The sequence below is a fragment of the Cannabis sativa genome, chromosome X (genome assembly GCF_029168945.1).
Source record: "Cannabis sativa cultivar Pink pepper isolate KNU-18-1 chromosome X, ASM2916894v1, whole genome shotgun sequence".
In the NCBI taxonomy this organism is placed as follows: domain Eukaryota; kingdom Viridiplantae; phylum Streptophyta; class Magnoliopsida; order Rosales; family Cannabaceae; genus Cannabis; species Cannabis sativa.
The window spans coordinates 26,313,611-26,385,699 of NC_083610.1; the positions used below are offsets into that span (position 1 = coordinate 26,313,611).

General features: G+C 34.3%; 1 protein-coding gene across 1 annotated transcript; it reads left to right on the forward strand.

Moving 5' to 3' along the window:
- Positions 1–15,248: 15,248 nt before the first annotated feature.
- Positions 15,249–47,505, forward strand: LOC133032108 (uncharacterized). Its single transcript, XM_061105947.1, has 3 exons — positions 15,249–15,351; positions 46,821–46,961; positions 47,156–47,505. Exons 1-3 carry the CDS (start codon positions 15,249–15,251, stop codon positions 47,503–47,505), a joined length of 594 nt encoding a protein of 197 aa, XP_060961930.1.
- Positions 47,506–72,089: the final 24,584 nt, after the last annotated feature.

Consider the following 72,089-nt stretch of genomic DNA (forward strand, 5'->3'; position numbering starts at 1 on the left):
GTCTCAAGTATTTCTTTACTCAGAAAGATTTGAACATGAGACAAAGGCGTTGGTTGGAATTAGTGAAGGATTATGATTGTGAGATCCTCTATCATCCCGGAAAAGCCAATGTAGTGGCTGATGCCCTGAGCAGAAAGGGTCCCGGGCAAGTAGCTAGTATGATTCAGATCTCACCTCAGCTAGCAGAGGATATGGTTAGATCCAGCATTGAGTTTGTGGTAGGTCAGCATCACAACTTGACGCTGCAATCTGATCTGTTGGAAAGAATAAAAGTCGCTCAGATGACAGATCCGGAGTTAGTGAAAATCCGAGATGAGGTGTTGGCTGGTCAAGCTAAGGACTTTTCAGCGTCAGATAGTGGGATGCTTTTGTATAAAGCCAGAGTTTGTGTTCCGAACAGTGTGGAACTTAGAAATGAGATCTTTGAGGAGGCTCATTCTACCCCGTATTCTCTGCATCCCGGCACCACCAAGATGTACCAAGATTTGAAACTGTACTTCTGGTGGAACGGTATGAAGAAGAATTTGGTAGAATTCGTATCGAGATGCCTCACATGTCAGCAGATTAAGGCTGAACATCAGAGACCAGCAGGGTTGTTGCAGCCTCTAACCCTACCAGAATGGAAATGGGAAGATATTACGATGGATTTTGTGGTCGGATTACCTAGGACCACGGGTTTATTTGATTCCATCTGGGTAGTGGTGGATCGATTTACGAAATCTGCTCATTTTCTGCCGGTTAGAACAACATTTTCAGTGGATCAGTTGGCAGAACTGTACGTCAGAGAGATAGTGAGACTTCACGGGGTACCGAAGTCTATAGTTTCGGACAGGGATCCGAAATTCACCTCCAAATTTTGGCAAAGTTTGCAACGGGCAATGGGTACAAAGCTAAAATTCAGTACAGCATTCCATCCTCAGACAGATGGTCAGTCCGAAAGGACAATTCAGATATTAGAGGACATGTTGAGAGCCTGTGTTATGGACATTGAAGGCTCATGGAGTAAGTATCTACCGTTGATAGAATTCTCTTACAACAACAGTTATCAGAGTACGATAGGGATGGCTCCCTATGAACTGTTGTACGGTAGGAAATGTAGATCCCCTATCCACTGGGATGAGACAGGGGAAAGGAAATACCTAGGTCCAGAGTCAGTGCAGCGGACCAATGAGGCGATAGAAAAGATAAAAGCTAGAATGCTTGCCTCACAGAGCAGACTAAAGAGTTACGCAGATCCGAAACGCAGAGATGTTGAGTTCCAAGTAGGGGAACATGTGTTTTTACGGGTATCTCCGATGAAGGGGTTTAAACGTTTTGGGAAAAGAGGCAAGTTATGCCCTAGATTTACAGGACCTTTCGAGATTCTTGAGAAAATAGGTCAAGTGGCATATCGGTTAGCATTGCCTCCAGCCTTATCAGCAGTTCACAACGTATTCCATGTCTCGATGTTGAGAAAATACGTTTCAGACCCCTCTCATATACTCAGTTATGAGAGTCTTCAGCTTCAGCCAGACATGACCTATGAGGAACAACCAGTGCAGATCCTGGATAGAAAGGATAAAGTCCTTCGGAATAAGACCATAGCATTGGTCAAGGTTCTCTGGAGAAACAGTAAGGTGGAAGAAGCCACCTGGGAGCTAGAGACAGATATGAGAGCTCAATATCCAGAGTTATTCAGGTTAGATTTCGGGGACGAAATCCTTTTAAGGGGGGGATAGTTGTAAAGCCCGCTTAGTTAATTTGGAAATTATCAGTTAATTGTGGTTAATGATGAAATTATTTATAGCTATTTAAATAATTTATTATACTGTTATTTATGTTATTCAGTATCTTGCATATTTTGCATTTCCGGTGTCCGGTATTTTGGAACTCGGCGTTTGGCTCAGTAGAAATCACAACTTTGTATGTTAGTAGTTTGGGGACGGGTTTTAGACATTGGGAATGTCGGGAATGGCCGGGAATTTAGAATGTCCCAAAAATACTCCTTTAGTATGATTTATGTGATTTTATGGTGGAGGGGCAAAATGGTCTTTTGGCCCCATTAGTGTTTTGTCTTATGTGATTTTTTTAAATGGATTAAATGTTTATTTTAAATAATTATTTTGGCTGAAATAAGGTGTTATATGCATTAAAACTCTTTTCTCTCAAAAATTCAACACTTAGTCAAAATTAAAGGAAACTTTCAAAACACTCAAAGCTCTCTCCCTCTCTCTCTCTTTTCGGCCAAAGCTTGGCTGTGCAAGGGCTGGGTTTTGCTTGGTTAATTCTAGTGGTTTAGCAAGATCAAAGTGATTTTCATTGAGGTATTTCTTGGCTTTAGTTTCTTACTTTGTTTTTCTTTAAATTTATGATGAAAATGGTTGTTGCATGCTTGAATCTTTGTTGTTATTGCTGCTGAAATATTGTTGTTGTTTATGAGATTTAAGTATGTTGATTTGTGATTATTTAGGTTGTTAGTAATGAGTGTTAAATTTCTTTGCTCAAATTTGGAAGTTTTAGCTCAAAATATGGTTTTCAAAGAGAATTGATTGAATCTGTTGCTGGGTTGTTGTTGATGTTTTTATTTGATTTCAGAAGCTATTTTAAGCATGTTTAAGTAGAATTAAGTTGCTTGGTATGCATGTTGTTTAGATTTGCTCAAGTTTGAGTTTAGAACTCAAAGCTTGAGCTCCAATGGTGATTCTTGTTTCTGTGGTTTCTGGGTTAGTTTGTTGCCTTAGATTTGTTCCTTGTGGTATTTAGAGCGGGTCTGGAAGGTTTGGAACCATTTGGGTTTGATTTGGTTGAGTTAGGAATTTTTGAAAAATTCCTGCGAGGAACCGGAATTCCGGTTGTGCAACCGGAATTCCGGATGGGTGTCCAGTAATTCCCAAAACCGGAATTCCGGTTGGGTAACCGGTCTACCAGTTGGGGAATTTTCAGAAACCCTAGTTTTCCTCGTTTTTATGTTTTAGGGGGTATTGCCATGCTTTTTATCGATAGGAAAACTTTTAGTTCCTAGTTTTAGTCCCCGGGAAGTGATTTAGCGTGTCACTTATAGCGTTGTGATTTTTATGGTTTAGGAGCCGATGTCCGCCGCTCGGCTTCGGTTCCGGTCGGGTTGACCGCACACACGAAATCGGAATCCGGAGTAAGATTAGTATAACAGTATGCATATGTAGATTACATGTTTAGCGTGCATGTAGGAAGCCTATTAGATTACATTAGTTGTATGTTGGCTTCGAACCATCCAACCCTGTCACGTCGGTACGACATTTGGATTATGACCACGGCGGAGTATGACCGGTTTGACCGATCAGCTGACACTTGGTTGGTGGTTCCGTGCTATTGACGTATCCCGTCGGTACAGGCTGGAGTATGACCAGCAGTCGGAGTATGACCGGTTCGACCGATCAGGAGGATATAGTAACACGTCGGTACAGGCTGGAGTATGACCAGCAGCCGGAGTATGACCGGTTCGACCGATCAGGTTGTTACGTGTCAATAGTACCGTCCCTATGAACGTTTTGAACTCAGTACCATGTTGGACATGGCAGTAGTGGCTCAGTACCATGTTGGACATGGCAGTAGCGGGACTCAGTATCGTGTTGGACACGGCAGTTAGAATTATGTATGATATTATTATGCTTTTCTTACTGAGTCTGTCGACTCACAGTTTACGTTCATGTGTAGGTAAAGGCAAGGCTATAGCTGATGGACCGTGAGCGAGCTTATGAGATTGTACATGTCGGGGCGGTTAGGCCTGGAGCGTACGATCCTCGGGACAGCAAGGCTGAATTTTTTGTAACTGGTCGTTAGACGACTTTTATTTTTATGTAATGGTTAAACAGTTAAATTTTTTTGTAAATGATTTTATAATCGGGATCCCGAGTCTTTTGTAATATGGTTTATAAGTTTAATTAAAAAGCAAAATTTTAATTAATCACGTTTTTCCATAAACCTCGTTGATTAACAACGAGCTGCACAGTGCGTTTAAAAATCACGTAATTCGCCTAAGTTAGTTAGGGCTTTAGAATTATATTTTAAGTATTTTAAATTTAAATTTATATAAAATGTCTACATGATTTTTATTTTTAAATATATATAATAATATTATAAGATTAATAAAAAATAGAAATTTTTACATCAAAAATCCAATTTACTCAATTTATTACAAAAAAACCCCTACACGCTTACATCATCATTTTTACCTTTCCTCTTTCTTTTATTACAATTATACCACTTACACATCAATTCCATCCATGCAGCCACGTCATTGATTGATGACTTATATCAATCACACCTTACATCATTCACTTATCTTTTTCTCCTCTTTCTTTTTTTTTTTTTATTATTTTCAATTTCTTTTCAGTTTTTTTTTTAAATAAAACCTCCACAGCTGAACTCTTCTCCTCCCCCTTTCCCAAAGAAAAGTTCTAAAATGGGATTGAAATCTGTAGCTAATAGGAATAAGACGATGACTCCTATTTTGCTTCTCAACTGTCGAAACGTGAGCGAGCTTCTCCTAAAAAAAATCAAAAGGTTGCTGCCCAGGAAAAAATTTATCAAGATAATGCTCAAAAAATGATTAAGATGGAGCTGGTCTTCGATCTCAGGTTTGTTTTCGGTTTCTTTTTCGTTTCCCCCCTTTTTGAAATTTTTTTCGTATTTGACATTAGTGTGTTTTGTGTTTATCGATTTTACTATTTTAGGTTTTTCATTTTAACATTTCTTTTAGTTTTGTTTGGTTTTTTAGGGCTTCTATTTTTTTAGTTTAATTTATTTGTTCTTTTTATGAGTTTTTCATTTGTGTTTGTTTAATCTTAATTTCTGTTTTATTTTGTTGTTTTTTTTTCTGTTTTTGTTTTTCGAGATGTTTTATTGTTTTTCATTTCAGTTTCTTCATTTGATTATTTCTCATTTTGTAATAGTTTTTTCATAGTTTTTTAATAGTGTAAACACCTTCTGTATGTATTTTTCTTAATATGTTTTTTGTCTAGTTGTTTCCTGTCCATTTTTATATCATCAATGGGTAACAATGAGATTTATCATGGATGTTGATGTTCAAAGAGTTTTTCCTGTATTTTCGTTTGTATACAGTTGTTTTGTAGTTTTATTATAGTTTTGCTACTTGCATATGTTATTTCATTATAAAACTAATATGCGACTATTTGCACAAACCTTACTATGTATAACTACTATTTCTGAGTTCCTATCAAATTAAATTCCTGCATAATATATAAACTATCATAAAACGATAATGCAACTATAAAGCAACCAAAATAAAAAATAAACAGACTTATACGTAACTGGTTGTACCTTAATTCGAATTTGCTCTTCTTATTGTGTTTTAAAAAAAATATATTCGATATTGGAAACCAGTAATCCATCAAAATACAACTGTATATAACGTAGATCTATTATTCATGAGATTTTTTTTTAAAAAAAAATTCACAGCATATTGTTTTGGATTCAGTGCATGGGAGCTCCAGATCTGTTTGTTACAGCTCTACATTTCATGAATTTGGATTTCGATATTAGGGGGAGTTGTTTTGATCGAATAAAACAGAAAACAAATGTGTAATTTCAGTTTCTTCACAGTTTTTCTGATTTTTTTTTCGTCATTTTCTATTTAGATCATTGCAAGTCTTCTTTTCCAGTTGATTTCGCCAGAATTAATGGTTGTATTTTTCTCGTTTTGGTTTCATTTTGGTTGTTTTGCGGTTTTGAAACGATCGCGGTATTTTCATCTTCAACGTTCGCTCTGTACAGCTGAAGGCTTAGTGCATGTGGTATTTTTGTAAATATTTGTATGTGGACTGTATAAATGTTTAATGGGTCGGCCCATAGTATTTTTGTAATTTTTTTTTCCTTTTTTGTATTTTTCTGTTTTTTTCCCTAAAAAATATTATGTTAATCAATAGGATATTCTGTTAAAATTAACGTAGAAACTATCTTTAAACTAAGAATTCTGTTATATATAATATATACTCCATAAAAGCAATTTGGTCAATAAATAAATCTTATCCTCTTAGTAATTAATATTATTTTTATTTAGAGGGAAAAATAAAATAAAAGTATACTCCATCTTACACACCCTATTCGTTCTATATAATACGTGACAAAATTGCCTAACAAACCATACATCTCTTAATCGAGTAAGATATACCCAACTACATTAAATTCAAGCTTTTCATGATCTCTCGCTTTTCTTTTCATTATTTCATATTAAAAAAAATGAGGAAGAAAGTAAAATAACTAAAAGTTTTTCATAAGTTTTTTTAAAAAAATTCTTTTCCTGGACTAGGCCCTGTCGAGTAGTGACTACACTTTGACGACATACGTATGTGACTAAAAGTTCTTCACTTTGTATTGTAATAAAGTCGTACGTTTTTAATTTCTTTCTTTCTTTTTCTTTTGTGTGTAGCAAACAATCATCATTATTCCATATATATATAAAAAGAAAAAAACAATCATCATTATTAATTATATTTGTTAATAATAATTATTTGTTATTTATTTTTTATTTTGTTGGGAAGAAATTAATAATGAATCATTAATAAGAAAGCATATATTAGTACGTACATATCAAATAAATCATTTAAAAATTCTAAACATTATATTATATTACATGCATTTTAATTGTATAAATTAATTAAGTCAAAAATTTTATGGAAGAAATAATAAAACTCAAAATACATCATACACTACTATAAAAAAACACTTTTAGAAACGGTTTTTAAGGCCTTTCAGCGTCGGTTTCGGCGAAATTCGCTAATGACGTTGATCAGGGCGATGTTGTAGGGTTGAATACAACCGACGCCATTGGATACCCTCTAGCGTCGGTTATTAGCTAGGAACACGCCATAGGGGTATATATGGCGTCGGTTCCTAGCTAATAACCGACGCTATATATACCCATAGGAACCGACGCCATATATACCTAAATTTTAATTTTTTTAATTTAATTTAATTTATTTAAATTATATATTTATTAATTTATATATTATTTTATTTAATTTAAATTTAAATTAGATATTTATTTTTAAAAAAGGTAAATTAAATATTATTTAAATTAATTTTAGGATTGGCCAAAATACCGAATTTCACTTCATAGAAGTAATTAAATAAATTACAATTAAAGATTTCACAAATATTGTAAAATTAGTCCAAGTATTAACAAGTTAATACAGTAGAACCTCTATCCAAGAATACACTTGGGACTAAGAAAATTATATTCTAATTGAGAGGTTATAATTATATAGAGGTACACTAAGAAAAAAAATTAAAACACCAATAAATATCAATGTAATAATAATAATATTAAACAATCCTTAATACTATATAATAATAGAATTATTTTTGAGTAAATATAATATTTATACATGTATTACAATTTAGAATAAAATTATTAATTCTACGTAAATAATTTTAAAAAATATATGTATATTTTTTATTAATATGTAATTATTCTTATATAGAGGTATACTTTGTTAATATGGGACTTAAAAAATGTATAACTAATTACAATTTAGCGGTTATTCTTATTTATAATTGGCCCAAATTGGGACTTGATTTTTTTATAACAAATTAGAGGTTATTCTTGAATAGAGTATTCTTAGATAGAGGTTCTACTGTAAATCTAACCACAAGTTAACTTAAAAAAATAAGCTAGGGAAGAAAAATTATTTGGCCTTTCAGCATCAATCTTCCAAGTCTTCGTGAATCACCGCCATCAGCCGTTCTATCCACTGTCGCTCTACTAGTAATAATCGGTTTTTAGATTGTATTGTTGCTTGTCTCCAAACTGAAAAAAAAAAAGTAAAAATTTATATTAGTTTATATATATATTATTTGTTACTATAATAAATACTATAATCAATAGTTAAAACTTACTGCTTTTTGATCTTGTATATAACTGTTGGGGTTTGCACGTGCGACCATGTTAGTCATGTATTTCAAAACATAAAAACCACATTCTTGATTTTTATGTTGTCTTGGACAATTTGCTTTTGAAATTCCTGGCCACGGTCCAAGATACGCATTTGATGTCCCTATATATTGGTATGCTCTATTTGAAAAATTATATTAATATTTCAATTCATTAGTTAATTAAATAATTTGTTGCATAAATAGTCATTAAATTATTACCTTTTCAATATTGCAGTAATTTATTCAGGAACTTGGTGGACACGTATGGGGTCTAAATGGATAACTTTTCTTGGCGCAACAACCTCTAGCATCCAATGCGCACTAAAAAATTATATTGAGTTATAGGTAAGATAGTATAAAAATAATTCCAAATTATAATATAAATAAACAATAAGCACTAAAAAATTAAATAGTCTTTACCCGATTCCATGGAGTAAAGAACATTTAGTGCTTGTTATTCATCAATGATAACCAAGTAGCCAATTGTCTTGCCGCGTTGTCAAAAGACTGACTCTTCTCTTCATCGTTGATACCATTTATTGCGAGAAGCTCTGGGTCGTAAAACGTGAAGATTTTTCTCAAATCGTTTATGCGCTCCTAGATGTGCCTACATAAAATTGATAAGTATTAGTGTCTTATAATAATTTCACTAGAATTTGAGATATAAGGTTAATTAGATTAAAGAAGAGTATACATCATTCCAAACAACATTCCCTGGTTGCCGATGATGTCACACAATGCAACCGACTGCAAATCCTCTCTAAATAACGTGATCTGGATACGCGGTGTTATGAATCCCTTAGGTACAGAAATTGTGATTATATCACATTTATCTTTGAGTTTCGGAAATTCAAGAACCATCCATTTTAGCGATTCAGGGATCAACTCCATGACCTTTCGCAAGAATATAATTCATCTTCTTCATCATGACCGCCTTGTGGAGAAAGCATGGGAGCTTTCCCCTTCGACACATCACGTCTTGAAGGCGGTTGAGCGAGTGGAGCCTACACAAAATGCACCATAATATCTCACATTTAATCCAAAGTCTACCGAAATTTTAGCAGCATAACGGCTGTAATTGAATGCCCCCAAAAATTTTAAACATGCATGTATAATGACAAATAACACTGACATAATAGTAGTTTATTTATCCATCCCACCGCAGCACATATATTTGCAGAACCTACTTCACTATGGTTAAATATTGAAGATATTCAAACTTCACTAATCATTAATAATTAATTAAGAAAAGTTACCTCGAGTGTTACAATTAGGTGTTTAGGCCAAGGAACGAACATGTTTGGTACTTCTCTAACATATCTGCACCCTTCAATTGAGATTGGGATTTCAGCATCCTCTTACAGCATTTCAAAAATTAGAACCTGGGCATGTGAATCATCGTATGGCGTGCAATGAACAGTGATTTTACCCTCATGCTCATACATATATGCTCGGGCCACAATGTTATCGATATTGTCAGAGCAGAGATATACTTGCTTATTAAAGGCCCTCTAGTCATCGAAATTGTATAGGAGAGGTGGCTCGTTGACAAAAAGAAACTCCTCAGCATAGATTTGTGGTGGACCCTCATCCTCACGAGCGTATTGTTGTTGAACATATGCCTGATCAGCCACCTCTCCTTCTTCTTCTTGTTCGGCAATGTTTTTCTTCTGTTTAAGGGATTGAATTTGGCTTTTAATTTATCAATCTCCTTCTGTTGCCGAGCCACAAAATCAGACACTTTCCTTTTCTTCCTGTCGAACAATTTAGATACCCTGGTCAGGAACCTGCAAATCATAGAAAAAAAATTAGCTATGATTTTTTTTGTATCACTAAAGAAACAACATTTCAATACTAGCATACCCAGCAGCCCTGACATGTCTAGGATGCTCTGGTGTCCCGAGCGCCTGCGTCAGGATATCGTTTTGGCCTTGGACTTGAATTTGTCCCTGAGTAAGCTGCTCTTATAATTAAGCCTAATGCACGCATATATTCAAGCAATTAGTATATGAATTGTATATACTAACTCATTAGTAGTACTCAATTAAGGATTAACATAAACTTACTATCTTCTTGACAATTTTCTTGACGTAATCAGTGACAAGTTTTGTTCTCCTTGTCCGAGACTTGATCCAAACACAGTGGCGTGGGGGATCTTCAACGTCGAGGTCCTTTTTCTACATTATTTTATAAGAATTAAATGAGTACAAATTACATTTTAAAGCACATTATTACAATTCATTGATTACTTACCACATTTTCCCGTACGTTCACCATTCCACTCCGACCACTTCGATGTCTGGATTGGATTTTTGCCAAACGTTCCCTTCGCACCTTACTCAATTCCTACAATGCTAAAAAAATAGATTGGATACATGTACTTGTATTTAAGAGTTTATCTTAGTACAAATATAATTAGCGTACCTGAAATTCAGGAGTTAGTTGACTTTCAATAAATTTTAGCCAATCATTAAGGTCGATTTCCAGATACTTTTAGGGACTTGTGTTAGTTGTTGCACATCCTTCTTCAATTGCGAGCATTATAATGTCTTTCGTCATTCTATTCTTGAAGTCTTTCATTAACTTCCCAACAAGGATCAGACAACCCATCTAGTTTGAAGGAAAACAAACATGATTAGAGTTAACATCTGAATTAATCAAAAAAAAATCATAATTCTCACAAATAACTACTACTTACCTTTAAATCTGTCCAAACTTTATTTTTCAGTGTAGGGTTGACTTCATTCAAATTTTTATAGGACAACTCTATCGTTTGACGGTATCTAACTCTTGAAGTCGATACTAGCTTGAGTAGCTTTTACCACAATACTATCCTTTGTCATTCACCTCGAGTGCCACTCTTTTGCCTTGATCCATCAGCTTGGATATTTCATTCATCTGAGTAGCTCCTCGTGTCGGCATCGGCCTAGGACACTCTGCTTCTGGGTCTGAATCTGATCTTGAACTCGAGTTGGCCATACGTACACCATTAACAAATAAAATTTATAGTTACTAATTATTTCTTACAACTAGCGAGTAATTTAACTAGTTATTTATGTTATGTACTTTTCCTTTAACATTTATATTTTTTTAGTCAAATTTATTCTAATTCTACTGAAATTTCGGTAGCATAATGACTGTAATTGGACGTTCTCAAAAATTTTAAAAGTGCCTAAAGTAATAAACAAAACAAATATAACAATACAAAATTTCTCCACCCATCCGACTGCAATACATGTATTCGCAAAACCTACTTCACTACAAGTGAATATTTAAGATATTCAAACTTCACTAAGCATGCATTGATAATTAATTATAATGACAAAAATTAGTGAATAGATATACCTATTGCACGTTAAAATCCGATCAACAACGAAATATGTCAGACCTCAAATATTAGCTCACAACCTATAATATAATGCAATATACAAAAAAAATAAAATTTTAATTAATAAATTACTTACTAGATATTAAAAAATGAAACAAGTTACTAGTTACTAAATTCTATAATTAATTTTTTTTAAAAAAATAACATATACATATATATATAATCAATAAAGTGTGCACCTATGCCGTCGGTTCCTAGCAAAGAACCGACGGCATAGGGTTTACTAAAAATCCTCAAAATTTTACAATTTCTAATCGAATGTATAGGGTTTATTAATATCTATACCTATAGTTTTTACCAAAAAACCGCTTTTAAATGTTAATTTCGAATCATGCGGGTATTTTCACACTCTTTAGCTTCCCTTTTTATAAAAGGAGTTGAAAAAAGGGAAGCTAAAGGCCCATATTGTAGTAGTGTCGTTACCCAATAATGTATACATATATATGTATTTCGGTATTTATATAGTATATATATTATGTATATAGAATGTATATATAATATATAGTGTATATATAGTATATATACTATAAATTATCTAATAATTATTAATTATAAATAATGAAGTTTGTTTTGGAATATTTATTTTGATTTGAATTTCAAATAAATATCATAGTTATTTATTTAAATTTCAAATTCAAAATAATAAGTCTCCTAATAATTTTATAATAAATAAAAAAAATAGTTTTATTATTTTTAATAATTAAGTTAAAATAATAATATTTTGTGGGATATTTATTTTTTAAAAACTATTTTTGAATTAAATAATATAATTGATTTTAGGTTTGAAATTCCAACTCAAACGTGTAACCAAATTAAGATGAAAGTTATCTTAACCATAAATAAATAATAATTGTTATTATTTTAAGATAAAATTAGAAGGATAAGAGTATTATCTTAAATAAAGGGTTTATTTAAGAATAAACTAATTAAAAGGGTTTAAGATATATTTTAAATAAAAGGTTTATTTAAAATTTATTAATTAAAATTATTTTAATTAACTTTAAGGCTTACGAAGATCTTACAAAATTACAAAATGCCCTTGCAGCGATGGAGATTAGTTCTGTAATTTATTTTCTAATTTCAAAGGTTGTAATATTAGAAGAGAAGAGTTGTTCGAAAGCCAGTTCTTCGATCTACAATTCAGAAGTCTAATGAAGAGAAGCAAGGCGGATTGGGTGAAATTAAGGATACAAGATCAGTTGGAGGATTGAACCCGATTGCAGAAGTGGCTAATTCACCAGAAATGGATCAAATGGAGAAAGAGATTATCTAAAATCAAGTTTGAAAGTGGATCGTACACCTCTGAAAGGTTTTGATTGGGCCAAAGAAGTATATATTAAGTTAGGTAAGGAGTAGGAATTGTTTCACGAATCGAAAAAGAATCATTGGAACTCTTTTTTGAAGGGGAACTCGTTTTTAAGGGACTCGATGCTAAATACACTAAACCGTTGATGAAAAATGGAGTCAAGATAGCTCGTATTGATCCAGATGAGGTTGTTAAACAAGCGAAAAATTGGAGGTTGGCTATAATTTGTATGGTCCTTGGAGCAATTCATCCAATGGCAGTATTCGAGGGATTCATCAAACACATCTGTGGACATTTAGGTATTGTTCAAGTGGTTAGAATTACGATGGGCTTAGTTCTGCTCAAGTTCAGTGATGAAGCTGTTGGAATTTATTTTACCAGGATCTTAGATCTACTCACAAGTATGTTTATTAACACCCTAAATATGAACTTTCTAAAACGATAAATTAAACACATATAAAGTTTAAGAAACCTTACATTGGGTGCAGCGGAACATAATGACTCCTTCCGTTCAGATATCTAGCCCTTGATTCCTTTCTGTAGCAGAGCATTATCAAGATCTGAACCTGGATCTCTTTCTCTGAATCTTTGATGCTGAAACTCCTTTTGCTGAATGTCTTTCTTCACGATCTTCCTCACTATGATTGAGGTATCACTTGCTGTGTGTGGGCACTACTCATACACTAAGGATTTCGAAATTCAACAGGAAGAGAGAGAGAGTGGGTTCAGCCAAAGATAGGGAGAGAGAAGGCTCAGGTTTTTCTCTGAAGGAAAAATAGAAAATTTAAGTGTAATTTTCCTGAAGCCTTCACTATCTATTTATAGCATTCCACTAGGGTTATGTTTGAATTATTTGGCATTAAAATAATGAAAATATCAGTTTAAATTTCCTACAAAAGTGGCAGGCCCTATATTAGTGGATTTGGGCCTCACTTTTTGCAATTTTGCAGTTTTATCTTTTCTGCATCTGATTTTCTCAAAAATGCCAATTTTCTAATTCAACCATTTAAATGCCAATTCTAACTATTTAATAACTATAAATAATTATTAAATAATATTGTCATTTATCATATTTATTAATTGAACCATACAAAGTATCATAATTAACAAATATGCCCCTAAAACTCTTTCTTTACAATTTTGCCCTTACTTAGTGAAAAATTCACAAATAGACATAGTCTAATTTGAGAATTATAATTGATTAATCAAAACCAATTATATGAGTCTTACAAGCAATATTATCTCAACTAGTGCGGGGACCATGGGTCTATATAACCGAGCTTCCAATAAGTAGATCAAGAATTTAGCACTAAAATTCACTAACTTATTAATTCTTCGTTGAATCCACGCATAGAACTTAGAATTGCACTCTCAGTATATAGAATGCTCTATATGTTCCACCATATAGACACATCATTAGTTATCCATTGTTATAATCCTAATTTGATCACTGATCCTCTATATGAATGATCTACACTGTAAAGGGATTAAATTACCGTAACACCCTACAATGTATTTATTCCTTAAAACACTTGACCCCGTATAAATGATATTTCAGCTTATGTGAAATGAGTACTCCACCATTTATGTTCGTTTGGTCAAGCTCAAATGAGATCATCCTTTGCTTACTATTCGCCAGATAGAAGCTATAGATTCCATGTTTATGATAGCGCTCCCACTCAATTGCACGACCGTGTTCCCAAAATGTACGTATCACCCTGACCTAAAAGTAGGCTTAACTAACAAATCAAAGAACACGAATAGCCTCTCGAGATTGAGCCTAATCATATCAGGATTAAGATCATTTGATCTAGGATCAACTAGGCGATATTGACTTGAATAGGTATTACGGTAAGTTTAATAAATCTAAGTCAAAGTTCAATATCGGTCCCTTCCGATGCATACTCCATGCATCCAACCTGAGCTTTACTTTAACCAATGCTCTGGAAAGAACATAGCACTTCTCCAAATGCAAGTAAACTCTGTTGTAGATTATCATATCAGTAAAACCCTATGTCTGATAAATCTAGGAAACTTTATTCACATAGTCATGTTTACTTTCCAATGTGTTGACGGCACAATAAACAGGATCAAGTATGTGAAAAGGGTTTCAGATGAATTTATACATTATGTACATATAATCATGAAATAAATCATGTGAACCACGCAACATTAAATGTTATTTCTGATCTATATTAATAAGTAAATCTGATTATATTGAAATGAGTTTTATTTAGGGCATAAAACCCAACAGAAGCCACTATAGCCAAAGTGTTGGAAATAGACATGATACATTTCGACAAGAAACCAGTTATAATCAGACCGTGGTATCCCGACTTGAACACAGTGAAGCTGGTGTGAAAAGTCCCACTATGGATTCGTCTTCACGATCTTGGGCTTCAGTATTGGGGAAAAATAGCTTAAGTGCGTTAGTTAGTACGATTGGAAAACTGATTATGGTGGACCAACATACTAAGGAATGCACCCAAGTTCAATTGACAAGGATACCGGTGGACATGGACATCATGGATGATCCACCTCATACAATCACCTGAATGACAACATTGTCAATTAGTGGAGCAGAATGTTTTCTATGAATGGCTCCCAATTAAAAGCAAGAATTGTTCAGGATATGGGCATATCATGGCAGACTGTCATAAAGGAGGGAATGAGAAGAAAGGCAAACATTCAGATGATGCTACAGCGGCTAAAACACAAGTGAAAGCTCTTGTTTCAACTACTGATCGTATTTTTTGAAGGTAGGTTCAAGCATTTTGACTGATGAAAAGAAGATAAATGTAGGGACTTGAGATACAGAGTGGCTTATTCCCAAAAGATAAGTTACGGCAAGGCAGAGCAACTTAGGGAAAAGGAATATAGATGAAGACACTAAATCAAATAAATCAGGGACCATATACTGTGTGTTGCAGGAGATTGACGGTGGTTTGAGAAAGGAGATGGAGGAATATGAAGAAGGGGGAACATGTATTGCAATTATTTGATGATGGATAATTGTAATATTGCTAGTTGGAACGTTTGAGGTATTAATAAGTTGAAAAATAAGACATTGTTTTAGATTTCTACAGTATGAGTAAAATTGTAGTTGAGGCTTTACTTGAAACAAAGCTTCAGTGTAATAAGATAGTAGAGGTGATAGAAAATAATTTCAAGAATTAGGATTCCCTTTACTAGTCATAACCGAGGAGGCAGATTGTTGGTTCTTTGGAGGAGGAATTTTGCTAGAGTGATTGTTATAGCTGAGCGGCCTCAATTTGTTCATTGTTATGTGAAGCTAACTTGTCAAAGGGAAGCTTTTTATGTTACTTTTATCTATGGTTTAATACCATAGATGAGAGGAGAAAGTTGTGGAAGGATCTCTTGAAGCTTTGTTTTCTTGCCAAACCGTGACTTATACTAGGAGATTTCAATGTAGGGTTCTGTCTTCATGATCGAATAGGAGGTAAGCAGATCACTATGGCTGATATTACCGATTCTTCATCGTGGGAAGTTTAGGTTCAAGTGGATGCTATCAAGAGAATAGGCTCGAACTAAACATGGACTAACAATCAAGATGGTTTCCTTAAAAGTTTTTCCAGGATAGAGCACACTTTGGCAAAAAAACACTACTACAAAAACCCCCTTTAGAGGCAGTTTTTAAGCCCTTTCAGCGTCGGTTTTCGCAAAATTTGCTACCGACGCTGATCAGGGCGACACTAAAGGGTTTTGAGGAACCAACGCCATATGTGGTGTAGTAACCGACGCCAAAAGTGAGAGAATTTCAGTTTTTTCAAATTTAATTATATAATTTATTTTAATTATATATTTATTAATTTATATATTATTTTATTTAATTTAAATTTCATATTTATCTTTTAAAATGTAAATTAAATATTATTTAAATTAATTTTAAAATTGGCTAAAATACATAATTTCATTTCATAAAATTAATTAAATATTACACAAACACTAATGTAAAATTAGTCAAAAATATTAATAAGTTAATAAATCTAACTACAAGTTAATCTATAAAAATTACATAATGAAGAAAAATTCTTGGGCCTTTCAACCTCAATCGTCAACGTGAATCAGCGCCATCAATTGTTCTATCCACTTTCGCTGTAATGGTAACAATTCAGTTTTTGGATCGTATTGCTTCTTACCCCCAAACTGTTAAAAAAATTAAAAATTTATATTAGTTTATCTATATGTATATTATATATTTGTTATTATAATAAATACTATAATCAATAATTAAAACTTACAGCTTTTTGATCTTATATGTAACGGCTGGGGTTTGCACGTGCACGATGTCAATGATATATTTCAAAACATAAAAACCACATTCTTAGCTTTTAGGTTGTCTTGGACAGTTTGCTTGTGAAATTCCTAGCCACGGGCCAAGATACTCATGTGCGTCCCCTATATATCTGAATGCACTGTTTTGAAAAATTATATTAGCATTTCAATTCGTTAGTTAATTTAAATTTGTTACATAAGAAGTCATTAAATTATTACCTTCCGATCATTTGAGTAATTTCTTCGGGAATTGGGCGGCTACGTACAGGGTTTAAATGGATAATTTTTCTTGGCATAACCACCACTAGCGTCAAATGCGCACTAGAAAATTATATTAGAATATAAGTAAGATAGTATAAAAATAATTTGAAGTCATAATATAGAAATGAACAATTAGCATGAAAGAGTTAAATAGAGTTTACCCGATATTCCAAGGAATAAAGAACATTTGGTGGTTGTTATTCATTAATGATAACCAATCAGCCAATCGTCTTGCCGCATCGTGAAAAGATTGACTCTTTTCTTCATCGGTGTTCCCATGCACTACGAGAAGCTCTGGGTCGTAAAACTTGAAAATTTTTCTCATGCTGTCGAAGCTCTCCCAGATGTGCCTGCCAAAAAAAGTGTTAGTGTCTTATAATAATTTGACTAGAATTTGATATAAGGTTAATTACATTAAAGAAGAGTATACATCATTCCAAACAGCATTCCCAGGTTGCCGATGAAGTCACACGTAGCAACCTACTGCAAATCCTCTCCAGATAATGTGATCTGGGTATGCGGTGCTATGAATCCTCGGGGTACAGGAATTGTGATTATATCAGTTTATCTTTGAGGCTCAGGAATTCAAGAACCATCCATTTTAGCGATTTAGGGATCAAGGCCATCTTCTGTTTTCTGCTTTTATGTTGTAAAACATTACCATCGTTGGTAATCTTAGTTTTTTACAACCATCGAACAGGGGTTTATCAGCATCACTAAGAAAATTATCGAATTTCTCAGGATCATTAAGAAATTTCTTCTGTGCTTCGTTGAGCAAGTCCAAGGGATAATCATCGAAATCATTACCCTTGATATCATCTAACCCCCGCTTTCCTAATGGATATGGATCATCAGGTAAATGTTCGCCATGGTAATACCAATTAGTATAACTTCTATTGAAACCTCGTAAATACACATAGTCCTTAATCATAGTAATATTCCCTTTAGATACATTACAACAATCTACACACGGACAATGAATACGATCGTATTTTTTAGAATTCTTTAAGGCAAACTTTAAAAATGCATCGAACCCTACTTGAAATCGCAGTGTGTCTCTCTCCTCACGCATCCATGATTTATCCATAACAAAAATCCTATCCAAAAAAATTCAGTATTTAATAACTAATTATAGCTAGTTACTAATTACACAATGTAACTAACTAAGTTTCTCACAATTTATTCATATTAATTTATAAATTACTCAAATTCTCGTTTTAGTTTAGTTCATGTTATTAGGTTGTTTAGTTGATTAGAATGTTGGTAAAATTTAAAAGTTTACATAAATGTGTATATAATTTTTTTTATGTGACCTAACTTCTTATCACTATGTTATAATTAACTAGTTATTTGTGTTATGTAAATATTAATTGTAATACCCTAACTAACATAGGCGTATTACATGATTTTTAAACATACTGTGCAGCTCGTTGCTAATCAACGAGGTTTATGGAAAAACGTGATTAATTAAAATTTTTGCTTTTTAATTAAACTTGTAAAATAATATTACAAAAGACTCGGGATCCCGATTATAAAATCATTTACAAAAAGGTTTAACTGTTTAACTGATACATAAAATAAATGTCGCCTAGCGACCAGTTACAAAATCAGCCCCGCTGTCCCGATGATCGTACGCTCCAGGCCTAACTGCCCCGACATGTACAATCTTCACAAGCTCACTCACGGCCCATCAGCTTTAGCCTTGCCTTTACCTACACATAAACGTAGAACTGTGAGTCGACAGACTCAGTAAGAAAAGCATAAAAATAATCATACATAAATCCCGGTCATGATCAGACGCCCATACCCCTGATCATAACCCTAACTGCCGTGTCCAACACGATACTGAGTCCCGCTACTGTCGTGTCCAACACGGTACTGAGCCACTACTGCCATGTCCAACATGGTACTGAGTTTTGAACGTTCATAGGGACGGTACTATTGACAAGTATCCTCCTGATCGGTCGAACCGGTCATACTCCATTCTTGGTCATACTCCAGCCTGTACCGACGGGATAAGTCAATAGTACAGAACCACCAACCAAGTGTCAGCCTGATCGGTCGAACCGGTCATACTCCGGCTGCTGGTCATGCTCCAGCCTGTACCGACGTGACAGGGTTGGGTGGTTCGAAGCCAACATACATAACTAATGTAATCTAACAGGCTTCCTACATGCACGCTAAACATGTAATCTACATATGCATACTGTTATACTAATCTTACCTGGATTCCGAATTTAGGTGTGCCGGTCAACCTGACTGGAACTTTAGCTGAGCGGCGGATTACAGGCTCCTAAACCATAAAAATCACAACACTATAAGTGACACGCTAAATCACTTCCCGGGGACTTAAACTAGGAACTAAAAGTTTCCCCTATCGATAAAAAGCATGGCAATACCCCTTAAAACAAAAAATCGAGAAAATCTAGGGTTTCTGAAATTTCCCCAACCGGCAGACCGGTTGACCAACCGGAATTCCGGTTCTGGGAATTTTCGAAGCCCATCCGGAATTCCGGATGCACAACCGGAATTCCGGTTCCTCGCAGACAGAATTTCAAAAATTCATATCTCAACCAATTCAACCCCAAATTGATTCAAACCTTCCAGACCTACTCCATACATCCCAAATAACATTTCCAAGGCATTAAAACAACCCAGAAACCACAGATACAAAAAATGCCATTGGAGCTCAAGCTTTGAGTTCTAAACTCAAACTTGAGCAAAACCACCTAACATGCAATCAAACTAGCTTGAATCTACTTAAATATGCTTAGAATAGCCTCTGAAAACAATAACAAACCTCAAAAACAACACAGCAACAAAATCAAGACATTTCTCTTTGAAAATCATACTTTTGCATAGAAAATAACTTGCTCAACCTAAGAATCATGCTATATAAACAGCTCATTTAACTTCAATTAAACATGTTTAAATCACAACATTCAACAACAACATCACAGCAGCAACATACTCAGATAATCATGCATGCAACATCATAATTTCATCAAAACACAACAATTTTTAAAGAAACAATGAAGAGAAGCTAACCTAGCTTGAAGAATGCTTAGATTGGATGAGAATTTACTTGAAAATCAGAGCAAAACCCAGCTCCTTGCACACACATGCACAGCCGAGAGAGAGAGAGGAAAAGAGAGAGAGAGAGAGTTTGAAAATTTCTAACTTTTTCTAACTTGTAATTTTTTTGTAAAAAGAAAAATGAAATAAAGCCACCTATTAACCTTTCATTTCAGCCAAATAATAATAAAATAAACATTTATTTTCAAATAGTCAAGTCACTAAAAGACAAAACACTAATGGGGCAAAAAGACCATTTTGCCCCTCCACCTTAAAACCACATAAATCATACTAAAGGGGTATTTTTGGGAAATTCTAAATTCCCAGCCATTCCCGACATTTACAATGTCTAATAAACCGCCCCAAGATAATGTTGGGTTTTATGCCCTAAATAAAACTCATTTCATATAATCAGATTTACTTATTAATAAAGATCAGAAATAACATTTTATGTTGCATGGTTCACATGATTTATTTCATGATTATAGGTATATAATGTATGAATTCTTTTTAAGTCCAGAACATATGAGTAGGTTAAAGATTATAGTGTTGTCAGCACAGTGGAATATAATCTTTATTATATGTTCAAAAGTAGATTCCCTGATTTGTCAGAACACTGGATTTAGACTGACATGGTATAATCAGCGATAGGTATTCTTACACCTTGGAAAAGTGTTATGTCCTTTCCAGAACATTTGCAAAGTTTACCAGTATCGGATGCATGGAGTATGCATTGGAATGGACCGATATTGAACTTTGAATTAGATTTGGAAACTTACCGTAAATATCTATTCAATTCAATATCAACTGTTGATCCTAGATCACATGATCGAAATCCTGATATGGTTAGGCTCAATCTCAAGAGTGTTATTCGTGTTCTTTGATTTGTTAGTTAAGCCTAGTTTTGTATCAAGGTGATACGTACATTTTGGGAACATGGTAATACAATTGAGTGGGGGAGCGCTAACATAAATATGGAATCTATAGCTTCTATTTGGCAAATAGAATTAAAGGATGATTTCCTTCGAGCTTAACCAAACGAAGATAAATGGTGGAGATCTCATTTCACTTAGGTGAAATATCATTTATACAGGGTTAAGTGTTTTAAGGATAAAATACATTGTAGGGTGTTACGGTAATTTAATCCTGTACAGTGTAAATCATCTATATAGAGGATCATTGATCACATTAAGGTTATAACAATGGATAACTAATGACGTGTCTATATCGTGGAACATATAGAGCGTTTCTATATGACTGAGAGTGCAATTCCAAGTTCTAAGTGTGGATTCAATGAGGAATTAATAAGTTAGGGAATTTACTTGGTAAATTCGGTTCGACTTATTGGAAGCTCGGTTATATAGACCCATGGTCCCCATACTAGTTGAGGCCATACTGCTTGTAAGACTCAGTTAATTGATTTTAATTAATCAATTAAAATTCTAAAAGTTAGACTATGTCTACTTTATGAATTCTCACAGTTTAAGGATGAAATCGTAAAGAAAAGGGTTTCTAGGTTTAATTATTAATTAAGAGACTTTGTATGTCTAATTAATAATTATTTTAAATGACAATATTATTTAATAATCTATTTTAGTTATTAAATAATTAGTTTTGGCATTTAAATGATTAGAATTGGAAAAGTGGCATTTTTGGAGAAATAGAAATAAAATTGAGGAAACTGCAAAATCCAAGTGAGGCCCATTTCCCTCTATGGCCGAGCACTCCCTTTGTGTTTCCCAATTATTATTTTTATTTTTTAATTTTCATGTAATTGCTAATCAAAGCCTAGCTATAATAGGAAAGTGGTGAATCACACTAAATAAGGCAGTTAATCAATTACACAGTAAAAGAGGAAACTGTTTATTTGGAAAGTTGTGCTCTCCCTTCTCCCTATATATAGCAGCCCTTGTTCTCTTCTCTTGCACATCATAATGCTATAAGCCACGAAATTAAGAGAGAAAAGAGAGAGAATTTTCGAAATCCTTGTGAGATGAGTAGTGCCCACACACATCAAGTGGTATCTCAATCATAGTATGGAAGACTGTGGAATTACTACATCAAAGAAGGAGAAAAGAAGATCCAGGTTCAGATCTTGGTGATGCTCTGCTACAGAAAGGAATCAAGGGCTAGAGATCTGAACGGAAGGAGTCATATTATTCCGCTGCACCCACTGTAAAGTTTTCTAACTTTATATGTGTTTATTTTCATTGTTTTAGAATTCATATTAGGTTGTTAATCCAACATACTTGCTAGTAAATCTAGATCCTGATAAAATAATTTCCAACAACTAGCACCAGAGCCATGGTAATGATTTACTTTCATGTAATATGAATTAAAACGATGATTGCATGTTTGTGTGTTGATTTGGATGGCTTCATGTTGGTTTATGTGTTGCTTGATGAATGTTGATGTTGTACAGTTTCGTTTTCCATGAAAAATATTTTTGCAATGTTTGAAAATATTTTATTTGGATTCCTTGTAAAAAATTAAGCAATTTTGTTTTTTACGGAACTCGATTCCGATAAAAATTGAGAAAGATATGAATTTTGGAAAATCGGGATTCAAGGCTGTCAAGGGTGGTGGTCGTGAGCACCAGACCCTCGGATCAGCCTCCCCATCCGTGCGCGTCCCTCGGTCCATCACCCTGCAGCTGACCGAGTTTTCTTGGTCAGGCACCCTGCAGGCGCCGAGCTTCCTCGGCGTGAGCACCCCATCCGCGCGCGTGACAGGCTGCTAGCAGCCTCTCCTGGGCTGTAGATGCAGCCTACTGGGCTGCTTTCCCAAATTGCGAATTTTTGAGGTTTTTTCCCCAAAAATCCAATTTTTTCATGGGATTGTTTCCCAAAATTCATTTTTCCTATTTTAAATATTTCTAAATTGAAATGTTTCCAATTTTAAATATTTTCAATTTGGAATTTTTCCAATTTTAAATATTTCTATTTTGGATTGTTTCCAATTTCTAAATATTTCCTATTATGGTTAGATTTAAAAGTTTGTTAACTTCTTTAATATTTATTTATTATTTAATTATAAGATTAGATATTTTAAATTAAAAGATAACTTTGTCTTTTTATTTAAAATATTATATTAAAATTATCTTATATGACAAATTAAATAATTAATAAATTTGAAATTAACATAGATATTTTTATAGATATACTTACCATAATGTTTTTCAAATTCAAAAATTTGTTATTTTGTTAAATATTTAATTATTTATAAATTATAAGTTTAAAAATGATATTTTTTCTATATATATATATCATTTTTTCCTTATTAGAAATTTATAAATCATATCTTAAATATTTAAATAACATAGATATTTTTGTAGAGATTTGAATATTGCTTAATTTGAGATATTTTGACATATAATTATGGTAATTATTATTCATTTATTATTTTATTCCTAAAATAATAATTATCTAACCAAATCTATTTTAAAATTGGTTTATTTTATTAAATTATAAGATCTGAAAGTGATATTGGAGATTCTTTCCTTTCAAATCATTGATCTTATTAGATATTTAATTTGATTCAAATAAACCTAGATATTTTAAAATTAGTTTCCTTTATTTGGTTATTTTAAGAATAATAATTTAATTATATTAATATCTTTATTCACATCTGTTACATGGACAATGTTTGTTTGTTTATATTGTTTATTCAAAATTTTTTAACAAACCTATTATTTATCTGATCTAAATTGCTATGATTAACTTGGTGACAGATCATGATCCAATGATCTGATTTTAATCATAGTCCAATTGACGATAGATCTTATAAATAATTTGTAACAGGTAAATTTTGTACTTCTTTCATCTGTGTAAACCTAGTAACATGATAGGGTCCATCCAAATCATTTGACCTGTGTGAGCCTATATGTTTGCTTTTGGGCTTAGATACATATAGGGAGCCCATTTAAGTTTTTACTAAGTAAATGGACTAGGTTGCTAAAATAAATTTTGACATAAGGAAATTTATTTAGGCCCAATTAGATTTGGGCTTATTCAATGAATAACAATTGTTTATTTTAAGGTTAAATTCCTCTCTTTTGGGCCTTGTGAGAGAGTTGGGGGCCATAGAAGTGGGTACGACATACTGAACCCAGCTCCCCCTCACATGAACTACCCCAATTGTGAAGGCCCATTTGCCTTATTTAAATAATTGTATTAGGTTAATTATATTAGTCTAACCTAATTAAAATTGAATTAGCAACATAATTAACTTTTAAAATATATGAAATTTATTTTTCATGTAATATTTTAAAGTTAATTTTAGAAAAACACTTAGTCAATGATATATTCTAGATAGTTATTTCTAGTACTAGTTATTATTTCTAATATTAAATAGGAAAATATCATTGATTGTGAAATTAATTGTCTCATAATTAATTTTGGTACAATCTAAGTTTAGTATATTTTCCTAGTATTAAACTAGAATTAATAATTAAGTTTCCTCTTTACTTAATTATTTATTTCTTGAATTTAATACATATAATTAAATTGAAAATTTCAATATCTAAGTTGATTTTCATCATGATACTTTAATATTGTTATTTTCATGTTATTTAATTAAAGTTGAAAATGATTTGAAGTTTGGAATCTTATTTCAGAATAACTTAAGTTTGAATAATTTTCAAAATATATTTTATTTTATTTTATTAATCATTTCCCAAAATTTTGAAATTGCATTTCTTTGATGCAGAAATTTCGAATTTTATTTGAAAAATAGATTAAAGTTGAAAATTATTTATTTAATTTTGGACCAACTTAAATCATTGATTTTTTCATTTAATGATTAATGAAAATAAATGAACTAAAATATATTATAATTAGAAATTGGATTAATTAGCCTATGAAAGTCTAGATAGATATTATCTGTTTTGCTTGAAGTATTTTTCTAGTGTATTTAATTAAATAGAAAATTAATATTTAAGTTGATTTTTTAATCATGATACTTAAATATTTGAAATTTTTCTAAGATATTTAATTAAATAGGAAAATTATATTTTTTGTTGAAAATTAATTTTTATTAATTTTGGGCCAACATAAAATTAGAGTAATTTTCCAGGATTTATTTTATTTTATTTTAAAGAATTTTCAAAAATGCAATATATATTTATGGAAAATTAAATTTGAGTTGTAAATTAATTCAAATTAATTTTGAAACAACTTAAATTGAATAATTTTCTAAATATTTATGGAAATTATTACTAAGATGGAAATAATTCACGTTATTTATCCATCTAAGTATAATTTATAAATATTACATTAAAATTTACATTTAGAATTTTTCATTCTAAATTGGAAATTTTAATTAAATAAATATATATATTTAAAATAAATGGATTAAAATAAATATTAGAAGAAAATACAACTCTTCATTAAATAATGAGCTTTATTATAAGGATATTCGATCTCCATTGTTGGTTTTACATAGCTATTGTTTTAGTGAGTAATCCTCCCTAATGGAGGAACGTTCATTAGCAATGTAACGCCCTAATGCTAAGGCACGCTACAGTGCTTTTTCAATAATTGTGCAATCTTTGCTAATCAAAGAAGTTTCTCGAAAAACGTGTCAAATTAAAACTTTTGCATTAAACATTAAACTTTGTAATTTAATAAAATATTTACAAGTGCCGGGATCCCGATTTTTAAAACTTTACAAACTTTACTTTTTAAATAAACATTCCAAAATATACAGATTTACAGGTCGCACAGCGACTTTCAAAATATATCTCCCAGATGTCCCGAGACCGAACACTCCAGGTCGCGCTGCTTGACATGTACAATCTCACCCGAGCTCAGGTTCACTCCTGTTCAGCTTTCGCCTTTCCTTTACCTACACATAGAAGCAGAAACTGTGAGTCAATAGACTCAGTAAGAAATGCATATAACATATCATATAATTTCCGACCTGTAAATAGGCGCCCATACACCTATTTACAGAGCTTAACAGATGAGTATGAACGTTCTAACTGGGACACAACCATGTACCATGTACCACATACACTCATTATACCTTCGTATTAGTATAGGTAAGGTATGACCGCACCCTTAGTACTATCTAGTGTTGTACCACAAACACCTTGTACCTTCCCGTACAAGTGTTGGTAACACTATGATGTACTTCCAAACATCACACACTTTACCAATGCACTCTGTACCACAACCGTACAAGTGTTGGTAGTGTATGAATCACAATAAATAAGCATGTATACATATTAACACATACATACATTCAGATAATCACATCATACATTATACACAGTTCTTACCTGTTTTCCGAATTCAAGTGTGCTAGCCGACCTGAACGGAATTCATGTGCTAGATGGATGCCCTAATCACATTTTGAAACCGGGTAAGTCACATGATTAAAACCCTAATCCCGGGAATCCCAAAACCAAAACCCTAGGTTCTGCTATGCTCTAAAGGGGTTATTCTAACTCTGGAAATGGGGAAACACCCAACCGAGGTACCGAAATGGACAAAAATTGAGAAAACGAAGTGTTCGGGAATCCTGCCAAAACCGGCAAACCGGTTTTTGGGGCATGGCAAACCGGTTTGCCTGGTTTGCACCAGTAATCCCAAATCACTTCCTTTCTTGCTCAATTTTCCACCAAATGATACCAAACTTTCCAGAGCTCCTAAACAATGCATACACAATAAATCCCAGCCAGTATTTCACAGAAAAACACAATAAATAACAACTTGCCATTAAAGCTTAAAGCTTGAACTCAAAGCTTAGAATTGCTCAAAACCAATAACCAATCTCTAAACCAGCTACCATGAACTAGAATTAAGCTAAACAAACCTTAAAATTCGAACTAAACAAACCTTAAACCCTAACAGCCCCTATTACCCAATATCACCTCAAAAACCAACTTACAACTTCAAGAACTTGAAAGAGAAAGGAGCTAGGGTTACCTTAGATAATTTCTCTTGAATCCTTGGATGAAAATACAGAAATTGTGAAGAAAATTCTGGGTTTTCCTTCTGGTTGAGATAGCCGAACCCCAAGAGAGAGAAAGGAGAAAATGGTTCTTGATTTTCTAATTTTTCTTTTTTTCTTTTTTTGACTTTCCTAAATTGGAAAAAGGGTTGATTAAATCCCTTGCTGCCCAAAAATGACTAGGTGTCATCCTCACAATCAGCCACCTAATCCCCCCTTAAAAGACTAAAATGCCCTTTAAATCAAACTTAGGGTAATTTTGAAACTAGGGGTAAAATGGTCAAATTCCATAACCCCGCTCAATCCCGATAATTTATTTTCTCCAAAATATTTCCCACTATGAAATAAGGTTCTAAACTTACCCATGTGATCAATCTAGCCATCCATCGCATTTTCCGTTGTCGCCAAGCAAAATTTACAAAAATAACATATTGCACATATAAGCTAGATAATACCCCTAGAGTTTAATAAAATCTCCGAAATTGAGAAATTATAACTCTAATATTTATTTCTAAATATTGGGGTCCACATTTAAATTTAATTCACAAATAATAATAAAATAATAAAAATTAGTGCTAATTGCCTTTACTAATCCATAAACTAGAGCGGTCATTACAATTATCCCCCCGTTAATAGGATTTCGTCCCCGAAATCTAACCTGAATAGCTCTGGATGCTGAGTTCTCATAGCTGATTCCAACTCCCAGGTGGCTTCTTCCACCTTACTATTCCTCCAGAGCACCTTAACCAGTGCAATAGTCTTGTTCCGAAGAACTTTTTCTTTTCTATCCAAAATCTGAACAGGTTGCTCTTCATAGGATAAATCTGGTTGAAGTTCAAGGGCTTCATAACTCAAGACATGAGTCGGGTCTGACACGTATTTCCTTAACATAGAAATGTGAAATACGTCATGAACAGCTGACAATGCTGGTGGTAAGGCTAGCCGATACGCTACCTGCCCGACCTTCTCAAGTATCTGAAATGGCCCAATGAACCTAGGGCTTAACTTACCCTTCTTCCCGAAGCGTCGAATACCCTTCATGGGTGAAACTCGCAGGAAAACATGTTCCCCTGCCTGAAATGTGACATCTCTGCGTTTCGGATCAGCATAACTTTTCTGCCTGCTTTGAGAAGCAAGCATCCGAGCCTTGATCTTATCAATAGCTTCATTGGTTCTCTGTACTAATTCTGGACCCAGGTACTTCCTTTCTCCTGTCTCGTCCCAATGAATAGGAGAACGACATTTTCTACCATATAACATCTCATAGGGAGCCATCCCTATTGTACTTTGGTAGCTGTTGTTGTAGGAGAATTCAATTAGAGGCAAGTACTTAATCCATGAACCCTCAAAGTCCATGACACAGGCTCGCAATAGGTCTTCTAAAATCTGGATAGTTCTTTCTGATTGACCATCAGTTTGAGGGTGAAAGGCTGTACTAAACTTTAACTTGGTACCCATAGCCTTCTGGAGACTCACCCAAAACTTCGATGTAAACTTTGGATCCCTGTCTGACACAATAGATTTAGGGGCTCCATGGAGACGAACTATCTCCTTCACATACAATTCAGCATATTGATCCACTGAATATGTAACTTTCACTGGTAAGAAGTGAGCTGACTTTGTGAATCTGTCCACGATGACCCAAACAGAATCATACATTCCTGTAGTTCTAGGCAAACCAGTTACGAAGTCCATTGCGATGTCCTCCCACTTCCATTCTGGAAGGATTAAAGGCTGTAACAACCCTGCCGGCCTCTGATGTTCAGCCTTAATCTGCTGACAGGTTAAACACTTGGACACGTAGTCCACCACATCTCTTTTCATCCCATACCACCAGAAGTAGGGTTTCAAATCCTGATACATCTTGGTGGTTCCCGGATGCAACGAATAAGGTGTGGTGTGAGCTTCATCAAGTATCTCTTTCTTAAGCTCATCCACACTAGGAACACAAACTCGAGCTTTATATAGCAACATTCCACTGCTCGAGACTGTAAAACCCTTAGGCCGACCAGCTATCACTTCATCTCGAACTTTAACTAGCTCGGGATCTTCCAGTTGTGCCTTTCTGATTCTCTCCAACAGATCAGATTGGAGTGTTAAATTATGTAACTTCCCGACCACGAACTCAATTCCCGCACTAACCATTTCTGAGGCTAGCCGAGGAGCTATCATAACCGTTGTACACACTTGACCAGGACCTTTTCGGCTTAGAGCATCGGCCACGACATTGGCTTTCCCGGGGTGATACAATATTTCACAATCGTAGTCCTTAACTAACTCCAACCACCTTCTCTGCCTCATATTCAAATCTTTTTGGGTGAAAAAGTATTTAAGACTTTTATGATCAGTATAAATTTCACACTTTTCACCGTAAAGATAATGTCGCCATATCTTTAAAGCGAAAACTACAGCAACGAGCTCTAAATCATGAGTTGGGTAACGCTGCTCATAATCCTTCAGTTGACGAGAGGCATAGGCTATGACTCTATCAGCTTGCATCAGAACACATCCCAGACCCTGTCTGGATGCATCACAATACACAACAAATTTCTCTTGATCTGATGGCAAAGCTAACACCGGAGCTGTTATCAAACGCTGCTTCAACTCTTGAAAGCTTGATTCACACTTATCTGACCACACAAATCTCTGGTTTTTCTTAGTCAATTCGGTTAGGGGCATAGAAAGTTTAGAAAATCCTTCGACAAAACGTCGATAATACCCTGCTAATCCGAGAAAACTTCGAATTTCTGTCACAGACTTAGGCCTCGGCCAATTCTTCACTGATTCCACCTTGTTTGGATCGACCATAATTCCATTCTTCCCCACAATATGACCCAGAAAGGATACCTCGGACAACCAGAATTCACACTTTTTGAACTTGGCATACAACTTGTGATCCCTAAGTCGCTGCAACACCATTCGAAGATGATGCTCATGTTCCTCATCTGACCGAGAGTATACAAGAATGTCATCGATAAACACTATAACGCAGTTATCGAGGAAATCCTTGAATACTCTATTCATAAGATCCATAAAGGCCGCAGGAGCATTAGTCAATCCGAATGACATTACCAGAAACTCATAGTGCCCATATCTGGTTCTAAAAGCAGTCTTCGGTATATCCTCCTCCCGAATTCTGAGTTGATGATAACCCGACCGTAAATCAATCTTTGAAAACACAGTCTTTCCCTGAAGCTGATCGAACAGATCATCGATCCTAGGCAACGGGTACTTGTTCTTAATCGTCAGCTTGTTTAGTTCCCGATAATCAATACACATTCTGAGGGAACCATCTTTCTTTTTTACAAAGAGAACCGGAGCTCCCCAGGGCGATACACTGGGTCGAATAAACCCAATATCCAGCATCCCCTGAAGTTGCAACTTAAGCTCCTTGAGTTCTGCTGGAGCCATCCTATATGGAGCTTTAGAAACAGGTTCGACTCCAGGTGCCAAATCAATAACAAAATCAATCTCTCGTTGTGGCGGCAATCCCGGCAACTCCTCGGGAAACACATCAAGAAAATCTTTCACTACCCGAACTACCTCAGGCCCAAATGTTTCAGGTCTGCTGGAGTCAAATACTACCGCTAGAAATCCTACACAACCATTGCATAGTAAATCCCTAGCTCTCAACACAGAAATAACCGGGATCCGAGACCCCTGAACCGATCCAACATAAACAAATGGATCTTCCCCTTCCGGCTGAAAAGTCACCATTTTACGCCTACAATCTATACTGGCCGAATACTTGGATAAGAAATCCATTCCCAGTATAATATCAAACTCGGTTAGTTTCAATTCTATGAGATCAGTACTCAATTCCCTATCTTCGATCCTAATCGGCATAGACCTAATGCGCCTATTAGAGATAACCAATTCCCCGCTAGGCATTAGGGTCCCGAACCCTCTTTCTAAAATTTCACAAGGCCTACCCAAAAGATCAATCACTCTTGTAGCCACATATGAACGTGTAGCTCCCGAGTCAAATAATACAGTAAATAACAAGTTGTTGACGAGAAGCTGACCTGTCACAACAGAAGGACTGGCTGCAGCGTCAGCTTGGGTAATGGCAAACACACGAGCAGGAACCGGTTTCACCTCAGCTTTCGGCTCCTCTTTCCTTGCCTGGGGGCAATCTTTCTTGAAATGCCCCACCATGCCACACAAGAAGCATGTCTTCCGGTTACACTCTCCCGGATGGTGTTTCTTACATCTTGGACACTCAGGATAAGAGTAACCCTGGCGTCCCCCTCTACCTTGGTTCCCACGGAACCGCTTGCTTTGCCCCGAGCCACCAGAAGCTGGAACAACTTTTCTTTTCTGCTCGGTGGTGGAGTCACCACCATCCCTACCATAAACAGGAGTAGGAATAGTGGGGGTTCCACCAACACTCGGAGTCACCCGGGCCTCCTGAAGGAACTTTACCGCACCCTCGGCTCTCAAAGCCTTTTCAACCATCTCCGCATAAGTGGTTGCCTCAGTAGTAGTAATAACCAGATCATGTCTAATTTTTGCACTCAAACCCGCCAAGTATTTTTCCTTTTTACTGAAGTCGGTTGGCACAATTCCCGCTGCCAACTTGGCCAACCGGTCAAACTTCGTCGTATATTCAGTAACCGACATTCCCTCAGTTTGAACCAGATCAGTGAACTCTTTCCGCTTTGCACTGCGGACTGCCTCATTGTAATACTTGGAGTTAAACAACTCCTTAAATTCTTCCCAGGTCATCAACGTGACGTCTCGAGTGAGGGTTATCAACTCCCACCACACGAGAGCGTCTTCCTGAAACTGGAAGGTGGCACAAGTTACCCGGTCATTTCCAACCACTCCCATAAAGTTGAGGATGCGCTCTATTACCGAAAGCCACTGCTCGGCCTTCATCACATCAGGGCCTCCCAGAAACACTGGAGGTGCCTGTTTTCGAAATCTTTCATACAACGGTTCCATACGGTTGCCAACAGCAGGTTGTTCTGCCGGCACCGCGGGAACTGCAACAGCCTGCACCACTTGAGGAGGCACGGCAGGAGGACCCTGCTGCCTCAGCCTTTGGATCTCTTCATCTTGCTGGCGGATTCTATCTTGCATCTCCGCAAATCTTTGCTCCCAATCAGGAGGAGCTTGAGGTGGATTTACAGGGCGACCACCCTGAGTTCTGCCACGGCCACGGCCGCGACCACGAGGATTTTGAGGATTCCTCTGACCGCCTCCGGTCTCAACCATGCCACCCTGACTTCTTGTATTTCGTGGGGCGTCCATTTAATAGGACTTAGCCTGCGAATCCATAAGCCAGGCAGGTTAGACAGCGATCAAAATTAACACCGCTCTTAATAATTTAAAGGCAACACACTTTTTTTTTTTTTTTTTTTTTTTTAAGAAAATATATTCAATTTAAATCTAATATGCTTCCTAACATGCTTTCATATCCACATTTATTTAAGATACTAAACAGGTACAGGCTTACTGAACCGTGAACCGAGCTTTCTCTGATGAAGATTGTACATGTCATAGCAAGCTTCGGTAGACAAACCTGGCGGCTCTGATACCAAAAATTGTAACGCCCTAATGCTAAGGCACGCTACAGTGCTTTTTCAATAATTGTGCAATCTTTGCTAATCAAAGAAGTTTCTCGAAAAACGTGTCAAATTAAAACTTTTGCATTAAACATTAAACTTTGTAATTTAATAAAATATTTACAAGTGCCGGGATCCCGATTTTTAAAACTTTACAAACTTTACTTTTTAAATAAACATTCCAAAATATACAGATTTACAGGTCGCACAGCGACTTTCAAAATATATCTCCCAGATGTCCCGAGACCGAACACTCCAGGTCGCGCTGCTTGACATGTACAATCTCACCCGAGCTCAGGTTCACTCCTGTTCAGCTTTCGCCTTTCCTTTACCTACACATAGAAGCGAGCGTGAGTCAACAGACTCAGTAAGAAATGCATATAACATATCATATAATTTCCGACCTGTAAATAGGCGCCCATACACCTATTTACAGAGCTTAACAGATGAGTATGAACGTTCTAACTGGGACACAACCATGTACCATGTACCACATACACTCATTATACCTTCGTATTAGTATAGGTAAGGTATGACCGCACCCTTAGTACTATCTAGTGTTGTACCACAAACACCTTGTACCTTCCCGTACAAGTGTTGGTAACACTATGATGTACTTCCAAACATCACACACTTTACCAATGCACTCTGTACCACAACCGTACAAGTGTTGGTAGTGTATGAATCACAATAAATAAGCATGTATACATATTAACACATACATACATTCAGATAATCACATCATACATTATACACAGTTCTTACCTGTTTTCCGAATTCAAGTGTGCTAGCCGACCTGAACGGAATTCCTGTGCTAGATGGATGCCCTAATCACATTTTGAAACCGGGTAAGTCACATGATTAAAACCCTAATCCCGGGAATCCCAAAACCAAAACCCTAGGTTCTGCTATGCTCTAAAGGGGTTATTCTAACTCTGGAAATGGGGAAACACCCAACCGAGGTACCGAAATGGACAAAAATTGAGAAAACGAAGTGTTCGGGAATCCTGCCAAAACCGGCAAACCGGTTTTTGGGGCATGGCAAACCGGTTTGCCGGTTTGCACCAGTAATCCCAAATCACTTCCTTTCTTGCTCAATTTTCCACCAAATGATACCAAACTTTCCAGAGCTCCTAAACAATGCATACACAATAAATCCCAGCCAGTATTTCACAGAAAAACACAATAAATAACAACTTGCCATTAAAGCTTAAAGCTTGAACTCAAAGCTTAGAATTGCTCAAAACCAATAACCAATCTCTAAACCAGCTACCATGAACTAGAATTAAGCTAAACAAACCTTAAAATTCGAACTAAACAAACCTTAAACCCTAACAGCCCCTATTACCCAATATCACCTCAAAAACCAACTTACAACTTCAAGAACTTGAAAGAGAAAGGAGCTACGGTTACCTTAGATAATTTCTCTTGAATCCTTGGATGAAAATACAGAAATTGTGAAGAAAATTCTGGGTTTTCCTTCTGGTTGAGATAGCCGAACCCCAAGAGAGAGAAAGGAGAAAATGGTTCTTGATTTTCTAATTTTTCTTTTTTGTCTTTTTTTTTGACTTTCCTAAATTGGAAAAAGGGTTGATTAAATCCCTTGCTGCCCAAAAATGACTAGGTGTCATCCTCACAATCAGCCACCTAATCCCCCCTTAAAAGACTAAAATGCCCTTTAAATCAAACTTAGGGTAATTTTGAAACTAGGGGTAAAATGGTCAAATTCCATAACCCCGCTCAATCCCGATAATTTATTTTCTCCAAAATATTTCCCACTATGAAATAAGGTTCTAAACTTACCCATGTGATCAATCTAGCCATCCATCGCATTTTCCGTTGTCGCCAAGCAAAATTTACAAAAATAACATATTGCACATATAAGCTAGATAATACCCCTAGAGTTTAATAAAATCTCCGAAATTGAGAAATTATAACTCTAATATTTATTTCTAAATATTGGGGTCCACATTTAAATTTAATTCACAAATAATAATAAAATAATAAAAATTAGTGCTAATTGCCTTTACTAATCCATAAACTAGAGCGGTCATTACAAGCAAGTTAGCACCGTTTAATCTCGAAAGATAAGTAATCTTGTAAGTTTTTTTTTTTTATATAGTTTATGACCACCCTAATGGTGGCGACTGTATAAGACTTGCAAGAATATGAAACAATGGTGGAAGCTCATAAGATAGAATAGCCTTGACTCTCGCCTAAATGGGACAACGCGGATTCACATCTTGATCGAATAAAAGGTTGCTAGAATGTTTGACATTCTAGATGAGCTGACAACTCTATTCAATGGATGGTAGCTTTGACTCTCGCCTAAACGGGACACTGATATCAGTTTGTTGAAAACCTTGGAAATTATTTAGGATTGTATGTTTTAGTATTTTCACTTGTCATTCCTACTTGCTATGTGCTTCATAATTTCTGAATTGTGTATGGATTTGTATTGAACCATGTTATTTTCTGTTATTAAATTGTAGTTTAATTTCGAATCTTCATTGTTGGTCTAACTTGATTTGTTTTTCTAATGAGATAAATCCCTAATGGATTTTCACCATTAGACTAACATAATAGTGTTAGATCTCGAAAGATAAATATTGTATATGCAACATCTAACTGTTCATCAATTGATGACAACTTAGACTAGTGGTTTACAATATGAAACAAGAAGATTGTATAAATAAGATTACTTTGACTCTCGCTAATCGGAGCATCGTTGGATTCTTATTTAAAACGAAATTATCCTAATTCCTCTTAGCTTATTCATTTCGAATTAGCTTAATGACATATCATTGGATGAATGGTCTATAAATCATATAAAGTCATATTTTCTCTTAAGAAATTAAATGACGCATATGATTATATTCCCAGAATTCTATCCCTAAATGATATAAATCCACAATCTTAGATATCTCCTACTTGTATAGGCAAATCATACAGTTAGATTAGTAGTGGTGGTCCAAGAAAGAATTACTAATTATACAGTTACACTTTCACAAGTGTTTCATAACCATTTTCTTTCAATGGATTTAAACTGTATGCGTTTAGTATTCTGTGACCAGAATCCACTTGCACTATTCTAAGAACTCTTTGATGTAACTAAGCTTAAGTCATCAAAAGATACAACCACATATTTTATAAATCTATGGCATTTGTATCTTGTTCATAGTGGTTTTGACAAGATCATTCTCTGCAAAGAGTTAATATGCCTATATCCAATGAAAGTAAGTTCATCTCATTCGCAGATGGATGTACATTCAGTGATGGATAGGAGTTTTCGTTGTATTCTTAAAACGATCACTCTAGATTTTACCTTATGCAAAAGAAATTTGAAATGTTTGAAAAATTTCATGAATTTCTAGCAATGGTAAGTGGTTAAAGATCTTGCGAACTGATAGGGGTGGAGAAAAACTTAGTAGATATGCAGTTCAAAGATCATTAATTTGATTTTGAATTATATCCAAACTTACCTCCCCAGAAATTCGAGTTGCATATTGATGATTAGTTACTAGTCGTTGCCTAAATCCTTCTATGGAAATTTCAGAATGATGCAATGGTTGTATACTTAATGTAAATCATTACTAGATTCATGGATGACCTAATCGAAATCTTAAGAAAAGCTAGAACTACTAACCCTGGTTTGCATGTTTGTTAGCTATTCTAAGTGATTAGGGGTGGAGCATCCCATAGTCATTAGATAAGAAAGTGTTTGTTTAAACAAATATTGCTTTTCTAAGAAAATGACTAAGTCTGAAAATAAAGTAGCAAATAAAGGAAATATTTTTTCTTGATTCCAAAAGTGTTCTATCATCTTATTTTACAAGATCATCCCACTGCCTCTGTTGTCTTAACACAACTGAAGAGGTCTATACCATTTAGTTTTCTTAGACATAGTTCACGGTACCTTGTTGTAGTGGGAGAGTTTCTAGGAACTCATCTTCTTATAACTTGGAAGACACTAGTGATTAAAATCCATTGTGAGTTTAAACAAGTAATGGATTGTCAAGATAAGAAACTAAGAAGAAAGCCAAGAGAACTATGGTTTGATCCATTCACATGGAGTAACCTAAAGTTTTCTATTACAAGGACATGAAAGAAAATTTTTGTTCATAAGTCTATTCAATGGACTTAACAAAACTTCCTGTTCCTAGTATTGTAGGTTTGAGTTTATCTGAACCTATGGCTTGTGGTATACCTGGTAATTACTTACTCTAATGCAAGCATTAGATGCTGAAGCATTTTCTTTCCAATGGAAATCTATAGAAGCTTCACAACTTCTTAGACATAGATTTTATTTATCAAAGGAAAAGTCTCAACTATTCCAGAGAAGATAAAGCCATGAAAGAATTTCTTAAATCAACAGTGAGAGGTCTCAGATATGCTTTAGTATGCCTTAGACCAGACACCTGCTGTTGAGTGGGAGTAATGAGTAGGTATCAAATTAATCCAGGAGAAGAACATTGGAAGAAAATCAAGTAAATCTTAAGATTAAGAAGAGGAACTATATGTTAGTCCATAAGGGTGTTTGTGTAAAACTCTTAGACTACACCACATCAGATTTCAAGACTTGCCTTTGTGCTAGAAAGTCTGCTGATGAGATGGTGATTACTTTGGGGGTGGAGTAGCGATTTTGGAGAAGTGTAAAAACCTATCTGAAATCTCTTGGTCTACCAGAGAGAGACTGAATGTTAAAAGTTGCAGGAAAGATACTTATTCAGTCTAAGGAAAGTTCTATACATTTGTGGCAGTGTTCCAACTTGCCTTAACTACTAGGGTTACTTCCTGAATAACGAAAGAGTAGTTGCCCAAAAGTATAGAATCCAGTATCCCAAAAGAGTAGACATATAGAGAGGAATTTTACATTATCAAGGATTTTGTGATTAAGGAAGAGTAATAGTGGAAGAGGTTGTGTTTAATTCAACCTATCAGATCCTATTACGAGGAGTTTACTACTATTACACTTGATTGCTATATCAAGGTGTTAATGATTATTTAAAATGCACTTTTTGTTTTATATTAGTGCAAGTGGGAGTTTGTTGGGTTTTATGCCCTAAATAAAACTCATTTCATATAATCAGATTTACTTATTAATAAAGATCAGAAATAACATTTTATGTTGCATGGTTCACATGATTTATTTCATGATTATAGGTATATAATGTATGAATTCTTTTTAAGTCCAGAACATATGAGTAGGTTAAAGATTATAGTGTTGTCAGCACAGTGGAATATAATCTTTATTATATGTTCAAAAGTAGATTCCCTGATTTGTCAGAACACTGGATTTAGACTGACATGGTATAATCAGCGATAGGTATTCTTACACCTTGGAAAAGTGTTATGTCCTTTCCAGGACATTGGCAAAGTTTACCAGTATCGGATGCATGGAGTATGCATTGGAATGGACCGATATTGAACTTTGAATTAGATTTGGAAACTTACCGTAAATATCTATTCAATTCAATATCAACTGTTGATCCTAGATCACATGATCGAAATCCTGATATGGTTAGGCTCAATCTCAAGAGAGTTATTCGTGTTCTTTGATTTGTTAGTTAAGCCTAGTTTTGTATCAGGGTGATACGTACATTTTGGGAACACGGTAATACAATTGAGTGGGGGAGCGCTAACATAAATATGGAATCTATAGCTTCTATTTGGCAAATAGAAGTAAAGGATGATTTCCTTTGAGCTTAACCAAACGAAGATAAATGGTGGAGATCTCATTTCACTTAGGTGAAATATCATTTATACAGGGTTAAGTGTTTTAAGGATAAAATACATTATAGGGTGTTACGGTAATTTAATCCTGTACAGTGTAAATCATCTATATAGAGGATCATTGATCACATTAGGGTTATAACAATGGATAACTAATGACGTGTCTATATCGTGGAACATATAGAGCGTTTCTATATGACTGAGAGTGCAATTCCAAGTTCTAAGTGTGGATTCAATGAGGAATTAATAAGTTAGGGAATTTACTTGGTAAATTCGGTTCGACTTATTGGAAGCTCGGTTATATAGACCCATGGTCCCCATACTAGTTGAGGCCATACTGCTTGTAAGACTCAGTTAATTGATTTTAATTAATCAATTAAAATTCTAAAAGTTAGACTATGTCTACTTTATGAATTCTCACAGTTTAAGGATGAAATCGTAAAGAAAAGGGTTTCTAGGTTTAATTATTAATTAAGAGACTTTGTATGTCTAATTAATAATTATTTTAAATGACAATATTATTTAATAATCTATTTTAGTTATTAAATAATTAGTTTTGGCATTTAAATGATTAGAATTGGAAAAGTGGCATTTTTGGAGAAATAGAAATAAAATTGAGGAAACTGCAAAATCCAAGTGAGGCCCATTTCCCTCTATGGCCGAGCACTCCCTTTGTGTTTCTCAATTATTATTTTTATTTTTTAATTGTCATGTAATTGCTAATCAAAGCCTAGCTATAATAGGAAAGTGGTGAATCACACTAAATAAGGCAGTTAATCAATTACACAGTAAAAGAGGAAACTGTTTATTTGGAAAGTTGTGCTCTCCCTTCTCCCTATATATAGCAGCCCTTGTTCTCTTCTCTTGCACATCATAATGCTATAAGCCACGAAATTAAGAGAGAAAAGAGAGAGAATTTTCGAAATCCTTGTGAGATGAGTAGTGCCCACACACATCAAGTGGTATCTCAATCATAGTATGGAAGACTGTGGAATTACTACATCAAAGAAGGAGAAAAGAAGATCCAGGTTCAGATCTTGGTGATGCTCTGCTACAGAAAGGAATCAAGGGCTAGAGATCTGAACGGAAGGAGTCATATTATTCCGCTGCACCCACTGTAAGGTTTTCTAACTTTATATGTGTTTATTTTCATTGTTTTAGAATTCATATTAGGTTGTTAATCCAACATACTTGTTAGTAAATCTAGATCCTGGTAAAATAATTTCCAACAGCTAATAACATGCTAAGTTGTGATTTCTACTGAGCCAAACACCGAGTTCCAAAAAATACTGGGCACCGGAAATGCAAAATATGAAAACTACTAAATGACATAAAATGCATCACTGAATTCCATAAATAACAGTATAATAAATTATTTAAATAGCTATAAATAATTTCATAATTAATCATAAACAACTGCTAATTTCCAAATTAACTAAGCGGGCTTTACAACTATCCCCCCCTTAAAAGGATTTCGTCCCCGAAATCTAACCTGAATAACTCTGGATATTGAGCTCTCATATCAGACTCTAGCTCCCAGGTGGTTTCCTCCACCTTGCTGTTTCTCCAGAGAACCTTGACCAATGCTATGGTCTTATTCCGAAGGACTTTATCCTTTCTATCCAGGATCTGGACTGGCTGTTCCTCATAAGTCATATCTGGCTGTAGCTCAAGACTCTCATAACTGAGTATATGAGAGGGATCTGAAACGTATTTTCTCAACATCGAGACATGGAATACGTTGTGAACTGCTGATAAGGCTGGAGGCAATGCTAACCGATATGCCACTTGACCTATCTTCTCGAGAATCTCGAGAGGTCCTGTAAATCTAGGGCATAACTTGCCTCTTTTCCCGAAACGTTTAATCCCCTTCATCGGAGATACCCGTAAAAACACATGGTCCCCTACTTGGAACTCAACATCTCTGCGTTTCGGATCTGCGTAACTCTTTTGTCTACTCTGTGAGACAAGCATTCTAGCTTTTATCTTCTCTATCGCCTCATTGGTCCGCTGCACTGACTCTGGACCTAAGTATTTTCTCTCCCCTGTCTCATCCCAGTGGATGGGAGATCTACATTTCCTACCGTATAACAGTTCATAGGGAGCCATCCCTATCGTACTCTCGTAACTGTTGTTGTAAGAAAATTCTATCAACGGTAGATACTTATTCCATGAGCCTTCAAAGTCCATAACACAGGCTCTCAACATGTCCTCCAATATCTGAATTGTCCTTTCGGACTGACCATCTGTCTGAGGATGGAATACTGTACTAAATTTCAGCCTTGTACCCATTGCCCGTTGCAAACTTTGCCAAAATTTGGAGGTGAATTTCGGATCCCTGTCCGAAACTATAGACTTCGGTACCCCGTGAAGTCTTACTATTTCTCTGACATACAGTTCTGCCAACTGATCCACTGTAAATGTTGTTCTAACCGGCAGAAAATGAGCAGATTTCGTAAATCGATCCACCACTACCCAGATGGAATCAACTAAACCCGTGGTCCTAGGCAACCCGACCACAAAATCCATCGTGATATCTTCCCATTTCCATTCTGGTAGGGTTAGGGGCTGCAACAACCCTGCTGGTCTCTGATGTTCAGCCTTAATCTGCTGACAAGTGAGGCATCTCGATACGAATTCTACCAAATTCTTCTTCATACCGCTCCACCAGAAGTACGGTTTCAAATCTTGGTACATCTTAGTGGTGCCGGGATGCAGAGAATACGAGGTAGAATGAGCCTCCTCAAAGATCTCATTCCTAAGTTCCACACTATTCGGAACACAAACCCTGGCTTTATACAAAAGCATCCCACTGTCTGACACTGAAAAGTCCTTGGCTTGACCAGCCAACACCTCATCAACAAACTAATATCAGTGTCCCGTTTAGGCGAGAGTCAGATATACCATCCATTGAATGGAGTTGTCAACTCATCTAAAATGATAAACATTCTTGCAACCTTTTATTCGATCAAGATTGGAATCCAGCGTTGTCCCGTTTAGGCGAGAGTCAAGGCTATTCTATCGTATGAGCTTCCACCATTGTTTCATACTCTTGCAAGTCTTATATAGTCGCCACCATTAGGGTGATCAATACTATATAAAAAACTTACAAGAATACTTATCTTTCGAGATAAAACGGTGCTAACTTGCTAATGAACGTTCCTCCATTAGGGAGGATTACTCACTAAAACAATAGGTATGTAAAACCAACAATGGAGATCGAATGTCCTAATAATAAAGCTCATTATTTAATGAAAGTTGTATTTTCTTCTAATATTTATTTTAATCAATTTATTTTAAATATATATTTATTAAATTTCCAACTTAGAATAAAAAAAAATTCTAAATATAAATTTTAATTTAATATTTATAAATTATACTAAGATGAATATGAAAATAACGTGAATTATTTCCATCTTAGTAATAATTTCCAATAAATATTTAGAAAATTATTCAATTTAAGTTGTTTCAAAATTAATTTAAATTAATTTACAACTCAAATTTAATTTTCTATAAATATATATTTCATTTCGAAAAATGAAGTGTATAAGAATACTACTTTCTAAAATGCTTTAAAATAAAATAAAATAAATCCTGAAAATATTATCTTAATTTTATGTTGGCCCATAATTAATTAATAAAATTAATTTACAATAAAAATATAATTTTCCTATTTAATTAAATATTTAAGAAAATTTTTCAAATATTTAAGTATGATGATTAAGAATCCACTTAGATATTAATTTTCTATTTAATTAAATATCACTAGAAAAATACTTCAAGTAAAACAGATAATAAATATCTAGACTTTCATAGACTAATTAATTCAATTTTCAATTATAATATATTTTAGTTCATTTATTTTATTTAATCATTAAATGAAAAAATCATTGATTTAAGTTGGTCCGAAATTAAAATAAATAATTTTCAACTTTAATCTATTTTTCAAATATAATTCGAAATTTCTGCATTAAAGAAATACAATTTCAAAATTGTGGGAAAAAGATTAATAAAATATATTTTGAAAATTATTCTGATTTAAGCTTTTCTGAAATAAGATTCCAAACTTAAAATAATTTTCAATTTTTAATTAAATAACATGAAAATAATAATATTTAAGTATCATGATGAAAATCAACTTAAATATTTAAATTTTCAATTTAATTAAATGTATTAAAATCGAGAAATAAATAATTAAGTATAGAGGAGACTTAATTATTAATTCTAGTTTAATATTAGGAAAAATATACTTAACTTAAATTGTACCAAAATTAATTATTAAACAATTAATTTCACAATCAATGATATTTTCCTATTTTAATATTAGAAAATAATTAGTACTAGAAAAAACTAACTAGAATATATATCATTAACTAAGTGTTTTTCTAAAATTAACTTTAAAATATAAAATGAAAAATAAATTTTATATATTTTAAAAGTTAATTATGTTGATAATTCAATTTTAATTAGGTTAGACTAATATAATTAGCCTAATACAATTATTTAAATAAGGCAAATGGGCCTTCACAATTGGGGTAGTTCATGTGAGGGGGAGCTGGGTTCAGTATGTCGTACCCACTTCTATTGGCCCCCAACACTCACACAAGGCCCAAAAGAGAGGAATTTAACCTTTAAATAACCAATTGTTATTCAATGAATAAGTCCAAATCTAATTGGGCCTAAATAAAATTACTTATGTCAAATTTTATTTTAGCAACCTAGTCCATTTACTTAGTAAAACTTAAATGGACCTCCTATATGCATCTAAGCCCAATAGCAAACATATAGGCTCACACAGGTCAAATGATATGGATGGGCCCTATCATGTTACTAGGTTTACACAGATGAACGAAGTACAAAATTTACCTGTTACAAATTATTTATAAGATCTATTGACAATTGGACTATGATTAAAATCAGATCATTGGATGTGTCAACAAGTTAATCATAGCAATTTAGATCAAATAAATAATAGGTTTGTTAAAAAAAAATTGAATAAACAATATAAATAAAAAAACAAACATTGTCCATGTAACAGATGTGAAATAAGATATTAATTAAATTATTATTCTTAAAGTAACCAATTAAATTTTGAAAATTTAGGGTTGTTAAAACAAACCTCAAAATCTCAAAATGAAGAAACTAATTTTAAAATATCTAGGTTTATTTGAATCAAATTAAATTAAATATCAAATAAGATCAATGATTTCAAAGAAAGAATCTTCAATATCACTTTCAAATCTTATAATTTAATAAAATAAACAAATTTTAAAATAGATTTGGTTAGATAATTATTATTTTAGGAATAAAATAATAAATAAATAATAATTACAATAATTATATGTCAAAATATCTTGAATTAAGCAATATTCAAATTTCTACAAAATATCTAAGTTATTTAAATATTTAAGATATGATTTATTAATTTCCAATAAGAAAAAAAAATGATATATGTAGAAAAATATAATTTTTAAACTTATAATTTATAAATAATTAAATATTTAACAAAATAATGAATTTTGAATTTGAAAATATTATGGTAAGTGTATCTATAAAAATATCTATGTTAATTTCAAATTTATTAATTATTTAATTTGTCATATAAGATAATTTTAATATAATATTTTAAATAAAAAGACAAGGTTATCTTTTAAATTAAAATATGTTAAATATCAAAATATGTAATCTTATAATTAAATAATATATAAATATTAAAGAAGTTAACAAATTTTTAAATCTTACCATAATTGGAAATATTCAAAATTGGAAATATTTCAAAAAAGGAAATATTTAAAATTGGAAAAATTTAAAATTGGAAAAATCGAATTTTGGAAAACAATCCATGAAAATTTGGATTTTTGGGGAAAAAACCACAAAAATTGCAATTTGGAGTTGGCTGACCAGGAGGGGCTGCACGTGGAGCCCCAGGAGGCTGTAAATGAGCCTTCCGCGCGCGGACTAGGGACGTTGCAGGGTGGGATGTGCGGAAAAACTCGGCGGATGCAGGGTCGTCATGGGCATGAGGCTTGTCACACGCGCGCGCAAGGGGGGCTGCTCCGAGGGTCTGGTGCGCATGAGCACCACCCTCGACACAATAGAACCCCGATTTTTCCAAAATTCATAACTCTTTCAATTTTTATCGGAATCGAGTTCCGTAAAAACAAAAATTTCTTAATTTTTCACAAGGAATCCAAATAAAATATTTTCAAAAATAGAAAAAATATTTTTCATTGAAAAAATTCGTACAACACATACATTCATCACATAAGCACATAAACAAACATGAAACCATCCAAATCAACACAAAATATCGTTTTAATTCATATTTCATGAAAGTAAATCATTACCATGGCTCTGGTGCCAGTTGTTTGAAATATTTTACGAGGATCTTGATTTACTACCAAGTATGTTTTATTAACAACCTAATATGAATTCTAAAACAATGAAATAAACACATAAGAGTTTAAACAAACCTTACATTGGGTGCAGTGGAATATATTGACTCCTTCCATTCAGATCTCTAGCCCTTGATTCCTTTCTGTGGTAGAGCATAATCAAGATCTGAACCTGGATCTCTTTCTCTCCTTCCTTGATGCTGATTCTCCTTCTTTGTTGTTTGGATTCTCCTACAGTCTTACACGCTATGATTGAGATACCACTTGATGTGTGTGGGCACTACTCTATCACTCAAGGATTTCAAAAATTTAGAGAGGAAAAGAGAGAGAGGGGTGGCAAAGCTTTTCTCTGAAAGAAACAATGTGCAAAGTCATGAGTTTCCTGAAGCTAACACTTTCTATTTATAGAATGCCATCTAGGTTTAGGTTAGAATTGTATGACATTAAAATAATGGAAAAATAAAATGGTAAACCCTTTGCATAGTGGGCGACCATATAAGGAAATTGGGCCTCACTTTGCAACTTTCCCATTTTGTTATTTTTCATTGCCATTTTCTCAAAAATACCAATTTTTCAATTTAACCATTTAAATGCCAATTCTAATTATTTAATAACTAAAAAATAATTATTAAATAATATTTCCATTTAATATATCTATTAATTAGACATATAAAGTATCTTAATTAATAAATAAACCTAGAATCTCTTTTCTTTACAATTTCGCCCTTACTTAGTGAAAATTCATAAAGTAGACATAGTCTAACTTTAGAATTATAATTGATTAATCAAAATCAATTAACTGAGTCTTACAAGCAGTATGGTCTCAACTAGTATGGGGACCATGGGCCTATATTTTTGAGCTTCCAATAAGTCGAACCGAATTTACCAAGTAAATTCCCTAACTTATTAATTCCTTATTGAATCTACACTTAGAACTTGGAATTGGACTCTCAGTCATATAGAACGCTCTATATGTTCCACGATATAGATACGTCATTAGTTATCCATTGTTATAATCCTAATTTGATGAATGAGCCTCTAATAATTGATCTGCATTGAATAGGCACTAACTTACCGTTAAACCTTCAATGTATTTTATCCTTAAAACACTTAGCTCCATATAAATGATCTATTGTTATAATACTAATTTGATCAATGATCCTCTATATAGATGATCTACACCGTAAAGGGATTAAATTACCATAACATCCTACAATGTATTTTATCCTTAAAACACTTAACCCCGTATAAATGATATTTCAGATCTCGACCATTTATCTCTGCTTATCCAAGTTCAATATCGGTCCCTTCCGATGTATACTCCATACATCTGATACTGGTGAACTTTGCCAATGCCCTAGAAAGGACATAGCACTTTTCCAAGGTGCAAGAATACCTATCGCTGATTATCATGCCAGTCCAAAATTCAGTGAACTGACAAATCAGGGAATAAACTTTCGAACATATAATTAAGATTATATTCCACTGTGCTGATAACACTATAATCTTTAACAAATTCATACGTTCTAGACTTAAATAGAATTCATACATTATATACATATAATCATGAAACAAATCATGTGAACCATGCAACATAAAATGTTATTTCTGATCTTTATTAATAAGTAAATCGTATTATATTGAAATGGGTTTTATTTAGGGCACAAAACCCAATAGGGGATTTATCTTAAGATAATGTGGCTTAAACATAAGCTTAAGTTCTTTAATAGGGAGTTAATTGGAGATGTGGGACGATCTTATGAGGAACCTAGGACTCACCCGTTGAATACCAAAATCCAAGCCCAAGAGAACCCAAGAGATATAGAGATTCAAGCCGTTGAAAAGTTGGCTGCATAAGTTTTTTATGTCAAGGAGAAAATGTATCTCAGTTTTTTAAAAGTAGCTTAGTAAGATTGAATGGCTTCAAAAAGGTGATGAGAACACTTCTTTCTTTCATGCTAACTTAAAGAAAAGGAAGGTTGAAAATCATGTAGCATCGTTTGTCAATGAGAATGGAGCTATTACAAACAACTTTCCACTAGTGGTAGATCATCCTGGAGCATTTCTCGTGGGTACATTGGTAGCAAGAGTAGTACCAATCAGAGATTGAATAAGGAGTGTGTTGAAAGGGGTAATCCGCTTAATCTAGAGCAGCAACTTGATCTCTTAAAACCTTTCTCTAAGAAAGAAATCAAGAAAGCCTTCTTCAGCATCGCTGAAACTAAATCCCTTGGCCCAAATGGCTACTGATTTGGTTTCTTTACAGCACTGTGGAAGAATATTGATAAACAGATTTTTGGAGCTATCTCTGACTTCTTTAAAATTTGTAATATGCCTAGTGAATTGCACGTTGCTACGATCTGCTTAATTCCTAAACATGAGAGCCCTTGTAGAGAAGTAGATTACAGGCCGATTGCGTACCGCACCGCTATGTACAAGTGCATCTCCAAGCTTATGTGTTCAAGACTTTCTGGTGTTCTGACCTCATTGGTTAGTCAAAACCAAGGAGTGTTCATCAAAGGAAGATTGATAGCTCATAATGTGATCATTTTGCAAGACCTATCGAAGACCTGCTTTGTGCCTACAACCTACCTAGTCGATTTGTTCAAAGGATAATGGAATGTGTTAGATCTACTAATTATTTCATATGCTTTAATGGGATGGTGCAAGGTTACTTCAAAGGTGAAAAAGGCTTGAGATAAGATGATCCGTTATCACCTCTTCTCTTTGTCTTAGTCATGGAATATCTCACAAGAAGACATCAAATGGTAGTCTCAGGTACTAGTTACTTGTTCCATACTTTATGCAAACATCTTTGTCTAATTAACCTTGACTTTACAAATGATTTAATTCTGTTTAGCAAAGGTACAAGGCAATCAATGCTTGTCCTTAAGGAAATATTGGATGAGTTTGGCAACACATCAGGGCTTCATATCAATGAAGGAAAATCCGAAATTTATTTTAGGGGGGTTCAAAGTAATGAGAAGATAGCAATACATGGAGACTTGAAGTTAACAGAAGGCTCATATCGTCTTCATTATCTGGGAGTTCCTCTTAGGCCTACTAAGTGGAACACTAAAGATTCTGGTATCATTATCAAAAAAGTTCAACAACTTCTTCACTCCTGGACAAGCATGCATCTTTCATATGCGGGGAAAATTCAATTGATTCATTATGTGTTGTTTGGGTTTTGCAATTATTTGATGAGTATCTTCATCCTTCCTCTCAGTGTCACAAAGGAAATAGAAAGATTGTGTAGAGGTGTTTTATGGGGAACCACCGGGAATAGTAGCAAAATTGATATTACCTCTTGGGATAAGATTTGCTTATCGAAGTCTTATGGAGGAATTGGTTTTAAGGAAGGAATAAAGTGGAATCAAGCGATTTTGGCAAAGTTTATTTGGGCAATCACAGAGAAAAAAGACATTCTTTGGGTTAAGTGTATTGTGATGTATAGAATTCAAGCTGTAAAAAATAGAAAGTTGACTAGGGAAGAAAGGATATATATACAACATTTATTATGTAACTAGTTCAGGTCTTTTTTTTCCTGTTGCTAGGAGTGTTGCATCCTTTTTGGGTGTTGTATTCTTTGGTGTTTGTATAGTTTTGTGATTAATGAAGTATTCCTTCTTCATGATAAAAAAATTAGAAATACGCAATTATTACCCGATTCATCATCATTATTTATTTATTAATTTTTTAAATAATGTTTATTAATAGTTGATTAATAACGTGCCCATGCATTAGTAAATAACATGCCCTACATAGAAATCTCATATAGTTGTATTATCATGCATCACATAGTAGAAACATGATATATTAGGATTGTCTGATGTGTTTTTGTGTACCATTTTTTTATAAATCGATAACATGTAAACTGACTAAGATTAATTTAGAATTAACTTAGTTTTTTAAATTAACCTATTAATTTAAAATAGTTTTAAATTATGAATTAAAGAGTTAATTCAGATTTAATGATTACGAGAAGAAATTTATTTATAATTTGAGACTTTTATTATAATAAATTAATCATAATTATTAAAATAGTTAATATGTATTAATTTTGGGAATTAATAAAACAAACATATTAACCTGAAATAGTGAGTGGGAGAAGGAGTACATGTAAATGCAACCTACGACCTCCATTATTGGTCAACACCGAGGGAGTATAGACTGGCACCAAGACGGCTTAGATTTTGTCCCCCTAAGGAAGGTATGTGTCTATACTCTTGCTCAAGGTTGATCTCTTGACTAAGATAGGAGGAAGTGATGTATTTTAGTGTGATAGCGACCCTTAAGGTGACACACTAAGTTAAGTCATGAAATTTGAAATAATGGGTTACACTCACAAAGTACAACTAAGCTTCATAGTGGTTAATTGTTTACTTGATCAAAAGCAGTACTTTATATTTTGAAAAGAAAATATGAGATATTTACGTTTCAAAATAATAAAGATGAGAATTTTTTCATAGGCTCAATAAAATTAACTCGATAGTGACCCTAAGGTAGTGATCAATTGTCAAAAAGTTTTATTGTGGAATAACTTAAACAAAATTTTATGTGATTTACTTGTATGCTCTCATGCATCACGTTTACACTAATTCTGGAATGATATTTATTATTCATGTATATTCATCATGTCACTTTATTTATTTCAGTCATGTCTACTATCAAAAATCCCCTTACTACTTTATGAACACTTAAAAAATTGAATGGTGATAAGTCTTATGAATGGAAATCAAGTCTAAATTTAATGCTAGTTTGTGAGAATCACAAATTTGTCCTAACTGAGGAGCGACCTGAGGAGCCCCCTGCCAATACCCCAAAAAAATTTTGGGACAGATATTATGCTTGGATTTAATCCAGCAACAAGGCCAAATGTTTCATCTTGTAATCATGGACGATGTTTTGCAAAAGACGCATGAAAATATGGAGAATGCATCTAAAATAATGAATTCTCTACAAGCCATATTTGGGTAGCTACCTAATCAAACAAGACATGATGCTACTCGTAGGTACATGAATTTTAAGATGAAGAAGGGTGTCCCTGTTCGAACTCATGTATTGTGTATGATTGAGCTAATGCATAAGGCGAAGATACACATGCCTATCATTGATGACAGGACTGAAGTGACTATGATCCTTGAGTTGCTATCTCCTTACTTCAAGGGTTTCACCATAAACTATGTGATGAATAGGCTAGAGTTCAACATGACTTAATTGTTGAATGAGTTGAACGTGTTTGAAAACGTAAACAAGGATAAGTGTAAGGAAGGTGAGTTAAACATTGTTGAAGCAAAATGTAGAACTCCTTGTTTTTCTAATAAGAAAAGGAAGTGGAACAGTAAGGACAATAGTGGTGGTAAGCCAAAAGGCAAGAAGTCACCCAAGGCCAAGAAGAACAAAGCTAGCCCCAAGTCCAAGGAAAAAATGGCGAAAGGCAAGTGTTGTGGCGTAATGTGATACTGGAAGAGAAACTCTAGTAAGCATCTCTTTGAGCTTAAGAAAGGTAAATGCAATTTATTTATTCTTGAAGCTAACTTAGTGAAGGATGATAAATCTTTATGGATTGTTGATTCTGAAGCCACAAATTATATTTGTTCTTCTATGCAGATAATTGAATCGTCAAGGGAGCTCGCTGATAGGAAGGTGAGTATGTGTGTGGGAAATGGAGCACAAGTGTCTAACAAGGGTGTGGGCAGAGTCCATCTGAAATTTAATAATAAATTTTCTTTATGAAACAATGGTTATTTTATTCCTGAATGTACCAGGAATATTATTTCTTTGGCTCTTTGCATTAATTTTTTTTAATATTGGTTTTATTAATAATGAGGTTATTATTTGCAAGAATGGTACGCCTATTTGTTATGCAAAATAGAGTAACAGACTTTATTTGCTCAAGGCTAGTGAGCAATCAATTTTAAATAATGAATTGTTTAGAGTGGCATTGCCTCAATCAAGAGGCAAAAAGTTTTTGATGATGATGAAACGTATCTATGGCATCCATGTTTAGGCCATATTGGCCTAGATAGAATAAACTGGTTAACAAAAGATGGCCCTTTGAGAGAACAAAAAGTTTAAACTCTTTCAGTATGCGAATCTTCTCTAGAAGGCATGATGGCAAAAAGACCATTTTCTGCAAAAGGCAAAAGAGCCAAAGAACAACTTGAGCTAGTTCACACTAATGTGTGTGAACCCATTAATATTTAAGCTCGAGGTGGTGATAAATACTTTGTCACTTTTATTAACGATTATTCAAGATACGGTAATACTTATCTAATGGCCAAGAAGTCTGAAACTTTTCTGAAGTTCAAAGACTTTAAGGCTATGGCTGAAAAGAAATCAGGTAAATCATTAAAGACACTTCGATTAGACCGTGGTGCCAAGTATTTGGATTCTAAATTCAAAGACTATTTGTTTGAAGAAGGGATCTTGTTCTAACTTACAACACCTAGAATACCTCAACAAAACGGTGTTCCAGAGAGAAGAAATTTGACACTGTTAGACATGGTTAGATCGATGATTTGTTACTCAAGACTACCACTAAACTTTTTGGGATATGCACTTCTTGCGGCTACCTACATTTTGAATGTAGTACCCTCGAAGAGCATAGGCAATACTCCAATGGAATTATGGAACGGGATAAAACCCAATTTCAAACGTTTCCATATTTAGGGTTGTCCTGCTCATGTTCTTAAACCCATGGCTGGGAAACTTGCTCCTAAGACTACAGTGTGTATGTTTGTAGGATATTCAAATGAAACTTGGTGTGCCTATTTCTATAGTCATCATGACAATAAAGTAATTGTATCGATAAATGCTACTATTCTTGAACATGACTATATGAAAAGTCACAATCCAATAGCCAAGTGGTTATCGAGGAAATAAAAAATAATCAGATTTCTAATCCAATGATTTTAGCACCATTTGTTGAACAATCAATAGTGGTTACCACAGTTCTTGAAAAGGAAACCCCGGTACATCGTCATTGTGGGAGGATTGCAAGACAACCTGTCCACTGTGAAAATAAAGTACATGTTCTTATCTCTGTTCCAGATAATGACGATCGATTGACTTATAGAGATGGCCCTGGCTCAAACAAGTGGAACACTGCCATGGATTCAGAAATGGATTCCATGTGTACCAACAAAATCTAGGTATAGGGTGTAAGTGGATTTTCAAGAAGAAGAAAAATGTTGAAGGGAATGTAGAGACCTTTAAAGCTAGGCTTGTAGCCAAAAGCTATACACAGCGAGAAGGCGTTGACTATGACGAAACCTTCTCTCTTGTGGCAATGGTTAAATCCATTTGCATTTTTCTTTCGATAGCTGCCATATATCATTATGAGATATGGCAAATGGACATCAAGACCATTTTCCTAAATGAAAATCTTGATAAAGTTATTTATATGGAACAACTAGAAGGGTATGTGTTACCAGAGAAAGATCGAAAGGTATGCCAGTTGCTTAAATCTATTTATGGATTGAAGCAAGCTTCTAAATCTTAGAATATCACATTTAATAAGACTAATAAAGAGTATGGCTTTGCACAAAACAAAGACAAAGCCTTTGTATATAAATACATTAAAGCTAATCTAGTGCTATCCCTAGTTCCTTATGTTAATGACATTCTACTTATTGGAAATAATATAGAAAGGTTATCAAATGTACAAAAGTGGTCAGCCTATAAATTCCAAATGAAAAATTTTGGAGAAGCATGCTATATTTGCGGGATCAAAATCTATAGAGATAGAAAATAGAGAACATTAGTACTTTATTAAGAAACTTATATCGATAAGGTGTTACAAAGATTGTCAATGGAGTATTCTAATAAAGGATAGTTGCCGTTCAGATATGATCAATGTGGACATGTTAAAGTACCCTTATGATTCAGCAATTGTGATTTTGATGTATGCAATGTTGTGTACAAGGCCTCAGATGGGCTACATTATGGGGATTTTTAGTTGTTATCAATCTTATTTAGATTTTGATCACTTGATATTTGTAATGCACATTCTCAAGTATCTTCGGAGAATGAGAGATCTCATGCTTGTATATTCTTATGGAGAGTTAAATCCTACTAGATATATTGATTTTGATTTTCAATAAGATAAAGATAGTCCAAAGTTGACATTTGGGTCAGTATTTACTCTTGGTTGAGGAGTTGTAGTCCAGCGAAGTATTAAGCGAACCAGTATTGTAGATTCAACCATGGAAGCTAAATATATAGCATATTGCTAAGTAGCTAAGGAAGATTTCGGTTGAAGAAATTCTACACTACTCTGGAAGTAGTTCCAGAAGTAGAAAAGCCACTGGTGCTCTACCATGAGAATAGTGGAGCAGTGGCCATCCACAAGGAACCAAGGAGCCATTGAGAGGAAGTAACGTCTACTAAGAGATATAGAAGAGAGAGGTGATGTGAACGATCCTCAAGATCGCCTCTGAACATAACCTGGTGAATCCATTCACGAAGACGCTACCAACAAAATCTTTTATCGGTCATATAAATAATATGGGAATAAGGGAAATGCCCAATTTCTTTTAGGACAACTGGGAGATTGTTAGGGTTTATCCCCTAAAAAACATGTAGAGACATTATAGATTTTTAGAAAAGAGTTGAACATTTTGATATATGCTTGAATGTTAAATTATTAATATTTGTTATTGAATAAATTATATTAAACATCGGAAAATTCCTTATTCATATATGATGTAATGGCTTGTAGCTGTACAAAGAACTAAGACCGCATAGCTGTGAATAAAACAGTCAGCAACATATTAAAGTTATAGAATCTTTAATCAATGGTTGCTAATATAGTTCATTGATGCCCGCTATATGGTGTAAGTAATCTCGGTTTGGATTATTAATGTAGTATGACATCAAAGTGAAGGTGCTATATATAATAAAGATTATATATGTTAAGGACCGATATAAATAAAGCTTTGTTTATTAACATGTCATTTACTATAAAGACCTATTTTATATCATAACGATGATCAATAGTAGATTGGTCTAAATCTTAAGTAATCATGAATACATGTTCATGTTATTAGTGTTCGATATTATTTTACCAAGATCTTAGATCTACTCACAAGTATGTTGATTAACACCCTAAATATGAACTTCTAAAACGATTATAAATTAAACATATATAAAGTATGAGAAACCTTACATTGGGTGCAGCGGAATAATATGTCTCCTTCCGTTCAGATCTCTAACCCTTGTATCCTTTCTGTCGCAGAGTATTATCAAGATCTGAACCTTGATCTCTTTCTCTCCTTTCTTTAGTGTTGAATCTCCTTCTTGTTAAATGTCTTTCTTCACGATCTTCCTCACTATGATTGAGGTATCACTTGCTGTGTGTGGGCACTACTCTATCACTAAGAGGTTCGAAAATATTCAAGGAAGAAGAAGAGGGTGAAGGTGGCGGCTAGGTTTAGAGAGAGAAGGCTCAGGTTTTTCTCTGAAGGAAACAAGATGTCAAAGTCTATATTTCCTGAAGCCTTCACTATCTATTTATAGCATACCACATAGGGTTAGGCTTGAATTATTTGGCATTAAAATAATGAAAATATCAGATGATATTTCCTATAAAAGTGGCCGGCCATGGCTTTATGGATTTGGGCCTCACTTTTTCAAATTTTGCAGTTTTACCAATTCTGCATCCTACTTTCTCAAAAATACAAATTTTCAAATTAAACCATTTAAATGCCAATTCTAACTATTTAATAACTATAAATAATTATTAAATAATATTTTCATTTATCATATTTATTAATTGCACCATACAAAGTATCTTAATTAACAAATATGCCCTAAAAACTCTTTCTTTCCAATTTCGCCCTTACTTAGTGAAAAATTCACAAATAGACATTGTCTAATTTGAGAATTATAATTGATTAATCAAAACCAATTAAATGAGTCTTACAAGTAATATTGTCTCAACTAGTGGGGGGACCATGGGTCTATATAACCGAGCTACCAATAAGCAGATCGAGAATTTATAACCTAAATTCACTAACTTATTAATTCTTCGTTGAATCCACGCATAGAACTTAGAATTGCACTCTCAGTATATAGAACGCTCTATATGTTCCACCATATAGACACATAATTAGTTATCCATTGTTATAATCCTAATTTGATCAATGATCCTCTATATGAATGATCTACACCGTAAAGGGATTAGATTACCGTAACACCCTACAATGTATTTTATCCTTAAAACACTTGACCCCGTATAAATGATATTTCAGCTATGTGAAGAGTACTTCACCATTTATTTTCGTTTGGTCAAGCTCGAAGGAAATCATCCTTTACTTTCTATTCGCCAGATAGAAGCTATAAATTCTATATTTATGTTAGCGCTCCCACTCAATTGCACTACCGTGTTCCCAAAATGTACGTATCACCCTGACCCAAAAGTAGGTTTAACTAACAAATCAAAGAACACGAATAACACTCTTGAGATTGAACCTAATCATATCAGGATTTAGATCATTTGATAATTTGCATTCCAACTATAGATAAGCATATATAGTTCGGAACGTGCTTTCAAACAATATAAAGAACTACCCAAACAGAGTCCCAAGTCAAAAGTTATGGTGAAAACAAATATTAATACATCTGCCCTGAAAACCCCTAGCGGGCCGCGGCACACAAAGGCCATGCTGTGACTTCTGGGTAACAACCTAGAAAACCCAACTAGCGGGCCGCAACATGCAAAACCCATGCCGCGGCTCCTAGGTAAAATTCCAGAAAAACCAATTTTCAACCTAATCAAATTTGACCACAAATTCATGGCAAAGCACAACAAAGCATGCATATAATCAAATTCACTATTTCACAAAATAAAACAAACATCAACAATTAATCTTAAACTCAAAACTAAGCTCCACATTAAATTCAAGAACAAGATATTCAAGGTTATAACATACACAACAAATTCATACCTAAATCAAAGCTTCAAAACTCAAGAATCAAAGGCCCCAATGTGAACCCAAAATTTAAGAATATTAACCCAGAAATTAAGCTTCGATTTCAACCCTAAAATCTCACTAAAACAAGCTAGATGCACCAAGCATGATCTCAACAACAAAAGTACACTAAACACACCACAAACTATCAAATTCTCAACAACATGCACCAATGGTTCAAAATCATCATAAACAACATCAAACACCACTTCAAAGAACATTCAATAATCAGAATTTATACTTAAATAAAGGGAAATGAGAGGTGTTGACCTCTCTTTTAGCCAATGATAGTGAGTCTAATTTTATAAGTGACAAGTAGTTTAATACGATTGAAATATTGTAAAGCAAATAAAGCCACAAGAATTTTATAGAGGTTCAGCCCCGAGCATTTCGGTAATAGCCTAATCCTCGTTATTTGTATTGACTTAAGAACAAGGAGAATAGTTCCTTTTCTTAGAGCTCTTACAACAGTATCTTTGAATATCAATTCTTAGACAAAATCTTACAACCCTTTTCCCAGTGAATATGAATCACTATTTATAGGGCTATAAGCTTGGAGAGGAAGTATTTCCCTTCTCGTTACAATTCATATAAGCAAAAAGATTGCATAGTAAATACAGAATACTCTGATCTTGGGATTTGGACAGCTTGCCATATCTCTGTAATATGATCCCAAAGTTATAGGGATTTCCTTGATGACTCACGATGAAAAGCTGAATTTGCTAAGTGTTTGCGTTCTGCGTGGATTGCCCACTGTTTGGTCTAGAGGACCTTGTCCGAGCAAATGTATAAGGTATCCCGTTCGGCCTATGTCTTGCGAGCAGATACCCGGAGTCGATTCCACATGTCACCATCGAGTGATGCCACGTCAGAGTGCAAAAATTGGGATAACATTTGCCCCCCAAGTCTGTACGGGACTTCCAAAGTTGCTTGTAGACTTCATCCGAGTTGTCTTTGCATTTTAATGGGTGACACGTGTCAGGCACGTCTGTTTGCGTCTCGATGTGAGGCTGACTAGTCATCCCTTCAAGTTTTGGCTATGAAATGCTCTGACGCAATTAATGCTTCGAAATCCGATTTTCTCTCTCCACGTTTGACGGTTGCACTTGTTTGCTTTTAATTTTTGATATTCGCTTTTGGGGGAACCGAGGCATCTGAGGTTTCTCAAATGATTACCTCTTTTTGCTATTTGCCTATAAATACAACCGAGCATTTATTCACAAACACATTTTCACCAATTTTCTTTGCTAAGCAAGTTCAGAGCGAAAATAGAGGTTTTTAGCTTTCAGTTTGCTGAAGAATTTTCACGGGAACTGTCGTTCAACGTTCGATCCTTGAGTAAGCTCTCGATTTCTTTTACTTGTACTTTGCACATTTATTTTCTGAATGCAATTTTAACGTTGATGTAGAAGATATGTAGAAAACCCTAGGTTTATAAACTCTACAATTTTCCTTTGTAACGATTCATGCGACTTCATCGTTCATAATGCTTGCTTTTTGAACTGCGCAATGCCTATCTTTCATCTTGCTCATTCTAAGCTTCATGAAATTTATTTTTTCTAACTCGCGAAAATTTCAAACTTCTGAGTTTTGACTTTTCGTCGAATATTTTTATTCATTAATCTGCTGAGCACTCGTAGTCGGCATATTTGCCTATTTAATGTTTGATATCCCGACTAAACACTCATCTTGTGTGCTGTCTTTTGTAGATGAACCTAGGTGAATTTTGGGGAAGCGAACACCGAATGGACCGGGACCTACTTTAACTCGTGCACGAGGATCATCCTCGTCTTTGTTCTAGTCTGCCCTCTTCAAGCGACGGACATTTTTATTCAAAGTTCTTGTGCAGCCACGGGATGGTGGCTCGTATTAAACAGACAATGTGTAAAGTCGACGTGTCTGATCCTCACATGGCCTAGCACGCCACCTTGCCCAGAGCCGAACAGGATCCACCTGTGCAGGACGAGGGTGATCATGAAGGGGATGCTGAGGTCCAAGAGATAGAGGAACATGGTGATGTTTGTCCTGGTAGTCCTTCCGAGGAGGTGGAAGAGGAGGAGGCTGCACCCCCAAACTTTAGGGGATACAATGAGGCTGCGGAGCCAATTGACGCTGACGGCGATGTCTAGGTCGAAGGCGTGGACTTCGTCACTGAGGAACTTACTACTGCGGTTCCTAAAAGGAGGCAGGGTGCTTTAGGCGCTAGGTGGGTGAGCCCTCCATCCAAGGTCACCGAGGCACGTTTACGGGATCTCGACCAGGGTGGCTACTTGGGCAAGTTAGACTGTTAGATTCCTACCTATAACAATCGAGCCACAAACCCTAAGAGGGGGATGTGCCTGGTCGGGTGCTAATGCTAGACAAGGGGCATTGCTGCCTTTGCACCCGTACTTTAGGAAGGTGGTAGACTTCTTCCGTCTTTGTCCGACCCAATTCACTCCCAAGGGCATCAAGTATCTGTCTGCCCTGTTCATTCTCTACGCCATCCAGAAATGGGATATGCCTTCTCCCCATGAGGTTAGCTGGTTTTTTGATTTGAAGTGTACTGCCAAGCAAGGCAAGTCGGGATACTTCTACTTCTCTCACCCAGACTACAAGTGGTTGACGGGCACCGAGGAAAAGGTCGTTAGCAAAATTTGACATTTTGTTGACGAGTATTTCATGGTTTATGGCATGGGCACCACCTACACTCGGTTCCAGTAGATCCCTATATATCACTGCTCACCCTTCACACTTGCTCTTAGGGATAGAGCTCAAAGGCTTGCTCAGCTGTCGGGTGCTGCTTGGAATATAACTTTGTTGACTTCCGAGGACAACTTTGTGGAGTACGGGCTCTACCCGAAGGATTTCATTCCTCAGCCTGTGAAGGAGAAAAAGAGGAAATCCGGTGCTGGTCGGTCTAAGGGAGCTCATCAGGAGGATGAACTCATTCAACTCAAGCGGGAGGCTAAGTTGAAGGGAGGTGTGGGGGAAAACAGTATGCTCAGGAGGATTCTGAGAAGGAAGACGAGGTTGAAGAGGAGCAGGTGACTCCGCTCAAAAGGAGGAAGAAGCTTCCTACCGAGCAAAGGCCCGTTGAACATGCAATTCGAATCAGGGAGCCCAGTCTACCTGCTCGACCATCCACTCCTGTAGTAGGAAAGGGGAAAGCCGTCCTGAAGGAGATAAGAGACTTGTCAGGTGATGATGAGGCTTCAAGTCTTCCTCGGGCAAACGCTTCTTCCGAAGCGCAAGATATTCCGTCTTGTTTTTTACCTTCTTGATTATTATGCTTTCATACTTCTAGTGCTTTTCTCTAACCATGTTGCTTTTATTTAGTGCAGACATGTCTCAGAAGATGCTCGATTCTTTGAAGAAGAGAGTTGGGGAAAGCTTAGGCTCATCTCCTCCGGCCAAGAAGTCTAGGGGCGGTGAGACAACACCGTCCAGGGAGAAGGCACCAGCTGAAGTTGTTATCGATCTTTCTGAGGAGCTAACAATTGTGGACCCTTCTACCCCGAGAGCTGCTAAGTCCAAAGTCTCTTGAGGGGGAAGCTCAAACAGGTCCGAATTGTCGAAGGGCGAATACGAGCTGGCCAAAAGCGAATCTGAGCAGATCCGGGCTCCTACCCCACCTCCATCACTGCATTCAAAGACCAAGAGAGGCAAGGAGATGCTCACCCACTACATGAATCGATCGGTCCCTGAGGTGAATGAGTAGCTGGCCGAAGCTGACAACGAGCCTTCTCTAGAGCTGTTCATGGGAGGAGTCCTGAAGGAGTTTACGAGGGTGAGTCTTTCTTGACAGTTTCCTTTAATCCTTCTTTAATCCGAGCTAACCAAGGTTTTAGAGGCTTCTGACCAACTTGAGGCTGCCATGACCTCCTTGTCCAAAGAAGTGATCGACCTCCAAGAAGAAAGGGAGGTTCTTTGAACTGTTTTCTGCAGGTTGGAAGCAGAGAAGAAGTCCAAGGAGGACGAGCTTAACGGTGAAGTAGAGAGGCTCAAAGGGAATGTGAATGCCTTAGAGAGAGTCGGTCCCGAGATTTTCTATGACTTTTGGAAGGCTAACCCTCAGGTGAATTTTGATTACGTGAGCGATACCAAAGACATGTAGCTTGAGTACTGTGCTTCCCAGGTGGCCTATGGAGAGTCCGAGGCAACCACTTCTACTTCCGGTCTGAACGTTGACATGCCCCCAGCCCAGACAACAAACCTCCAGCTCCTTCTGGCCTAGAAGACCCATACAAGGAGCCTGGGACTCCAGCCGTCTAAACACTTCTCCTTTTATCTTTTTTTTTTATATCTGTCCGGCCATAAGGCCTTTTTTAAGACAACATGACCGGCCAAGCGGTCTTTAAACTTGGAATTATTTTTCATTTTTTAGACAACAGGCTGACCGGGCAGCTTTTAATCCTGAGTTTACGTGTTTTTGTTATCTATAATGAATTTAATCCTCTGTTTATAATCATCGTGCAATTGTGTTTGTTTTATCTTTACCAAATGCTTTGTACAGGTATAGGTGCCCCCAAGTGACCGTGTAGACTTATGACTCTTGGTCACTTGTTTATTGCAAGTATACTTTTTTTGTCTGTTCGGGGTTTTGGGTTCGACCAAACCTTTTGTACGCACTGGATGGTAAATTAACAACATGCTAGTAATTTTGACTCAATTTGAATTTTGAAATAAACATCTTTATTCATTTATTGATCGAAAATGTGTTTGTTACCGTAGTAACTTACATCAAAGCTATTTAATTTAATTTGATCTTTTAGCTTAACATGAAATAAAACAAATTGTACAAATTAGAAATTGTACTTTAGATGGTGGTCACCCACCTAAGTACCTTTCAATTTTGTCCAAACCTTTAGTCGTAGCCCGCCCAGTAGGCCATTCACTTAAAAGTAAATGTTCTTTCAGTACTTAATATGGACATCCGACCTGGTACTTCTATTGGTAGTATTTTCTTAAATGTTTCCCATTCCAATACTGTGGTACTAGACCAAGTTTCATTTTTTCATCATACTTACTCGATTTGTATGTTCCTGATTCGAGAACTTTGACCACCTTATATGGTCCTTCCTAGTTAGATCCGAGTACACCTGCCATACTGTGTTTGGTGTTTAGAAATATTCTTCTTTGGACCATATCTCCCACAAAGAATTTTCAAGCCTTCACTTGTTTATTGAAATATCGAGCTACTTTTTGTTGATGGGCTATCAACTTCAAGTTTGCTACAGTTTGCTTCTCTTCGATTTCATCAAGTGATTTGGCCAGGGTTACAGTGATTTGCTTCTTGGTTGTATGTCAATCTTCTGTGGGATTGTGGCTCGAGCTCTACGGGTAGCATAGCTTCATATCCATATGCCATAGCAAATGGAATTTGTCTGTTGCCATTTTCTGAATTGTCCGGTACGACCATAGAAATTCAGGAAGCTCCTCAAGCCAGTTTCCTTTAGCTTCCTCGAGTCTTTTCATTAGTGTATCGTTTAAGGTCTTATTGACTGCTTCAACTTGACCATTCGCTTAGGGATGTGCCACTGCGGAGAAACTTTTGATGATACCATGGTTTGCACAGAAATCAGTGAAGGACTGGCTGTGAAACTGTTTGCCGTTGTCCGAAACTATTTGTACGGCAATCCGAACTAGCAAATTATGTTCTTCACAACAAAGTCTTGAACTTTCTTAGATGTAATGGTTGCCAGTGGTTCGTCTTTCATCCACTTAGTGAAGTAATCAAGTGTAACCATTGCGTACTGCACTCCTCCTTTGCCTTTGGGTAATTGTTCGATCAAGTTAATTCTCCAAATGGCAAAAGGCCATGGACTTTGCTTCTCAGTTAACTCGTTTGGCGGAGCTCGAGGTATCTTCGAAAATCTCTGGCATTTGTCACATTTTTAACATAGGACTTTGAATCATCAATCATTGTCAGCCAGAAATAACCTTGCCTTAGAATTTTCTTAGATGAACTCTTCCCGGAAGAATGATTTCCACAAAATCCATCGTGCCCCTCAAATAATAGTCGCGCAACTTCTTCTTGAGCGACACATCTCAGCAACAACATGGAGAAACCTCGTCTGTACATAATTCCATCTACTATGATATACCGTTCAGCCTTCCTTCTCATCTTTCGAGCTTCATTTTGATTATCTAGGAGTTCCCCATTGTTGAGGTAGGCTACTATTGGCGTCATCCAGTTTGGGGAAGTATCAATCATTTTGATCTCTTCCGTGCCAGTTATGCTAGGCTCTTCGAGGAACTGGATAGGGACCAAGTTTGCTTTATCACTTACATTACTTCTTGCCAATCGAGCTAACGCGTCTGCAGTTGTGTTTTCTTCCCTTAGAATTTGTTAGAGACCGTAGCTTTTGAATTGTGGGAGCAGGTCATGTATTTTGCTAAGATATGCTATCATCTTTTCTCCCCAAGCCTCGTATTCTCCAAATATGTGATTTACCACCAGCTGTGAATCACTGCAGATTTCGATGTGTTCGGCTTTCATCTCCCAGGCTAGTTTTAAGCCAGCGATCAAAGCTTCATATTCGGCTTCGTTATTGGATGCCTTGAATCCAAACTTGACTGCAACGTGCAGGTGTTTCTCCCCAGGTGTAACAAGGGCGATTCCTGCACCAGATAGTTGATCTATAGCCGACCAGTCCACATGTAGTTTCCAAGTTGGCTGGTCTTCACTGTTACTTGGCTGAGGTGTTTGTACTGGCTTGGGGTTTCCTTCCGATATGCTTTCATCTTTTCTTGTGCATTCAACCACAAAGTCTGCTAGGGCCTGGCCTTTGATTGTTGTTCGGGGTTGGAAGGTAATTTCATACTGACTCCACTCCACTGCCTACTTCAGTAACCATCCAGAAGCGTCCGACTTTTGCAATATTTGGCGTAATGGTTGGTCGGTGTACACCCAAATAGGATGAGCTTGAAAATAGGGCCTTAACTTTCTTATTGCTAGAATCAGGCAGTAAGTGAGTTTCTCTATTAACGGGTACCGGCCTTCGGCCTCAATGAGTCTCTTACTAATGTAATAGATCGGGTATTGTATGTTGTTTTCTTCTCTGATGAGCACGGCACTCACAGCATGCTCCGTGACAGCCAAGTATATGCCAAGCTCTTCTCCGTCCAGAGGTTTCAAGAGTATGGGAGGCTTTGCGAGTTGCATTTTTATCTCCTGAAAAGCCTTTTCACATTCCTCTGTCCACTCAAATTGCTTATTTCCTTGCAAGATGTTGAAAAATGGAACACACTTGTCTGTTGATTTTGAAACAAATCTGCTAAGTGCGGCGATACGACCAGTCAAACTTTGTAATTCCTTGGTTCTTGTTGGCGACTTCATATCCAGGAGGGCTTGAATCTTCTCTGGATTGGCTTCGATTCCTCGGGCATTGACAATAAAGCCCAGAAACTTTCCCGAGCTGACTCCAAAGGAGCACTATAAGGGATTTAGTTTCATGTTGTACTTCCTGAGGACTTTGAAGCATTCGTCCAGTCATCTATGTGCCCCCTAGCCTTCCTGGATTTGATGAGCATGTCATCCACATATACATAAATGTTTTGCCCAATCTGGTCTTTAAATATCTTGTTTACCATTCTTTGGTATGTGGCTCCTGTTGGAAATATTTGACCAGGATCTTAGATCTACTCACAAGTATGTTTATTAACACCCTAAATATGAACTTTCTAAAACGATGAAATAAACACATATAAAGTTTAGGAAACCTTACATTGGATGAAGCGAAATATAATGACTCCTTCCGTTCAGATATCTAGCCCTTGATTCAATTCTGTAGCAGAGCATTATCAATATCTGAACCTGGATCTCTTTCTCTGAATCTTTGATGCTGAAACTCCTTCTTGCTGAAAGTCTTTCTTCACGATCTTCCTCACTATGATTGAGGTATCACTTGCTGTGTGTGGGCACTACTCTTAGACTAAGAATTTCGAAATCTCAATGAGGAAGAGAGAGAGAGTGGGTTCGGCCAAAGATAGGGAGAGAGAAGGCTCAGTTTTTTCTGAATGAAAAAGTAGAAAATTTAAGTGTAATTTTCCTGAAGCCTTCACTATCTATTTATAGCATTCCACTAGGGTTAGGTTTGAATTATTTGGCATTAAAAAAATGAAAATATCAGTTTAAAAATTCAAACCAAGTGGCCGGCCATGTACAGTAATGGGCCTTACTTGGATTTTGCAGTTTTCTCAATTCTGCATCTGATTTTCTCAAAAACGCGAATTTTCAAATTCAACCATTTAAATGCCAATTCTAACTATTTAATAACTATAAATAATTATTAAATAATATTGTCATTTATCATATTTATTAATTGAACCATACAAAGTATCATAATTAACAAATATGCCCCTAAAACTCTTTCTTTACAATTTTGCCCTTACTTAGTGAAAAATTCACAAATAGACATTGTCTAATTTGAGAATTATAATTGATTAATCAAAACCAATTAAATGAGTCTTACAAGTAATATTCTCTCAACTAGTGGGGGGACCATGGGTCTATATAACCGAGCTACCAATAAGCAGATCAAGAATTTATAACCTAAATTCACTGAGTTATTAATTCTTCGTTGAATCCACGCATAGAACTTAGAATTGCACTCTCAATTATATAGAATGCTCTATATGTTCCACCATATAGACGCATCATTCGTTATCCATTGTTATAATCCTAATGTGATCAATGATCCTCTATATGAATGATCTACACTGTAAAGGGATTAAATTACCGTTACACCCTACAATGTATTTATTCCTTAAAACACTTGACCCCGTATAAATGATATTTCATCTTATGTGAAATGAGTACTCCACCATTTATGTTCGTTTGGTCAAGCTCGAAGGAGATCATCCTTTGCTTACTTTTCGCCAGATAGAAGCTGTAGATTCAAAGTTTATGATAGCGCTCCCACTCAATTGCACTACCGTGTTCCCAAAATGTACGTATCACCCTGACCTAAAAGTAGGCTTAACTAACAAATCAAAGAACACGAATAGCCTTTCAAGATTGAGCCTAATCATAATAGGATTAAGAACATTTGATCTAGGATCAACTAGGCGATATTGACTTGAATAGATATTACGGTAAGTTTAATAAATCTAAGTCAAAGTTCAATATCGGTCCCTTCTGATGCATACTCCATGCATCCAACCTGAGCTTTACTTTAACCAATGCTCTGGAAAAAACATAGCACTTCTCCAAATGCAAGTAAACTCTGTTGTAAATTATCATATCAGTAAAACCCTATGTCTGATAAATCTAGGAAACTTTATTCACATAGTCATGTTTACTTTCCAATGTGTTGACGGCACAATAAACAGGATCAAGTATGTGAAAAGGGTTTGACATGAATTCATACATTATGTACATATAATCATGAAATAAATCATGTGAACCATGTAACATTAAATGTTATTTCTGATCTATATTAATAAGTAAATCTAATTATATTGAAATGAGTTTTATTTAGGGCATAAAACCCAACAAACTCCCACTTGCACTAATATAAAAAAAAGTGCGTTTCAAATAATCTCAACACCTGGATATACAAATCAAGTGTAGTAGTAGTAAACTCCTCGTAATAGGATCTGAAAGGTTGAATTAAACACAACCTTTTCTCCACCATTACTCTTCCTTTAATCACAAAATCATCTATAATGTGAAATTCCTCTCTATATGTCTACTCTCTTGGGATACTGGATTTTATACTTTTGGCAACTACTTTTGGTTAATCAGGAAATTAACACTAGTAGTTTAGGCAATTTGGAATGGTGCCAAAAATGTATAGAACTTTCCTTAGACTGAATAAGTACCTTTCCTCCAACTTTAACATTCAGTCTCTCTCTGGTGGACCTAGAGACTTCAGATAGGATTTTACACTTCTCCAAAATCACTATTCCACCCCCAGAGTAATCACCATCTTATCAGAAAGATTTTCTAGCACAAGGGCAAATTTCGAAATCTGATATGGTGTAGTCTAAGAGTTTTAAACACACCCTTATAGACTAACATATAGTCCCTCTTCTTTATCTTAGGATTTACTTGATTTTCTTCCAATGTTCTTCTCCTGGATTAATCTGATACCTACTCATTACTCCCACTCAACAGCAGGTGTCTGGTCTAAGGCATACTAAAGCATATCTGAGACCTCTCACTGTTGATTTAAGAAATTCTTTCATGGCTTTATCTTTTCTAGAATAGTTGAGACTTTTCCTTTGATAAATAAAATCTATGCCTAAGAAGTTGTGAAGCTTCTATAGATTTCCATTAGAAAGAAAATGCTTCAGCATCTTACTAAAGTTAGTTGCTTGCATTAGAGTAAGTAATTACCAGGTATACCATAAGCTATAGGTTTAGACAAACAAAAACCTATGATACTAGGAAAAGGAATTTTGTTAAGTCCATAGAATAGACTTATTAACTAAAATTTCCTTTTATGTCCTTGTAATAGAAAACTTTAGGTTACTCCATGTGAATGGATCAAACTATAGTTTTCTTTGGCTTTCTTCTTAGTTTCCTATATTGACAATCCATTGCTTGTTTAAACTCACAATGGATTTTAATCACTAGTGTCTCCCAAGTCATGAGAAGGTGAGTTCCTAGAAACTCTCCCACTACGACAAGGTACCGTGAATTATGTCTAAGAAAACTAAATGGTATTAACCTCTTTGGTTGTGACAAGACAACAGAGGCAGTGGGATCATCATATGTCAAATAAGATGATAGAACACTTTTGGAATCAAGAATTAAATATCTCCTTTATTTGCTACTTTATTTTCAGACTTAGTCATTATCTTAGAAAAGTAGTATTTGTTTGAACAAACACTTTCTTATCTATTGACTATGGGATGGTCCACCCCTAATCACTTAGAATAGCTAACAAACCATGGTTAATAGTTCTAGCTTTTCTTAAGATTTTGATTAGGTCATCCATGAATCTAGTAATGATTTACATTAAGTATACAACCATTACATCATTCTGAAATTGTATTACCATAGAAGGAATTAGGCAACGACTAGTAACTAATCATCAACATGCAACTCGAAATTTCTGGGGAGGTAAGTTTGGATATAATTCAAAAATCAATTTAATGATCTTTGAACTGCATATCTACTAACTATTTCTCCACCCCTATCAGTTCGCAAGATCTTTAACCACTTACCTTAATGGTTTTAACCATTGCTAGAAATTAATGAAATTTTTCAAACATTTCAAATTTCCTGCTAAAAGGTATATCTAGAGTTATCGTTTTAAGAATATAACGAAAAACTCATATCCACCCCTGAATGTACATTCGTCTGCGAATGAGATGAACTACTTTCAGTTGATATAGGCATGTTTAACTCTTTGCATAGATTGATCTTGTCAAATCCACTATGAACAAGATACAAATGCCATAGATTAATAAAATGTTGTAGTGTCTTTTGATGACATAGGTTTAGTTACATCAAAGAGTTCTTAGAATACTGCAAGTGGATCCTGGTCACAGAATACCTAACTCATATTCCATACAGTTTTAATCCATTAATAGAAGATGGATATTAAACACTTGAGAAAGTGTAACTGTATTATATTCTGGAATTAGAAATATAAGAAAATTTCTATTTGGAATCTAAAATTAAAGTCAAAGACTTAAATTTATACCAAATATAATGAGTAATTCTATCTTGGACCACCACTACTAATACAAACTCTAAGTCAGATTTGCCCATACAAGTAGGAGATTTCTAAGACTGAGGATTTATATCAATTGGGAGTAGAATTTCGGGATTATAATCATATGCGTCATTTAATTTCTTAAGAGAAAATATAGAATGACATTAAATGATTTATAGACCATTCATCCAATGATATGTTTTGAAGCTAATTCGAAATGAATAAGCTAAGAGGAATTAGGATAATTTCGTTTATAAATAAGAATCCAACGATGCTTCGATTAGCGAATGTCAAAGTAATCTTATTTATACAATCTTCTTGTTTCATATTGTAAAAATACTAATCTAAGGTGTCATCAATTGATGAACAGCTAGATGTCGCATATACAGTATTTATCTTTCGAGATCTAACACTATTATGTATGTCTAATGGTGAAAATCCACTAAGAGTTTATCTCATTAGATAAACCAGCCAAGTTAGACCAACAATGAAGATTCGAAATTAAACTACAACTTAATAACAGAAAATAACATGGTTCAATATAAATTCATACACAATTCATAAATTATTAAACATATAGCAAGTAGGAATGACAAGTGAAAATACTAAAACTTACAATCCTAAATAATTTCCAAGGTTTTCAACAAACTGATATCAGTATCCCGTTTAGGCGAGAGTCAAAGCTACCATCCATTGAATAGAGTTGTCAGCTCATCTAAAATGTTAAACATTCTAGCAACCTTTTATTCGATCAAGATTGGAATTCAGCGTTGTCCCGTTTAGGCGAGAGTCAAGGCAATTCTATCTTATGAGCTTCCACCATTGTTTCATAATTTGCAAGTCAAGTATGGTCGCCACCATTAGGGTGATCCATACCATACAAAACACTTACAAACTACTTATCATTCGTGATTAAACGGTGCGAAATTGCTAATGAAGGTTCCTCCATTAGGGAGGATTACTCACTAAAACAAACGCGGTGTAAAACCCACAATGGAGATTGAATGTCTTTGGATTAAAAGCTCATTATTTAAAAAGAGTTATATTTTCTTTGATTCTCTTTATTTATTCTATTTATTTTAAATATATATATTTATTTAATTAAAATTTTCAATTTAGAATGAAAAATTCTAAATATAAATTTTAATTTAATATTTATAAATTTTACTTAGATGGATATGAAAATAACATGAATTATTTCCATCTTAGTAATAATTTCCAATAAATATTTAGAAAAATATTTAAGTTGTTACAAAATTAATTTAAATTAATTTACAACTCAAATTTAATTTTCTATAAATATATATTGCATTTCGAAAAATTAAAGTATTTAAGAATACAATTTTCGAAAATGCATGTTAAAATAAAAAAAAATTAATCCTGGAAAAATTATTCTAATTTAATGTTGGCCCAAAATTAATTAATAAAATTAATTTACAACAAAAAAAATATAATTTTCCTGTTTAATTAAATATATAAGAAAAATTTCAAATATTTAAGTATGATGATGAAAATCAACTTAAATATTAATTTTCTATTTAATTAAATACACTAGAAAAATACTTCAAGCAAAAATATCATCTATCTAGATTTTCCTTTGACTAATTAATTCAATTTCTAATAATATACTTTAATTCAATTTATTTTAAATTAATCAATAAATGAAAAAATCATTGATTTAAGTTGATCCAAAATTAAAATAAATAATTTATAACTTTAATCTATTTTTCAAATAAAATTCGAAATTCCAACATTTAAGAAATGCAATTTCGAAATTTGATTAATAAAATAAAGAAAAAATATATTTTTGAAAATTATTTAAATTTAGTTGAAAAAATAAATTTTAACTAAAAATAATTTTCTATTTAATTAAGTTTCATGAAAAAAAAATATTTAAGTATCATGATGAAAATCAACATAGATATTTAATTTTCAAATTAATTAAATTTATTAAATTCAAGAAATAAATAATTAAGTGTAGAGAAGGCTTAATTATTAATCTCTAGTTTAATACTAGGAAAAAATATACTTAAAATAAATTGTACCAAAATTATTATTTAAATAATTAATTTCACAATGTATAATATTTTCCTATTTAATATTAGAAATAATAAGTAGTCTAGAAATAACTATCTTGAAAATATCTTATTTGACTAAGTATCTTTTCCACAAAATTTGAAAAAATATCTAATTTAAGTTGTATTAGAAAAAATCTAGAACTTAAATATTTTTCAAATTTAAATTTAATTAAATATCAAAAATTAAGTTATAACCACTTAATTTGAAAACATTCCATTTTAAGTTAATATTCGAAAAGATATTAACTCAAAAAAATATCTAAAATATTCCATTTTAAGTTAATATTCGAAAAGATATTAACTTAAAAAATATCTAAAGAATCTTAATAAACAATGCCTAAAATTCCTCAATTTAATTTTGAAATTTTAAATCCAAAAGATATTCAGATTTAAGCTGGTTAGTTGTAGATAACTAAATATCAACTTAAATGGGAATATTTAATGAAAAATTTAAATTAAGGTTCAGAAAGAATCTAGATGGTTATAATTCTATATTTAATTAAATACAAGAAAATACATATAGTTTAGCTTAGAATATAAAATTCTTTAAACTATGATTTTCTAAATTAATTTCAAAATAAATGAAATTAATTATGTTGCTAATCAATTTTTATTAGGTTAAACTAGTGTAATTAACCTAGTACAGTTTATTCAAATCAGGCAAATGGGCCTTCACAATTGGGGTGGTTCATGTGAGGGGGTGCTGGGTTCAGTATGTCGTACCCACTACTATGGCTCCCAACTCTCACACAAGGCCCAAAAGAGAGGAATTTAACCTTTTTAAGAACAACTGTTATTAATTGAATAGGTCCAAAAACTAAATGGGCCTAAATAAATTCTATCAAGAACTATGATAATTTATTTTAGCAACAACAACCTATATGCATCTATAATAAAATTAAACACATAGGCTCACACAGGCACACTTTGGATGGGTCCTATCATGTTGCTAGGTCATACACAGATGAAAGAAGATTGTAAATATACCTGTTACAAATTATTATCTTGACCAAGGGAGCCATCAGATCAATAGATCTGGCAAAAGGTAACCATGGCTATTTGCAATCAAGTAATAATAGGTTTTGAAAACTTACACACAAGCTAAAACACATACTCCTGCAACAAAGTTAGCTGGATAGTTGGATGTAGGATTTATTTAATTTTAAATTAAATTATTTATTTTGAAATAATTAATTAAATAAAAAAATAATTTTCAAAAATTTAAAAAAATTTGAAAAATTCGAAATTTAAAAAAAAAAATATAAATTTAAAATTAAACCTACAATTTTGAAAAATTAGGTTTCATCCAACCTAAATATCATTTCAAAATTTACTAACTACTTTTAAAATTTAAATGTTATTTTATAAATAAAAATTAAATAAAAGATTAAAAAAGATAAATGAATATCTTTTTCAAATTTTAAATGTAATTTAAATAAATAAAATAACAAAGTTTTAAAGTTAGCAAAATATCTTACATCTTTTTAAAATTACATGATTATAGTTATCTTATTTTAAATTTAAATAAGGTCAAATTATTTAAAAAAATATAAATTTAAAATATTTAAAATCTCACCTTAAATTTAAAAATAAGATAAGATATAATCAAATTTAAAAATAAGATAGATTATTAAGCAAATAAGATAGATACTAACTATTTTTAAATTCAAATTACACTAATATCTTGAATTAAATTTAAAAAATATTAAATTAATTCATAATGATAATTAGAATTGAACTAGCAATAGTAATAGTATAAATACAGAACTACACAAAAAATCGGAAGTTAATTCCATGAAAAAGCATGAAAAAACGAAAAAAAACGAAAAAATTGCGAGCTGTACGGACAGTTTTCGCATGCGCAGGAAAATTTTAGCACAACTCCGTTTTTTTTCGAATCTTCAAAAAATCATAACTAATTCAAACTAAATCGAAATTGAGTTCTGTAAAAAAGTAACTTGCTTAATTTTTTCCATACTATCCAATAAAAATAATTCCAGAAACAGATATTCAATTATTTTTAACGAAAATTCACAAACACCAATCAATCATCAAATAACACTCAATACAACATGATACCATCCAAACACAAACAAATAATCGTTTTAAAGTCCAAATATCTTGCAAGTAAATCAATTACCATGGCTCTGATACCAGTTGTTGGAAATATTTTACCAGGATCTTAGATCTACTCACAAGTATGTTTATTAACACCCTAAATATGAACTTTCTAAAACGATGAAATAAACACGTATAAAGTTTAGGAAATCTTACATTGGTTGCAGCGAAATATAATGACTCCTTCCGTTCAGATATCTAGCCCTTGATTCCTTTCCGTAGCAGAGCATTATCAATATCTGAACCTGGATCTCTTTCTCTGAATCTTTGATGCTGAAACTCCTTCTTGCTGAAAGTCTTTCTTCACGATCTTCCTCACTATGATTGAGGTATCACTTGCTGTGTGTGGGCACTACTCTTACACTAAGAATTTCCAA

Coding starts and splice junctions, on each gene's coding strand:
- LOC133032108 (XM_061105947.1), top strand. CDS start 15,249: ATGGCAGACTGTCATAAAGGAGGGAATGAGAAGAAAGGCAAACATTCA. Junction 15,352..46,820: donor TCTTGTTTCAACTACTGATC/GTATTTTTTGAA, acceptor GGCTTCAAAAAG/GTGATGAGAACACTTCTTTC. Junction 46,962..47,155: donor TCCTGGAGCATTTCTCGTGG/GTACATTGGTAG, acceptor GTTTCTTTACAG/CACTGTGGAAGAATATTGAT.